The sequence below is a fragment of the Channa argus genome, chromosome 23 (genome assembly GCF_033026475.1).
Source record: "Channa argus isolate prfri chromosome 23, Channa argus male v1.0, whole genome shotgun sequence".
In the NCBI taxonomy this organism is placed as follows: domain Eukaryota; kingdom Metazoa; phylum Chordata; class Actinopteri; order Anabantiformes; family Channidae; genus Channa; species Channa argus.
Window position 1 is genome coordinate 4,885,867 of NC_090219.1, and position 71,885 is coordinate 4,957,751.

Here is a 71,885-nt window from a genome sequence, read left to right on the forward strand (position 1 = left end):
ATTCATAATGCCTTCCAGATGTTTCTGTGGAGCCATAATGCTGTTTTATAACAGGCAGACATATTAACATTTAAATTGTCCTGCCTGACCTTGGGATGTTGTGTTTATTATATATATATATATATATATAGAGAGAGAGAGAGAGAGAGAGAGAGAGAGAGAGAGAGAGAGAGAGCGAGAGTCATTTGTTAAGTCGAATATCACATACAGTACACATCCTTGCCTGCAACAGTGTGCACAAATGGAGTCTGGTGACACATTGTGCTATTACAGGTTACAGAGATGGCCAATTTTCTTCTTAACCATCTGTAATTAGGGGGTAATGGTTTCCTTTGTGCTACAGGGGAGCAGACAAGGCAGGAGATCATCCTCCACAAGGCCCAACAGGAAGTACCAAAAGGGACAGAGTCTGTAAAGGAAAGACAGTATGTACAGAATTGTTCTACGTAGCTGTAATGTAAAGCTGTATTTAAACTTGACTTTATAACATTAAATGGATTATAAGCTTAGTTTTGATTAAAGCCATTTTAGAGGTGGGAAGAAGGTAGTTAGTTGATAGTCTAGGTTCAGCATGACGTCAATGCATAGAGCTAATACTTAGGTCAAATTAGGTTGTGTTCATTCCTATAAAAGTATGAAGTGGAGCTTATGTCATAAGCGAATAACAGTTTTGCTGTATTAATCTACCTCTTAGCAGTGACTCACCGGTAGTATGTCATTTTATATGTTTATACTCACTCCTTTTCTTTTGTGATGCTTACCTTTCATTTTCCTAACTTCTTTCTGAACCCCAAAAGCTAATTTAGATAACATATAAAAACTATTTTTCAAAGCTCAAAGACTTGGATAAATTAATATAGAAAAGTAGAAAATCCCTTTGATGATTTGACAAGAAATGACAGTGGGAATAGATTGTACATAGCAAAGTAAGCGGTGTCAAAATGTTGTTCGTCTATTATGTTAGCGTTAACAAAATCATAGCATGTATGAAACAGATGTATAAAATAGACTACAAGACATAGTATCAGGCTCAGGGTAGCTTAAAAAAAACTCTGTTTTACACTCAAAGTTGAATTAATAACTGAGCAAATCCAACATAGGCTCAGACCACTGGGGTGTAGGAAAGGCTATGTGTTTCTGCATCAGTTTATGACTGGAATGGCATTTTCCTACATTGTTTTAGATATTGTAGAGTCCAACGTTAATGATTTGCTTCCATCTAGTGGATAAAATCTGAATTATGAAACATGTAGGTAATTTTTTTCCCAGATGTGTTAGGACCAACTTCACTTTTAAACCACAATGTGAGGATGTTTCTGCAGTGTGAGGACACATATGACTCTACTTTAAAGGCTGTGACATTTAGTGTAGAAAATGAAAATGACTATGGACAGCGATGTGAAAGTGTCAATGATTAATGCATGCCACAAGCTTACAGAAAAAAAAAACAACTCACTCTGAAGACAGCAGGTGCACAATTCGTGATACTTTATTCATGAACCTAGGACCATATATATATATATATATATAAAATACTATATAAATACTCTATATATTCCCCTTCCATTTTTGATCTCAGTAACAAACAATAATATTAAAAAAGCAACATGATTATATTTAAAAGGCTGTACAAAAATAAATAATGTTTGGATATTCTGTACAAAAGAGTAAGAGAACTTGACAGAAAACAAGGTGCCTTCGCAGAAGGCAGGAGAGACTTACTTATGAAGTAGTAGCAGGAGACAAGTCCCTCTTTAGGTCTCCACACACTCAAACACTCCTCATGCACACACACACACTCGAGCACTGATCTTTGGTCTTGTACAGAGTTCCCTTGGTTGTGTAGACGAAGGCAAGTTATGGCTACAGGACAAAGTTTGGTGTACTGAGGCATTTAGAGACAGGGTGTTACAATGTGCCGCTGGCAAAAAAACAAAGATGAAGTGCTACAGATTTGTGATAAATAAATTTAGACTGGCAAGTTTGAGAATAAACACTATGGCTATGAGCTATCTTATTTTCCATACCTGATGGGGTGAGAAATATGAATATTAGTCATTTTTTTCATATGTTTCCTTATATACTCTGTAATAACTTCCCCCACCCGAACCCTTATGTATGTCCAGGCCAGCTTGGACAAACATCATGAATTAAAAAAACACACAGACACAGTCTCATGTCAGACACACACACAAACACACACAAGAATTACATTAGAACGATAAGCAGCATGCTCTGTTAGGAAATGAGGAACGTCCATGCTTTCTTCCCCTTGGTGTGAGGCAAAATGTGCCACTGCTGGAATCAGTCTTGGTTGCTGCAGTTAGGAGGCAGTTTGAGTGTAGTTCAATATATGGCCCCTAAAATATAACAAGCAGTCTCTGTCATTGTGGACCCATTGACATGTGGAACTGTCCAACTACCTGGAACCCATGGAAACCTGCAGCACTCTTCTCTGGGTTGTAAACATTTATCAGTGAAGAGCTTTCAGTTTCATTTTGAACACTGTGTGGATGACAGGAGGTTAGATTGTGGAAGCAGTCCTTAACAGGCAGCCTGGTTGCAAAGTTCGAGCAGGGGTCGGGGCCGGTCTTTGGGCTCACAGCTATCATGGGTTAGTGTGCGCCCGTCACGGCCGATGCAGCGCAGTTGGCGTTTGCGGTAACCCCTGCCACAGGTCTTGGAGCACACTGACCATTCTCCGAGGAGCCAGGATGGGCAGAGCTGGGAGGCACAGGACCTTGAGGCTAAGGGGCGCAATTCCTCTGGACAATCTCTCGAGGGATGACCGTGGGGATCCAAACAAACAACCTCTCTCTGCTGTGTACCTCCTCCACAGGTCTGGGAGCATGGACCCCATTCCCTCAGGGTCCACTCTGCTCCACCCACCTCTCGGATAGCATTAATGGACTGCCAACGGCCTCCGTTGTTGTTGGGGACTGAAGCAGCATTGTTGGGTCTAGGTGCAAAGTAGCTGTATTTAACCCGGGGTCTTGGTGCTTCCCCCACAGATAGCACCTGTATAGTAAGAGGCTCTTGGAGTGGAGCAAAGCTCCGTAGGCGCTCTAGGGTGGCAGAGGAGCCACTGTATCGCAACAGTGCTCCTTTCAGGGCGATGTCTGTCTCCAGGGTCATCAGTTTATAATCACCATTTAACAAATAGGTTCCATCCTGGCGGCGCACTGCCAAATAGCTGTTGTCTTGATGACCACTGCCTGGGGAACGTTGCTTAACATCTAGGTGGGTGGCACCAGCGGGGATAGTAACAACATCCTGGTAACCAGGCCTGACACAGAGACAAACAAATTCAACCTTAGCTACATTAATGGATTCTGGCATACACAATATCAGCTGTCACTGCATATTACAAGCTTTCAGATGTTTACCTGGCACGATCCAGAGCGCCTGTCACTTTCTTGCAGGTAGAGCCATCTCCGCCACACACACCACACTTATCAAAGCGTCGGTTAGAGCCAATGACACGATCACACCCAGCCTTAACACACTGGCCTTGAACACAAACTGAAGTGGAGTCTGGGCTGCAGGGTGTGCCGTCAGCCACCTGGGGGCAGCCAAGAGATACAAGTGGAGGTTTAGGGTTAAATGTAGTAAGACTGTTACATAAGAGTATGAGTCAAATGGCAACAAGTTGAAATATTTGCCCTAGCAAGGCCTATGAAGTCTGTGGGCTGAGAGGAATTACAACAGCTGATCTTTTAACGTCTGCATATTTAAGAATACACTGAAATAAACTAAGACGAGATTATTAATAAACTATAGCATCTCGCAACTCTTACCTTAGGTTTGAGAACAAAAAAGTATCCAGTCCCTTTGGCCCGGCAAACCAGCTTGCAGCGGTCTTTGGGGGAAACTCCAGCATACTTGGGCACCCACTCAACACCCTCACCTGAACCCAGCGACACTTGGGCTGACATGTCGTTGTGGGCCAGGCACTGTTCTTCCCGGAATGAGAGGCCTGAGATGAAACCAAAGATGAGATTTACTGCTAGTACACCTCTTACATCAATGTGAAATTGAAATTATAAAATTGTCTATTATCAAATTCACCTCAAGCTCATGATTTATTATTTCTAAGTTATCACAACAGTCATCTCTTACCGTTAGTATCGGGGCAAGCTGCTGTGTTACAGGATCGGTACTGGATCCTCTTGCCCTCACAGTACTTTCCTCCATTCTTGGGTAAAGGGTTGTCACAGGACCGGAAGGAATACTGCACACCTCCACCACAGGTGCGAGAGCAGTCGCCCCAGAGACCCCACACTCCCCAGCCACCATTTACAGGAGTCTAAAAGGGACATACCAATACAATTTAAAACTTGGACTGAAGTCAGGTATTTGATCAAAGCTGCCAGTTAAAACAAAGGTGTTTCGAGGGTGTTTTAAAGTGGAACTCAATTGGGTCTGGTTCCTACCTGGTGTTTGGCAGCTTCGCTCTTAGTGAGACACCGTCCAGCCAGGCAGTAGCTATCAGCCCCACATGAGGTACCATCAGCCCAGGGGAAGTTCTTGGTCTGACACACCAGCAAGCCATTGGATGTCGTAACAGTGCACCACAAAGCTGCACACGTGGTGCTGAGGTCTGGGCAATGCTGGGAGTCTTCGCCAAAGGTGAGACGACACTGATGGTCTGCATCATAGACTGTGCCGGGCAGGGACTGGGGTAGAAGCTGAGGTTTGACGGGCTTATCCAGTAGGCACTGTCCATGGCCATTGTCTAAGAAGGTAGTGACCATGAGGGCGGAGCAAGGGGACCAAGGCTGCTGTTGGTCCAGGTTGGAAAGTGTGGAAGCCATCATGTGGGAGCCCCAATGGGCACCATTGACACCAGAGCACAGCTGGGCATCATCATGAGGCATGTTGAAGACGTGACCTGGAGAACAGACACAAAATATTTTGAAAGGTGTTAGAGGACCTGTAGGAAAATTGATGTAAGTGATTAAATACATCTCAAAGTTGGTTTTCTTCACACTACTTACCAAGCTCATGTGCCACAGTGAATGCTGCCTGCAGTCCATCATCCTCAATAATTGAGCAGCTTCTTTCAGGGTCACACACTGTGCCAACATCTGCCATGCCCAGAGTGTCACAAGAGTGGGCACCACACAGGTCCTAATGAAGAAGACACAGCAAAATTAATGTCTGAATACACACCTCTTTTTCCAAAACTATAATTTTTCACACTTCTTCCCCATCAGCTTACCGTCCTGGTGAAGAGCACAGCAGTGTCATAGTGCTCGGGGTGACGGTCGCTGGGTGGGTTGTGCTGCTTTTGCCACTGACAGAAGTTGCGCAGGGTCATGGCTGCATTAGATGACACTTGAGGGCCTCGCTCCTCCTCGTACACCACCAGCAGCTTCACCAGTGCCAGGCTGATGGAGTTGTGGATGCTGGGGTGGCGGTAGAGGCGAGATGCCACTGCCATGATAGTCAAGAGGTAGGGTTTGAGCCCAGCACCATGGAACTCAGCCATGGACTGGTCAGCCACAAGCATGATCTCCAGGTAACGAGGGGTAGAAACAAAACGTCTGGTCCTGTGGTGGACTGAAACCAGAGACAGAAAACAGTGTTCACATGCCTTTTCATAGGCTTGATCTGTACTACAATGTTACTTTTGAGAAACTAGGAACAGCTGCCAATGTTCTAAATAACAGCTCGTTTTAGCAAAGGCACAGAGCTTCCATAGAGAGCTCCGGATGTGCCTGGAGGGGCCTGGCTGTGACTCAGCGTCACACCACTGGCTGTTGCTCCTCCTCGGGGTCTGCATTCCTAAAATGACCTTCTCTGGTGGAAAATTATGTGAGAAAGGGCGAAAATCCTTCCAGAGGAAAAATGTCTGCCGGCGCGCGTTGTACCAGGAGGCCAGTTTACGTCTCAGCGCTACCGGGCTCTGACTGGCCCCAACCCTACCTCTTTGAGAAGTCCCCCCCCACCCCCTTTCTCTCCTCCCCTCCCTCGTTCCCTCCGCTGTCAAAAACGTAGCTGAGGCCGTGTCGCACGCTGCGCACCCTGGCGCACTACACAGCTCCAGCTGACAGCACTTTCACTACACTTTGTGATTTATATCGGCGATAAAGTAAAGCAATGTTTCCCCGGTTACTTCAACACTAACCTCTCTAATTGTTTCCCTGACCAATTTTAAAGTTGCTTGTCTGATGCTTTTAGTTTTATCTGTTGAAAGTACCGGTGCTTCGTCTTTCTACTGTCTTACCTGTCTCAGCTGTGTTAGTGGCTCCGGGTTCGGCTTCTTTGTCCAGATTTGTTGGCACCCTCTCTTCGTCCTCGTTAACCCCGCACTTGGAGCTCCCCTCCTCAGCCAAAGCTGCCCGATCTCTCCTGCGGATCGTGTGGACGTCACTCTCACTACCGAGGAAGTCACTGGAATTAAGAGGCTGGATAAAGTACTCTTCACCCTGAAAGTAGAATGCACCCCTGAGTCCGTGGCAGAGGTTGAGAGCAGCAGCGGAGTGTTCCTTTCCATTCACAGTGCCCGAGAAGAAACAACCCGGATCGGCTCCGCTCTTGAGTACCGGTGTGGGTTCGGGTTCGGGTTCGGGACTACCTACAACGTGGAAGACAAAACCCGGCGCCAAGAAGGTCTGGTCGGGCTCCAGCTGTAGGAGAAGCTCCTTGCCAAATACGTCCAGCCGGTATACCCTCATCTCCGCTTCCTTCTCCTTTTCCTCTGCAGAGAGGGTCCGCCACGGTTCGGTTTTGCTGTCTGACCTGGATGTCGTGTCTATTCTTACCGGCACCACGGTGCTCTCCTCCCAGGCGCTGTGCGCCGCGCCGACGCAGAAAATTAAACAAATGGAAAAGTGTAAAAACCGCATCATAACAGCGTGGAATCCTAGAACTGGAAATAGAGAGTGATAATAATGTCTCTACCAGGAAGCAAGTAAATCCTTTAAAAAGCTTTTCCACTATATGCTACAAACCAAAAGTCTTAGAATTTCCACAAAACTGTCCTCAAAGTTACGAATACGCATAAAAAGTCTAAAAAAGTAATCAAATCCAGTGCAAAACTTATTTAAAGTTATGTGCAGATCTGACTTGTTGCAAAAAGTCCTTTCATTAAATGAAAATATATATCTGGATCTCAGCAATAATTCCGACAGGTCTCTCCCTCAGTAAAACGCAGCAGATGTCTCAGCTTTAGCTCTGTCTCTCCTTCTCTCTCTGAGTTCGGGGGCAGGTTTTTTGCTCTGCTGGCCCTTCTAGTCTGTTCGGTGCTCTTGCCTTGCAGTCAGAACAGAGCCGGTCCCTTCTATATATCCCCCCTGCCCCGGGACCACCCCTTTTTCCGAGGATCCTTTGATCTGAGAGGGGCCAAATCCCGTGCGCAACAACCAGTCCCAGGCTCAACCAATCCCGTGCCATAACAATCAATCATTGTGGGAGTAGAGAGTTTTGGACAGAGAAACATTTTCTTCTTTAGACCCTGCTTGTCATTCACAAGATGGACACATACATAACCACTGAATCTACCCCAATAATATGTATCATACAACTTAACAATTTATTAATAATATGCATCGGGCTGTACTTGTATCATTCGTGTATATTAATATATTAATGACCCATATTTTAACAAATCCTTGGCACTGATGTTGTGCTCACTTACTGAGCTTTATGCGGTTTATTGCCCCAACATAAATTACTGTATGACTGTATGTGGAGCTATGTAGTAGTGTGTCAATGCAACCGGAGACCTGAAGCTGGCAGCGGGACGGGAATGGTAATCGTATCCGTGTTGGCCATGGCTACGGGAGCCGTACTTACCTTATCCATGCCAAACCCCGGCTGTGGTGCACCGTGGCCGGGTTCCGTATCTCCGCTCCCCGGAGAGAATGAGCGGAGAGGGGCCGCTGAGGTCTTAAGGTGGAGCAGTTCCTCCATGAGGCTGCCTCTGTGCCGTCAGCAAGGCAGGCAGTGCCCCTGCACTCCGGCTTCTTCCCCCCGCCCGCCCGGATCGTTCCTCCACTCCAACAGACAGGATGATATTCTGCTGGAGTTTTCATTAAAGTGGCAAAGCAGAGATCCCATTATCAACAGTGCACTGAAGTAAAGCACAAATAACTGAAACCCCATTCACAGCAAAGAAAAAACGTTTGAATTCATATGATTAGACGTGATTTAGACCTGGAATTCTACAAAAACACTATAAATAACAGTAAGGGTCAGAATGTAAGAATATGCAATCTGTCGTTGTGACTGATTTGATTTTCAACTACTTGGGTCAGAATACATGCATAGTAGAGTTCTCACTTGTGTAATTACTTTAGTCTCACTGAAACACACAGCACTTGTACGTCTTTACAGGGACAGATTATGGGAGTCCACCTTAAAAGCAACAGGTCCTGAAAACAAATAGTTGTAATTTCACCAATGTCCAGCAGATGGTAGACATGTGCTTAGTAAAATCCCTCAGACTGCTCCAGAGGTTTTACCCCATTTGAGGGATCAATTAGGAATTTGACCAACAGGTGGCGCCTTCGCATCACAATTAGAAGAACATCTCTTTTAGTGCAAAAGCTGCATAATCTGCAGACACTGGCCGTAGAGAAGCAGCCTTGGAACAATGCTGTGTGCTAAGTGAGTCCCTCTCCTTCAAGTTGCTGATGATGGGTCACAAATGAAGTGAAATAATAACCAGATGACCTTTGAATGTAGGGTAGCTACCCTGGGTTTAAACTCTGAAAGATTTTTGTCCATCTTATATCCAACACAAAGCTGCATGGTGGTCTGCGTCGGAAAATGTGAACCACAAAAACTAGTACACTTACCTGTGTCTGTTGTAACTACAGACCACAAAGACTTGTGACTAAGTTTATCTACGTAGTTATTACTTATACCTTTGTATTTGTCCGTTCAAACTTTGTCAATTCTGTTCCTTTTCAGGGGTCGCCACAGCGAATCATGTGCCTCCATCTAACCCTGTCCTCTGTATCCTCTTCACTCACACCAACTAACTTCATGTCCTCCCTCACTACATCCATAAATCTCCTCTTTGGTCTTCCTTTAGACCTCCTGCCTGGCAGCTCCAACCTCAGCCTCCTTCTACCGATATATTCACAATTTCTTCTCTGAACATGTCCAAACCACCTCAATCTGGCCTCTCTGACTTTATTTCCAAAACATCTAACATGAGTTGTCCCTCTGATGTCCTCATTCCTGATCCTGTCCATCCTTGTCACTCCCAAAGAGAACCTCAACATTTTAAGCTCTGCTACCTCCAGCTCTGCCTCCTGTCTTTTCTTCAGTGCCACTGTGTCTAAGCTGAACAACATCGCTGGTCTCACCACCGTCTTGAACACCTTTCCTTTCATTCTCGCTGATACTCTTTTGTCACACAACAACCAAATACACTAGTTTATGTATTTTCAAATAATTATAATTACAAATTTAATCACAAATAGTAATGAACAGTTAGATCAAGAGGTTTCGTGGTTTATTGCACTATGTGGACACTGGTAACTGATCGCCCCTGGCTGGGTTGTCCAGGTGAGCATCTGATTATCTAAGTTGCAGCACTCACTGTTTGAAAAAACTAGGTATATTAGGACAACTCTCCGGGCACTGAAGATTTTGATTCATTTATAATAATAAGCTGGGTGAAAAACACCAGTGCCCAAGTCTGGCACTGTTTATGCAGTGTGTATGATATCATATATGACACATCAGACAGTGTCAGCTGAGTATTAAGAGATAAATGTTTAATGCATAGACAGTATAAATGACACAGAGACAAAGCTATTTAAATATATAGATTTTATATACATATATTCATGTGGATGACTAGAAAAGAAACACTATATTCTTACAAAGGAATGATTCTGCACAGTCATATTCCAAGTTAAATAGTAACTTGATACAAAATTACTATAATAAATAAAACTCATCTCATTGTTTTTTTTTATTCACACATACCAGTTGTACAAACAATAAATTACAAGTTCAGTGCTGTGTTTCTGTCATTCAGCAAAAGGAGTTTCCCCACTTGAAGTGGGGGTCAGAGTATGTTGTGTGTGTACAGTATGTCTGAAATACTCACTGTGATGGATGTGTCAATGGTGTGTTTCTGTATGTGTAAATATGGTTAAATAATAACACATATATGAAAGATCTTTTCAAAAATGTCTACATTGTGTAAATAAATCTTAGTGTATGAGGCAAGAAGAGACGACATTTTGTGAGTGGTATTTTGAACTGAGTCATTTAGTATCTGAAAACATTTCTCATGGTTTTCTTTCTCCTGCACAGGTGCCAGATGGGTGTGGTCGACCACACAGGGAAACGTGAAGGGTTCCAGGGAGTTGAACACAATTCCAGGAAGATATTTCAAGGTCATGTAGATGTGGAATTAACTTTACTTTGTTGGAGCTTAATTTCCACCCATGAGAGTGGAAATGTAAAGAATATAAAGTATATTCCTAAAACCTTCCAGAAAATATGGCAAACAAGAAAACCATATTTTATCATTGGAACCTAGTGGTGTCTACTCTATCTGGTAGTTTTGTATTTCACTTAAAGGAACTAAAATTTTGGTCAGCTTCTTGCTTGACTTCTCAACCTCAATAAGATTGACACTCATATGCAACAACCTCATCCAATATGAATGTTGAGCACGCAGACTTAGCTTAGCCTTATGATGGGAAAGAGGGTCAAGTTGTATTTTTATGTTTTGTTTTCTATATGATTAAATAAGCAGCATATACCATGTTAATTAGACATAGTCAGGTGAGCTGTTTCCTGTATGTATGTGACGTTAAACTATTTGTCTCCTACACAAAAGTGGCATCCACCTTCTCATCTAAACAGCAACAATGTACATGTATTTAAATTGAGAACGATATCACTCAATCAGATTACCCTAATTGTCACAGGGACAATTTCTTCTGTAAAAGTTAGTTGAGACAAAACTTGTTGACAATGAAATTTGCTGATTGTCTAAAGTATCTAAAGAGATTGTCCCTAGCAACGTAAGCTCTGCTAAATTCTTTCAATGCAAGTTTTCAAGGCAACCATTTTAAATGCATGTCCAGTTATCTAGTGGGGTGGGGGCACCAGGTGTAAAAACTTTGTATTGTGACAGACCATGCACCCAGGTCATGAAAGTAGTAAAAAATAAACATCTGCAAACACAGAATGTAAAAGTAAAATAGACATTAAGTCATGAAAAGAAAAGAAAAACAGTTGCAAAAGGTCATTAAATACTGCATTACTAATGTTGCTGTTGTGAGTATTCAGGGCACACATTGTCATATTAGCATTGATTCATAAACAGATAAACAAAGAGATGTTGACATCGACAACAAACAGCACCCGGCACCAGCATAATGATTGATACAAGCAGAACTGAGAGTGAAGAAGCTCAAAGATGGAATTGAGAACAAAACACACACTTGAAGGTACATGTTGTATGTGCTTAACATGCAGGCTTAGGTGCACAAATGTGCTAGCACATACTTCGACACGCGCGCACACACACTCTCTTGTATGGGCATCATGACCTTATTTCTAAGCTTAACCCTAAAACCATGTTTAAACCTTCAAACAGTCCTCGCTCTGCTAGCCATACAAGTGCACACACATACACACAGACCAAGAATCGCCCAAAACCTGTGATTCAGCAGTAACCTCCATAAATGTTAAGGAGTGTCATGGTTACTTTGCCCCTTTGTCAATTGAAATTGTAAGGTTTGTCTACTGTAGGCCACTATATTCTATTTTATCCCAGCATGTTGCAGTTTCTGCTCCGCATATGCAAATGCAAAGTAGTATGTCTGGCTTTACCTGGCGAGTCATGCCTTCATAGGCTTTCAGATGTGATCAACATAATTATCACGGTACTAATGGAACTTGTTGATAATTTGGTGCTAATACCAGTTTTCAGCTGGACATATCAGTCAAATAAAGACACACAACACTTAAGGTCAGGGGATAGGGGTAGCCCCGATTCACAAAAACCATATGTATGTACAGTGTATCTGATATTAAATTGGACATTTCAGTTTCAGAGGTCCTGGCACAATTCTTTAGGGAAAGAATACTGGTAGCCAAATTTATTAGGGGAAAGAAGATAAGACAACCACTGTTCTATTCTGTAATGGTAACTTTAATGACCTTTGGCTGTCAGTAGAACTCCAATTGGTTTAAGGAGAAGAAATCCCATGCAATCTTAAAGAGACCTTGGTTGCTGTTTTTGTTAAAAAGCAGTTCCTACAAAGATTGCTATAAAATATTTCCTACCATCCAGTGAATTTGTGTTTATTATCATTCTTCCCAGAACAAACGTCTATATCAGAGAAAATACACTACATTACCCAGACACGTAGAACATGATGATTGAGAACCAGGGCACCAATAAAGGCAGAAATGAAAAAGTTAATAACGAGTGCTTCCCGATGTTGGGACGCTTGTCTCAGGCACACTCAAGACAAAACACAAAAGGGTGAGACTTTGAATCCCCACAGTGATTAGAACACATGGAACAGAATAAAAAAAGACAACATGCATGCCATTACAGGGCAACACACTAACCCTCCAGGGTTTGGAGACTAAAGTAAAGATGATCAGTTATAGTCCACATGGAAATGACATGCAGCTCAATTCCTTAGCTATGCCAGGGCAATACTTTTCTTTATCATACGGAAACTGCCCACTGTTCACTTATGCGCTCAGGACATTCCTCTGGTAAATAGTCAGGTACATCCATGCCAAACTGTGTTTTTGTCTTTATGTCAAAGTCTTTTTGACTGGTCTGGGCACTTTCCGCCAACATTCAGTGTCTCAAGTCTTGTTTAATGTTCTGTCTCAAATCCATAGGTCCACTCATTGGTCCTACATCCAGCACTTCACACCTTTATCAGAAATACATATTACATCTTCTTCCTACACATTGTTTCTTGTCTTACCAATTATTTTTTTATCTCCTGTCTCCTCAACATTTCTTCACCAGGCATTGTCTGAAAGCAGAGGGTCGAGCACCCAGGATGCAGCCTTTTGACAGTTTTCCATCCTGGTCCTTACACTGCACTGTCCTGCTCTGCCAGCCAGTGTCACAAGTCCTGGTACAGGTCATCCATGGACCTGTTACCCACTCTGGGCCTGGGGTTGGCGTTGTGGGAGTTGGAGCTGTTGGCGGACCTGGAAGGAACAAATAGGTGGAGGTAACAGAGGAAGATGTAGTGGTACTACTAGTGGTGGTGGGGGTTCTTGTTGTAGTTGAGACTATCTTAGTGCTCTGCAAAGAGGCTGCCTTTTGGTTGAGGATGAGCGGAGCCAATGGCTGCTCCAATGGAATGGTCCTGCGGGTCATGTAGAAGCTATAACGAACATCTAGAGGCTTTTTAGCATCTGTTGCTAGAATCTGAACCACTAAAGCTTCATGGAGGGGCCCAGGCCCCATGCTGTGAAGCCACTCATCCTTTTGGCTCCAGCCGCTGTAGTTGAGCACTGAACCATTGAGTGGTATGATTGTCTCGGAGGTGGAGATCATGAACTTGCCGTTTAGGAGGTACTCGCCATTGGGCCGGCGGAGCGCGAGGTAGGCAGTGTAGTGGGTCTGGTCCTTTGCAATGTGCTGACGAACCTTTATGTGGGTGGAACCTGCAGGGATCTTCACTACATCTGTGTAGCCTTTACTGTTTAGCATAAGAAAAAGTAGAGGAAAGATTACATTACTGCACAAAACAATACTCATTTATGTCAATGGCTTAACACTGAAATAGAAAACAATATTAACAGTAATACACAACTTGTTTAGTCAATTAAAAAGGGGCTGCACGCCATTTTGGATCTGTCAGCGACAAATCTTACTAAAAAGCAGCACTGCGGTAACAAATAATGAATGAAGTACTGGACAGATTTTTACGGCACCAAACAATATATGACATAATGCGAGGTTTGAATAAGCACAACAACTAAGTAGATATCTGCAAACGATATTCTCTTAATTCTACATGTGCAAACTTATCGTGATTACACAAAGACTTCTCCTCACATATGCATTTGCATATCAACTCATTACTATATAATGAGGCTGTTTGTGGCAGAGTTCCAAGGTTTCTTTACCTCTTTTTGGTGAAGTTGCCCACTACACGTATACATCCCGTGCTGTTACCTCCACATATGCCACACTTGTCGAACTGAAGCTTAGACCCAATGATGCCATCGCAGCCTGTCCGCACACATTTTCCCTTCACACACACTGAGCTGCTGTAAGGACGACACTCTGTCCCATCTACCACCTGAACACAGAGGTACAACATCGCCATCAACCTTTATTCATCACTGTTTTATTTCATGAAATATACAGCAGCACCACCCCACCCTCTGGTATTTACTAACTCACCCTCTGAGAGAACACCACGTAGTATCCTGTTCCTTTTGCTCTGCAGGTCAACTTGCATACATCTTTCGGGAGAACTCCTGCATATTTAGGCACCCACTCAACGAAGGTCTTCGTCCCTTTAGGATCTGTTTGCGGGCCGTTGCGCAACTCACACTGCTCCTGACGGAAAGTCTTATCTGGAGAAAAGTTCCAAAAAAACGTTGTGTCATAAATAAGGTTGATATGTATATCTGTCTACTAAAAACAGTGAAATTGGTCACACTCACTAGATGCTGGACATGGTGTGACATTGCAGGACCGATAGATGGCTCTCTTCCCTGTGCAATAGCGCCCGTTGTTCCGTGGTGGTGGATTGTTGCACAGTCGCTGGGCAAACTGCACCCCCCCTCCGCAAGTTCTGGAGCATGCACCCCAAGGACCCCAGGAACTCCAGCTACCATGGTTGGATGCCTGGAAGAGGGAGGAAAGGAATTAAAAGACAAGCAGAGTAGAGCAGAAAGAAGACAAAGGCAGAAATGGAGGTCAGGGGAAATAACAACAGAGGAAATGGTCAGACAGCAGAGACAGAGGAGAAAAGAAAGAGAAAGAAGAAGATGGGGACAATTAGACAATTAGAACTCAGATTTGTTGGAGTTTAGGGAGGTTGCTGCCCAAGCCACATGTCAAAGGGAAAGCCCTTTGGCGGGAGATTTGCAATGAAGAAAAATGTGGCATGCATTGTGGTTATGGAAAGAGACAGAGAGCAAAGAAATTAGGCTATTCCCATGTGATAACAATGACCAAAGTCTGTTAAAGCCAGCTCACATGCTTCCCTGAGGAGCAGCCTGAATGAAATATTTTATGTTATATATTCAAATATAATATATTTGTGGTTTTCCAACCAATCATACATGGGTCATCAGTGATAAAAACTAGTGTAAAAGTAGCGTTTAACATTTAATGAGATAGAGTTGATTTTATAATCCTGACGCTCTGCAAAGTGTCTTTGCCACTTAGTTCTTCTTTCCACATTGAAAGAAAATTGTTCTGCTAAAGATTTAAAGAAGAAAAAGATGGAGGGAGAGTTTAATGTTACTGGTTGTCAATGCAGTGAAAATCGAAGAGAGTCATAACTTGGGTCAGATCCAACACATGTAGTTGTCTGCCAATGATCGAGCCAGACTCATCAAATGTCATGTGACAAATCAACACAAAGAAAATATTCTTTCCCTCTTTTCCCATTCCTTTTGTCTTTTGTCCCACACAAACACAGTGTAAAAAGACTGCCAAGAACAGATTTGGTCCTCTGAGTCATTAAGGCCAAATTCAATTGAGATCCGTATAAGTAAGGCCAAGAGAGTAAATAGAACAGATCTACAGTGGCCTGAAAAAGCCAGACCACACAAAACCTGTGACATTTTCCCTTTAAGTGTCTCTTTTCTATTTCATCTTTTTTTAGCTGCCCTGTGGACTGTACATTATGTCTATTCTTTATCTTCCACAAACAAGTTTGTGCAAATCAGTGCTTAAAATATCAGTTTCTGAACTATAAAAAGGAATCTATTTGTTCATTTTTGTCTTTTTTTGTCTCTCTTGACAAACACAATTGTAATACAATCTGTATCCTGTTCTGCTTCCTCCTCATAGTCTGATAACACCTGCCCCACTGCTCACCGAGTAGTGTCTCTTTCGGGTCTTGTCCACACACTTTCCTTGCAGGCAGATGCGTCCCTTCCCGCAGGGTGTTCCCTCCACTGCCGGCAGCTTCTTGGTCAGACACACCATCTGTCCCTGGCGAATCACGGCACACCAAAGCCGAGAACACACATCCATGCCGGGGCAGACTGTGTAATCTGGACCAAAGGCCAGGCGACACTGGCGTACAGCATCATAGCTCTGTCCTGGGAGCTCCTCCGAGCCAAGGAGGGGCAGTTGAGGAGAATCAAGGAGACACTCGGCTGTGGCAGATCAGAACATTTAATTTAGGCAACTGGAAAACAGGCCTGTGCAACCCATCACTAACTTAAAGTTTTAGAGCAGCAGCAGATGCTGTGAGATCAAATCTGATATGTTGCTGTTGCTACAGGAATTATGCCGAAAGCCATGGAACTGTTTAAGGAAATGTCAACCAAAAATGCTTTATGGCCGTCGTGAATGAAAGTAGTCGATATATGAGTCATCTTGATTTCCTGCCAGTGATCTGTCTTTGGCTGCACTGTTAACTCCACTGTTGAATAAGTTAATAGGATTGTAAATAACTCCCTATTAAAAGGGATTATAGCTTTGTTTGGTAGTAAACAGCTCTCAGTGATAGGTGCTGTGGGAGAAATGCTATCGCAAAGTCACATGGAGGCAATTTTTAGATAGAGAAAATAAAACTTGTACTTGGCTGAGAAAAGGTCTCCATATTAAAAAATGACAGAGCTTTGCTGCATTACAAGCATGAACTCTGGCTTTACCCCTTTTTTATTCTGTTCCAGATTTTGCCCCACACTCACCGTTGCCATCGTCAAAGAAGTCAGTGATGGTTGCTGAAGTGCAGCGGCTCCAGGGTTTTGAAGCGTCGATGGAGGTGAGGATGGAGGACATGAGCCGCTTGTCGCTGTTCACTCCAAAGCGCTCCTCACAGAACTTGGAGTCGTCGTGGGACAAACCGAGCAAGTGACCTAGGGACAAAGAGAAAAGAGACTTTTTTACAGCACCGTCATGGCTCCACATTACACAGAGTAATCTGAGAAAAGACAGAACTTCTCGAGTTTGCACACGTGGCAGAAATGAGAAAAGCAAACATACTGAGTCTTCAGGAATCAAATGCATGACATCAGACATTTCTTTTGTGATATTAATCAGTTAGAGATGCACTGACAGATGTGCATGTGCAGGCCTTGGCGAGTTTATCTTTGTTTGTGTATCCTTGCCTACCTATCTCGTGTGCGACAGTAAATGCAGCGTGAAGCCCATCATCTTCGATGACGGCGCAGCTTCTCTCCGGAGAGCAGATGGTGCCAACATCTGCCATGCCAAGGGTGTCGCAGGAGTGGTGGCCACAGAGATCCTGGACAAGATAAAAGCTGGAAGTTTACAAAGCATTTAATGCAACAAAAAACAGTTTGTCTCAGAAATTCCTTTAAAGATGTATATCATTCTAATACTTCAAATTGCTCTATTAACAAGTAAAGCTTTAGCAAAAATAAAACATTTAAAGACCAAATTGAACCAATCTATGTCAATTTCACTGATGATGATTTGACCTTTTTTCAGCCTGACAAATGCTCATTCACAGACCCAGACGACACTTTTTAGAGGCTAAAGAGAATTCCCTTCCGATTTTGAAAAGTTGGCGCCTGTAAAGTTGGCTGCCGTCCTCTTCTTCCACCATTTCTCTGTCTGCCTCACATATTGCCATCCCGCACAGAGTATTGATCTTTATTTTGAATTCCAATGTGTCCATGCAGATGATGCCTCAGGGAGCCCTGCCTGGTCCGGCTGAGTGCACACATCAATCATTTACATCAATGTTCACATGGATCTGCGTACATGTGCATACACACTCCCAATACAGCAGTACATGCTTAAACATCCATATAGGAGAACATCCAGAAATGGAAACTGAAAACACACACATCCTGTAGAGAGGATGAACCGTCATGTTAAGTGGCACTGACAGGCCTGCTGGGTTGTGTGTGTGAAAGACACTGGGGAGGGTGTTTACCCAATCCGGGCCAATCGGTTTGGAACAAACTGCCTTGTGTTCTTTGCTCATACACATGACTGACTGGGTGGGACCACCACACGCACACACACACACACACACACACACACACAGTACAGTAAATTAGTGCCTTATTTTGCCAATTTACAGCTTGATACATGAACAACACACAAACTGCTGCAGTGCTGATGTTTCTCTGTACTTTTCTGTGTGTTGTAAAGCTCTCAAAGCTATGGAGGAAAGCCTGTTTATTTTGAATCCGAAAGTGAGAACATATAGATATTTACTTTCATATTCTCTCTCCCCATTTCCCACACTCTTCACAAGTTGCTGTATTTCATTTATTTTTTCATTCATCCACTCCCAGACTCTAGTATGAGAACAGTTTTTGTTTCTTATGTACACAGCTTTAGCTGGAACATTAAAGGAAATATGTGGGTGAAATGGGAAAAAAATGGGAATCTCCCAATAAAAATTAAATACTGACTTGTGGAAAATACCTGAAATAAACCAGGAACGTACAGCCTTTATGTAATTTTTTACTTCTTCCAAATTTATTTCAAAACTAAAGGCCTCTCACAGATGAAATAAAGAGAAAAGGGGAGGGAGCAAAAGAGAAATAAGTTCTAGAATCATACGCTGGGGGAAAGGATGGGGGGGAAGCCGGAAATTAAAGCAAAAGACAGAGAGAACAAAGAGTTACAGAAATATTGGCAGAAAAAACAGGAGAACAGGTGGCAAGCTGGTTGTGAAGGTCGTGAGACGATCAGAGCCGTGTGCATGTGTGTTACCAGAACACTTGTAATCTAAGCTGAGGCTGTGTTAAACAAACAGCAGGACAGAACCAGGCACACACACAAACACACAGAAAAATCCCTCTTGCAGAATGAGCTTAGGTCACTGTGTTTGAAGAATACAGTGTGCAGACTGATTCCAACATACATGGTAATCAAAACCAAGCACCCCCACCCCCCTATCTTTGACAGGTCATTTTTGATGGACAGGTTTTCTAATGATGACACATCAGACCATGACTGTCCACAGATAATAGCCACTATGGCCTTGTTACATGGTATTAAAACAGCTTGTGACAATTAAATGACACATTATACATTAGTTTACTTTAGTAGTGGAAAGTAACTAATGTACTTTTTTACTGAAGTAACTATTTACTGGAAGGACCTATAGTCACAATGTGTATATTAATAATGAATCACATGACTAGCTGTAAGTGAAAAGTGGTGCTAGTAGTTATCAAATTAACCCACAGAGAACTGTCACTCAGTTTGGTAGTTCCCCCCAGCTCTATGGAACATTTTATCAGCTTTAAGCTTAATTTTGGGGATATTTGGCCTTCAATGTTACTATTTCATTATCACCCTCACTGCTCCAGTAAGAAGCTGTATTCAGAAGCCAGGAACAACAAAAGGACAAGGGCAAAAAGGGGACAGAAGTGAATGTTGGTCCGATATTTTTTTATACAGTAGATGGCCACAAAGGCTCATGTTGTTACAGGACACCCTGATCTCTCTGGACAGTTTTGTGTGTCGACAGACTCAGGGCTAGGGTCAAGGGTTCGGCATCCAAGAGCTGTCTGCAGTTGTCAGCATACACCAGACAAGTTACAGCACTTGTGAAATATCGAGAATAGTAAAAATAAACAGAGCGAATAGCTGTGGTGGGGGCATGGTATGGGAAATGTACACCTTAATGTGTGGACACACATAAACAAATGGAGGAGAGAAGAGGATAGAGGCAGAAGACAAGTGCACAGGAAAAGGAACTAATTTCCCACGTGCATGTTCCCACATTGAGTGTAGATGACATAATTTTGTGTTAACACATGGAAGAAATAGTTTGTGTACTGGTCCATGCTGCCTTTACATCAGTTTGTGACTACATCAATTATCATTACAAATGCCCTTAGTTATCATTTTTTAACCTTCTGTTACATTTTTTATTGAAAAGAATCTTACATTACTACTGACAGATATTGAATCCTTTGTGCTTACTTTTATGTTATAGACACAAGTTCTTTTCAGACTGTTATCTATGATCAAATCTTTTCAAGTCCAATACAATATTTATAAACTGAATTTACTTACTACTAAGTACACACAGGCCATATTCTTCTAAAAGAATATGGCCTCCTTTGCATGTATTATTACCAATCTGACCTAAGTAAAGTGAAGATGACTGGACTTTAGACTGAAAAGCCCAGAAGCACTTCAATATCACTTGTTTCACAACAAGCTGCTATGAATGTCTAACCTCATATTTTAACTATTGGGCAAGAGTGAAATGAGAAAATTAAATTAAAAAAATCACATAAATCAACCATGAAGACAAATGTATGTCAACATTTCCACAGCACTGTATCTCTTTCTGTCCACCTTACAGTAGGGCTTTGTCCACTGTCCAAGTTCACAACAAGCCAACTCAGCCATGCCACAACATCCCACAAACATAGATGCACTCTCAGAAGAATCCCCTCAATGTGTCTGTTGTTTGGTATGTGTGGAGCACGGTGACACCACCACACGGGTCAGCTCACAACCCGTTCACAAAGAGATGAATTCCCGATGCCCCCCTCCACCTCCAATTTGGCAACAATAGACTGGACTGACTTCACTAAGTCTGCAGTGAGCCTCAGTTCTAGTTCAGTGGACTACAGTAATCAGGAATTACTTCAAAGGTAAATTTGACAATATTTACAATGCAGTAAATAGCTGACCATAAAAAATAACCCCTCCCACACACCTATAACACATCTGAAACACATCTACAGCACATCCAAGTTTGTTTCTCCACTGGGCCTACAACCAAAGTTATGTTCCTTAGAAAGGCCTGTGAAAACATTTAAGACATTACCACACCTCATATATCACACCTCTTGTCATTTGACATCAAAGTTTAGCAAGATATAAGGTACCTGGGCCAAAGAAGGTTGTTTTCTGACTGACAGCCATACTTCAAAAATTACCTACAATAATATTTAATAATTGGGCTAAGCTAACATTTTTCTATCCGTTTCTGTTTGTAAAATTTATGGCTGCAGTGTGAGTGGATTTGCATAAAGAATGTGGCTTTTTATTTCCACTTTCACTCAACACCACCAAGTTGTTTTGCTTACCTGCAGTGTTTAGATGTAAACAAACCCCAACCCAGTAGGTCTGCCATTCATAATGACAGACAAGGTAAAGTATCAGTAATTTAAGCACTCACCCAAAACACACAATCCTGATAATGGCCTCTAATAGCCAAAAAAGTTCAGAGGTCAGAGTTAGAGTAATGGCTGCTCAAACACTAACCTCTACAGTACTAAGGTCATGAACCTAAACCTGCGTCATGCAAAGTGCTTACTTAGATCAGATCATGCTGCAGTTAGACTCATTTGTGCTGCAGAAATGCAACCGATAAGAATCACAAACACAGCTCATCTTGTTTCTCAGAGGTCTTGTTACAGGAGCCATAGGAGATGATTATACATTGGTGACAGGTTAAATCTGCACATTCTGTAGTAAAGGTGAGATGCATGTTAATGAAGAGCAGAGAACTGCTTTGTGAATAATGTAAGTGCTACATGTATTGTTAAAGGTAATAAAAGAATAATAATGACCGTTTATGTTAGAGTTTTCTTCCTTGTTTGCACTGTTGATTGAGCCAAAACACAGGCTGCTTTAAGATGAAGGGGAGTTTGAATCAGTGACTGTATGGGTTTGCCAGGGTGAGCATGGGTAATTTAATAATATCAAAGACTATGCAGAATGCACAGAAGTCCAAAGCATACCACTTGTCAGGTTTCATTAGAGCTTCCTGTCCACTTTGGTTCTGCCCTTCTGGATAACTGTTTCCTTCTGCCAGACCCAACCACCCCAACAAGGCACTTTCTCTCCTGTCCTCTTTCCAGTCTTGCCCGTGCAGGTGTCAAAGCAGAGAGGTTAATAAGGAGGCACAAGAAGGTTGGCACCAAGGAACTGGGCCACTTCGCCAGCAGGTATGTACTATTGGCTGCTTTCCCAATGAATAACTGTGAAAGCTTGCTTATAGGAGCAGGGAGCCAGGAGAACTGAGGTAATCCTCTGGTGCTCTCTTTTTGCACAAGCTATGGCAAAACCTCGTATGACTTGAACACTCCACAATCCAAGGTCTAGTTAGCATGTTAAATTAGAGCTAACCCTCATGATGCCACACCCGGAGAGGTGAAAAAGGCATGCAGATCTGTTGCTGCCCTGTGGCTTTGGATCAGGCATTCAGGGAAGGAGGAGAAAGAAGGAGGGAAGAGAATGGGATGGTGAAAGACAGGATAAATGAGTGTGGTCTCGGTTAACGTACAGCTTCTCACAGGGTGGATGTGTTTGTTTTTCTGACAGCTCCCTGCCCCAGCTGACAGACGCTGGAAAAGTCACTGGAAAAAAATGTGCAGACTGAAACGATGAGGAGACAAACAGAGGGGGCAAGGGAGTTGAAGTGCTAGACTAGGATGGCTATCCAATTAACTGCATTTTGAAATAAGCTTTGGGATATTTCTGCAATGTAGCCAGCAGCTGATTGCAAACGTCCTATCCTTGGAGGAATGTGTGTGCACTGCCACGGGTACGCGCCGCAGATCACACGAGCCTTCCGGAGTGTCAGGGGACTGGGAGGGGGTGAGGCTGGAGACAGAAGAGCCTGCCTAGAAAAACACCAGGCGCAGGAAATACAGTTTTCGTGACTGCTTAACTGACGCTGCTAAATTACGCGCGCAAGATTCAGCAAAAAGGAAAATTAGGAAAACAAATACCAAACGGGTGGTAACAGCCAGAGGCATGCGGGGAGCAGGTGGTGAAGTCTTCCCTACTGACTGACTGTGATTCAGATGGGGAGATGCTTCACAGTCAAACAGAATTACCACTTTAAACATCGCCTGCCTAATATGACGCAAAGGATAACATATAAATAACATATAGCTACAATTACACATTAAACACACACGTCGATATGTTTCAGTTATCTTCATTACAGCGTGTTTTGACATTTAAGAGGCAATAGGCCAAGAGCTTAGCTACAGTGGACCAGCTGCCACCGCGTGAGCCGTCCGAAGCAAAACAAACTGTGGCGTCACTCCGCTCTGGCATCACACCGAGGAGCTACGCCGCCTCTTCTCCGCTGTGTGGGATGGAAGACAGGCGGCGCCGGCGCCTCGGTGAGACTGCCGGCTCAGAGTAGTGGAGGTGGAGAAAACGAGGGGCGTTTGTTTACCTGCCTGGTGAAGAGGATGGCGGCGTCGTGGTGGTGGTGGTGGTCGTCGTCTAGTGGGTTTTGCTGGTTTTGCCACTTACAAAAGCTCTTCAGGGTCGCCGCTGCGTTCTTCGACACATCCAGCCCCTTCTCCTTATCGGTGACCACTGTGACTTTCACCACCGACAGCCGGATGGGGTTTTCGATGCTGGCGTGCCCGTACAACTTGGAAGCGATGGAGGCTAGTGTAAGCAGGTAGTGGTTCAAGTCTTTGCCGTATTTCTTTGTCATGGTGTCGTCGGCCACCAGGAGCAGCTCCACGTGCCTGGCGCGTGACACCGACCTCTTCTGCCGCGTGCCGGTGTGTGGAGCATCCGCTCTCACGAGCCGGCTCCACCGTGTCCGCCCTTGCGCATCAGTATTTGAACCGCCGTGCGCCCCTCTGTCCTGTTGCCCCTTCCTGCGACCTCTGTGTCGTCGTTTCCCCGTCGCATCCCTGCGTCCTCTGCGCCCGTCGCGCGTACCGCAGCTCCCTCGCCCCTCGCGCATAGCCTCGAACTTGAAACTTTCGCGCGTAAACACGTGGAGCGCGCTCTCGGCATCCTTGTCCTGCAGCACGCGCACGTCGTGCTCGTGTCCCTTTGCCCTGATCATTGGCGTGATGGTGTAGCGCGTGTGCTTCACAGCGAAGAAGCCCTCGAGACCCCCGCCGCAAAGATTGAAGACGGCCAGGGACTCCGGGATGGAGTCCACTGTCCCGCGGTACACACATACCCGCTGCAAAGGCGCAGCGTTCTTCCCCATCACAGCGAGCACATACTGAGGACTGAAGTGATGCGACAACACCGACTCGTCCCGCTCCATGTCCAGCTGGAAGCGTCTCTCATCCAGGTACACCAGGTAGCCCACCTTCCCTCCCCCGTGATAAATCCGGTCAATGGTCCGCACGACCCCATCTGTCCTCCGCGCAGGTGTGAGAAGCGAGCCGTTCGCAGGTGGAAGATAGAAACCCTGGAAAGTAGAGCGCCCGGCTCCAAGCTCCAACTCCAAGACGCACAGCAACAGTAGCCGAAACCAGAGCATTCCCCTGCACACAGAGCCAAGGAGCCGCACCATTGTTCATTCCAACCCAAAACACAACTAAAACAAGCCCGAAACGGCCATACAGACAACTTTGATTATTTGTTTTTGCAAAAAGCGCATCCTCCCGGTGTGTAAAACCCCCATGCAAAAACACACAGTAGTAACCAGCACGCGAGCTAACAAAACCATTGAGGACCAAAAAAATAGAAGAGAAAAAGAGCAGCGGAGAGCAACTATGTGCTGGCTGGAGAGCACTGAGCTGAAGTTGGAGAACAAAAACACAAAGTTTGCTCTTAATAGGACCCGGAGAGAAAAAGTCCTGCCCCCTTTGCGCTCAATCACCACTCCTCCACCCCCCTGCCTCTCTCTCCCTCCCTCCCTACCTCTCTCTCTTCCTCAAATTAGAGAAAAGTCAAGTGCTGGAGGAGAGAAGAGGAGCATGAACAATGCTGTCACTGGAGAATTTCCCAAAGCTTCAGATTAGGAAAAAAGGAGCCTGTTATGCCTTGCAAGTCCATCAGAGACTTCAGAGACTGAGAAATTGCAAGCACGGAAGCAAGGCTCTAAATGGTCACATTTAAATAAGGTTACATCACTTTTAACCAGATTCAAAACATCAGCAAAACAGCCACATGCTGCTGCTCCCAGGACCAGCACAATTCATCTCAAGTTGAAAGTGTCTCCATTAAACAACAGCGTGTCACCACTTTAACTCCTTTAATAATTGAAGGCTAGAAGCACAACAAGATTTGACCAGAAAGTTTCAGCAAACTAGAGGGGGAATAGATAATTCATGGCCAGTCCCAAATAAGAACTGTGGGAGTTCATCGCTCCTGTGTGAGACATTTAATGGTGAATGTTGAAGGAGGAGGAAGGATGTGAGCATGAATACAGTATAGCTGCACTCAAGTATTAGTAAGTAAAGGGGGGAAGTGTGTGGCTCTGCAGGTGTCACTGAGCCTGGAAATGCCCTGTCTTATTTAATGTACCCATATGGAAGTGTGGTGCCACTGGGATGTCATACTTGTGTGCTGAGGGATTTAGCCACGCATTCCTCACTGGAGCTGAAATCACCATGGCTCCCACCCTCGGGGGGGGGGAAACGAGACAGTGGCTTTTCTTTAAGTCTTTAAAGTTCTAAGACACTACTTGTTTGCTGAGTCACCAGCAAGGTAATAGCAAAAGCTATTACCTTTGCACACCACAGAGGGGGTTTCAGTGGGAGTCTGCGTGCATGCTGACAAGGAGGCCTCTCTTTGTGTATGCCCACATACATACCCCACCCTATAAGAACTTGAGAACAGATATTATGTTTCAGCATGGCAAGAGCCCATGTCAGCTCTCCCTGAAGCATCACGCTAATCCAAAGCCCCTTCTACATGACTGAGCGGTGTGGGTAGCACAGTGCAGGGATACAGCCAGGAGGTGGGCATGAGACCTTGTGTGGGTGGACAGTGGAAGTGCGGCCAGGAAAGCTGAACACGGTATGCCGCTACCATAAGCCCAGTCGCCCCTGTCAAACCCCGGTGTGGTACGATCCACACACGAAACATCCCACACCAAAGACACACTCTGCATTTAAACAACCCTGCAGAAAAATTTCACTTGACAGTTGCTTAACAGAGCTGCTATGCTGAAGTCACGTCTTTAGTCTTTTTTGGGTAAAGTTTGACTTTAGACGAACAAAGAAGGATGGTGAAAACTCAGATTTACAAACCACCTAACTTGACAGTTAATGACGTCATTGCAACTGTTTCCAGACTTACTATTTCATATCCGGTCAGGCAGTGGGGTTGCACAAGGGGAACTTGGGCTCCTGACCTTGGTTTTACCTACATTTGTTGCCAAGGCACCACACCTCAGGCTAGAACATTAAAACCCAGTGCCCTCAGCTCCGCCTGTGTGCCACAAACTTCAAGATGGTTGCCACTGCAGAGTGGATCCAGTATCGAGCTAAGCTTCATGTCCAGATCACCCAGCCGTTATGCAACGTGCACTCCCTTCCCCCTAACAACTTTTTTTTTTCCTCCATCTTTAAGTATTGCCTGCAACCAAACCTCCCCGTTTTGCCGGCGGTTTCTCCTTTACACCAAGCTGTCAAGTGTACTACCTGCAGTAAAAAGACGCCCATAAAGACAGAGCAAGTGTGCACAGCAAGCTGTGCATGAGAGAGGACGTTTGAGCAGGACAGTGAGAGGTCAAGATGTACCTCAGTGCTTCATACAGCAATAGAAAAGCCTGTTATCTTCAAATGTTAGCTGTGTGTTTGTCCCGCTTTTATTATAATGAGGGTTTCAGGTACTTTTCTCCTGAAAGTGTGTTGAGTTTGTTCCCAAATATGTACACAAAAAGGATCACTTATGCACATGGTGAAAAGTGCTGCAGCTGCAAACTAGTGGCACTGAGCCTGTGCAGAAATTAGGCAAATTTCCACTGTCTTTCACAGTTATACACATACAGAAAACACACATGCATGCTCTGGCTCACATCCCTGCGATATCCTCCTCTCTCACCCCTGTTCCTCTCTCCTCTTTGAATCATTTTTAATCCCCATCATCTAAAACTGAGATGTATGCCAAGGAAACCATATGGACATAAACCACCCTGCTATCCCCACACACACAATTACACAGTAACCCGAATCACATGTGCATAACAGGCTGCAGCTAGAGTATTGCCATCAAAACAAGTTGTGTGTGTGTGTGAACCCTGCGTGCCGAGCCACGTGTGTGTGGGGACGGCCCACTTCCTACGGTGGCTGGGAGGGAGGGAATCCAATATGGTTAATTGACAGACTGAGTCTTTTACATAACTGCCCTCTCCATCTAAGTGGTGGTGTCAGAATTCCCCCCGGCAATGCTGCTCTCCCTCCCTCTTTAGTTCTCCATGACTCCCTCTCCTCCTCTGTACCACACACACACTCTCCATCCTTCTCTTGCTCCATCTCTCTGTCTTCTATCCCTTCATCCTCCTGGATGTTAAACCAGTAATTCCCATCAGGATGAAAATGCTTCAAATGAGGGGAACAGCAATCACAGCGCTTGTTATTGAAATGGTTGAATGGCTGATGGTCTGCGTCTTCCTTCCATCGCTCTCTCCTTTGCCTCCACCCTTTCTCTCGCCATAGAAACCAGGTGTGCTCTCAGCATCTGTTTACAAGGTTCAGAGGGAGAGAAATACATCTCCTGCATAACAGCTAACCTCAACACTTTGTTATGGAAAGAAATATACACACAAACACGCCTGTTTTGTTTTAGTAAGAAATGAACACTATGCAAACTGCACAGTAAATATATATATATATATTTGGAAAAAAGGATTCAAAAGAAGCCCATTCTAAAGTAAAGAGGCACATCTAAACGCCTGTTAACAAGAGATAATAACACATGGATAAATTGGAAATACAAAAGAGGGGCATTTGAAAGGGTTTCAGTGTAAAACTCAGTGTTCTTGGTCTATATAACACTAGTTTTAAGCTTACACGAGGATCTTTAATCCAATTATGTTTAATCTGATGAAAACATCATAATTACTCAAGCAGTACTCTTTGCACTTACAAGTACATTCTATCCAAGACTTAAAGTACAGTGGTTCAGCGGTAAGGCAAATGAGACACTGAAAGGACCTATGGTCAAATAACTTGTAAATTATAAAAAACATATTTTGATACTTTGATGAGGTGGGGGCACCCCTTATTTCGCACCTGATGTGAATAAAGGCAAAAAGTAAGACATGAAAGCATGTCCTTTACATTCACATATGTTCATTTGTAAAATATAAATATCCTTTCCTCTTATAGATTTACTCAGTCATGTTACTAGAACCCTACTTAACATTTTAAATAAAACATATGGTGCACGGAATATAAAACAAAATTTTGTTTTGTTTACACAGCAGTTTTGTAATATGATATCTTGACTGAGACAATGTTTACAAATAAAACTTCTTACAATTTAAATACAAACTTAAAAGTAAAAACAACATACCTACCCACTTTTCAGTTATATGTTTAAAGGAATAAAATGATGACTGCACATTACAGTCATGGTAAAGTACTAAGCATGTCATCAAGTTGAGCACTTGAGTTACTGGCAGTGGTAAATTATTATTGGCTAATGCAAGTCATGCATTAGTACTGCTTGTTGTGGGTGTAAGGCATTTTATGACACTTTCACACAGGGTTGATCATGTAACGTCCAAAACGTCCAGACATATCAATGTATCAAAACATATCTGACTTCACCCAAACAGTGGAGTTAAGCTGAATGGACATGCTAACACAACATGCTAACCTTTCTCAACGAGAGGGAAGCTAAGTAACTGTGGCTAAACGTCAGAAAACATGAATTTATTCAGCTATATCCTAAGTTACGTACCCGGATGACGGTGATGACAACACACTGCTTCAGAATACCCAACTTGGTTAGCCCTGGGGCAGGTGGGAGTGTGTTGGTAGATTGATGAAACAATCTTAACTCAAGAGTTCTGCAACAAATGAGCAGCCCACTTGCTGATGAATGCATGACTGAGTGAACCTTGAGTGGAGATTTCAGTTTGATTTACTTTTTTCATGGGTTGACTTTCAAGAATGCAAATTAGGATGCAAATATCTGCTAAACACAACACAATCTTATGTTTACTTCTTTATGAATTGACAAAAATCTCAGGGAGGCTCTATTACTTTTGAATTGTGGGATGCTAAGGAAACACCAGTTGTGCTCTCTGAGTTCAAGTTTTGAAGTCTTTTAACATAGAGGCTGTTCAGTATATGAATGAAGACTCAGCAGTGTTAATCCTAACCTCGACCATCTCCTTTACAACAGCTGATTGGGTGAGCAACATCCAGTGATACAATTTTAGAGGGTTTAAAGTTCACGTAATCCAGATGATGTGATTGTCTTCTTTGGTTTTTCAGTCAGGGACAATGCATGGCTATATAGGCCTGCTGCGTTGTTGGTGGAGAGGTGGTGGAAGGCTGGTATTGAGGCTTCAGCAGGGCTGCACAGCTGCTGGATGCGCTGTGGGATCAAAAGTTCACTGTAAGTGGACTCGTTTATATGACTGGTTAATGTATGAACTACACTTAATTACGGGAAATTTCAATATCTCTGGGTCGATACAACATGAAGCATGTGTTGTTTTACCTGTTGCAGGGGTCCTGGGGTGGTGACCAGGACGTAGATGGCCCAGATGGGAAGCAAGGAGACAGAGGAGAGGGTAAGAAGCCAGCCCAGAACAGTGGTCCAAACTGGTGCAACCAGGCCTTTCCCCAGGCTCAGCGGAGACCAACACACCAGAGAAAACAAAAATGTAGCCTAACGGGCATAGAATGGAGGACTGGGTCAGTTTACTTTTATTAACAGGACTCTAAATCAATCCATTATATATGTCTGGATACAAAAAGACACACACACATAGCTGATCACTGAAACACAACATTACATTACATATTTTACATATTAATAATTTTATTTAATAGTATTTTTTAACATCCCCACTGAACAGTGTAAAAGCAGGTCAGCGTGATGGGGTCACTCACAGTGCACACAGCTGGAGTCAAGTATTTCCAGCACAGCTTGAAGAAGGACAGCGGGCTGTAGCCGATCATATCCTTGATGTTGGCACTAAAGCGCTCGGCTCCTGAGGCCAAAACAAGAAAACCATGAGTGGCTGTGGTTTGGTTTGGCATTGTGGTTTACTGAATGACTAACTTGTTTTTCGTGGTGGTGGCCAGCTTTCATTAGGAAACATAATTTTTGCCCAGTATCCATACTTAAAGAGGAAAACAGTAGGAAAAGGTCTTGGACAAAGACAACAGACTTTTAATCTGACATTTGGTTGTTATGTCATGCAGGAGCATGTTAGCAATAGGACTAGCAAATTTAAAATAGTGAAGGAAATCTATTGATTTAGTGTATAAACAAAGCCAAGCAGACCTTAATATTTCTGAGTCTAAAAACTTCTGTAGCTCTAAAAACATAATTTTAATAATAACATTTGTTTTTACTTGCCAACTAGACAAAAAGGCAACAATTCATATTCAGGAATAACTGACATTTACAGTAATAGGTTGCAGCACATATAGATTATCTCCTATTCTCTGCTGCTTGTACTGCTGTAAGTAGGTACAAATGTACTCCAATGGCAAAGTGAATGTCGCTGTAAATCTTTTTCACTCTTTTACAATACATTATATTATTCCAATATAAACATACATCAAAATGAATGATTACCCGTTTCTCACATTTTAAGGGTGCAATCTCTTTTCTATATCTCAAACATGTGTTTACTATAAGTACGTGTCTCCTGTCTAAAATGAAAGGTCATTGTGGAGTTAAGCATCTTCCCTAGGTTTAGATCCTAACTCTTTTAGGATCACAAAAAAGCAACACAAGAATGTTAACAATCATAAAAAAGTGGAAAAGGTGCAGTCCAGTTAAAAGCCCTCTTCTCATCTTTGGGGCTATAGCCACCTACTGCTGAGAATGCCACACACATAAGAGTTACACTTATCTGTTATCACCTGCACAGGAAACCATTTTGGATTTCACAGATTTTCTGAATTTTAATTCTTTAACAAGCACAATGTTTATTGTCTGAACATTCTATTTGCATTGTTCTGAAGTACATACATTCCACCCATTGCTTTAGAGCCCAATGTCTCGTTGGGACAGTGGCTCCCTGGAGCCACAAGGCTGAGACTGAGAGACGACGGGGGCCTGGGGGCTGATTTAGGGCATGCAGAAGACCTGGCTAGGAGCCAGTGGGCAGCTGAAGTCATGCTAATATACTGTCTACTGAGTGCAAGTGGAATGCAGAAAGAGGGGAGGAAGTTGACTGGATCAGATCTTAGGGGTTGCTTTCATTAATCACAAAAACATGCTGCATTTTCAATATAAATCTGCAATTAACTTGAAATTCTATTGTTAGACTAATGAGCTGCAAAAGAATTTGATTAAATTCAGACATTTAATTGAATGTGGGGTAATATATTTCCTACTTATAAAATTTGAGTTAAATGATTAGTTGGGGTTAAAAAAGGAGATAAAATCAAAGACAAAAGAGGAGGGAAGGAAGAAAAACTGAGTAAGGAGAATGGTAAAAGAATAAAAATTAAATAACCACAGGGTAATAGGAACAAAAGAAAGAAAGAATGAAAAAGAGTAAAGGGTACAGAACACAGAAGAAAGAAAAGAAGAGAAGAGGAATAAAGGACAGAAAAAGAAAGGAAATGAGGGCAGAGAATAGAAAAGACAGAATAGAAAAGTAGAGGAAAGACAAATAAAAAGGTGAGAAATAAAAAAGCCGAACTCAAGAGAAAAGGAATTAGGATTCGTACCATATACCCAGCCAATGGCCAAAGACTGGAAGATGGAGAGGAGCAGCAGGCTGGCCCCACTGCAGGAGAAATGGTCATAGATCTGGAACACATACAGGCCACCCTGCATGGTGGTGGAGAAAAACAAGTCTGTTATTACCCATCACAAAAAAAACAACAACCCACAAACAAAAATAACAACAACACACGGTCGTGTGTAGAGGATCATGCACAAATATTACTCGTCATATACACATCCACCGGTGTGTGACTCACCGGTGTGACCATGACCAGTCCTACGAGGAAGCAGACAATGCAGACGAACAGCAGCAGCAGCTCTCTGCGGTGGCCTCGTCTGATCAGTTGAGGGTACAGATCGGTCACAGATGTCATCAGGGCCTCCAGACTCACAAACTGGGCAACAGAGGGGAGACAGGGTCCACTGTGGGTGCTTTCACACAATAGTTGTAAGACCATGTAAGAACATGTAAGACCATGCAATGCCACTAAAAGCAATTCAATCAAAATAGCTGTGTGTGTGTGTTGCTACCTGTGTGTCCAGCCCCAGCATAATGATCATGAGGAAGAAACAGACAGCCCAGAGTTGAGGTAGGGGCATCATGGCTACTGCTCTGGGGTACGCAATGAAGGCAAGGCCAGGACCTGTTTAGACATAAATAGAAATATAATAACTGGTATAACCAAAATATGTCTAAAAAACAGAAACACTTATAAAATTTTGTATGGTTATAAGCTCTAAGGTCACTCATTCCTTACACATATTTGCATATAAATATGTTTGATGTAATCTAGGTTTTAGCAAACACTCCAGCAGGAATATATTTTTGTTGGATTTTTTTTAGAGACTATGTTTAGTGTGATTTGTACAGGGCAAGAGCAGCTAACAAATTGGGCTATGAGCAAAGAGTATTAAGATGATACTTATTAGTAAGTTTAGGTAATTGTTAATTTAGTTTTTTTCCTGTGTTATTGGCTGACCAAAAAAACAAACAAATTCAGATTTTCCTTTAAGGGCCTCGTAATACCAATGCTGTGCATGAATGTTCGAAGCAAGCAGATCCATTTGCAGTTCACTCAATGTGCATCTGATGCACTCAGGGACTGTACAGAGCATAGATAATTGATAATCTGGGTTGCTTAAGTCATAGACTGGATTTATCTATATCAAAAATAATGTATTCACACGTCACTTTATTATATGGATAATGTATAGAGCACAATACAATTTATTTGCATATTTTCTGGTTTTATTTGAGCCTATTTGCCTACACAGTTAATTTTTTCATCTCAATACTCTGTTTCACCTGACTGGGCCACAGTAGCTATGTCCACACCCTGCTCCTCAGCCATGAAGCCCAGCACTGAGAAGATGGCGAAACCTGCCAGGAAACTGGTGCCGCTGTTCAGGAGGCACAGACGGAAAGAATCCCTGGAAGACATACAGAATGATATCAATTTAGTTTTATGGCAACGTGAAGAAATTCATATGGAAACAACAAACCTAAAAATTCTTAGTGTAAAAGTGCCTTCACTGAGGTCTTAATCTTGGTCTCTGGCCTTGTATTGTGGGGCTGTGCCCTATTACGGTTAAGTGCTTGGCTCTCTCTGCGAGTGTGGGAGTCTGAGAGTGTGGGAAACATGGCAGCAAGGGCTTTTCTTTAAGGTGTGGTTGTATCAAAGTGTTTTCTCTGTCCATTCCAGCCATTCCTTTTGGAAGCCACGTGACCAATGTGAGCACACATCTTACGTTTTGAGTTATATGGTTTGTCTGAAGTGGAGTGTTAAAGACAAGCCTTATTGACTGGAAGTGCTTTTGTGTGGTTGCGCATGACAAAAGTGTCTCACTTATAGCAGTCATTGTTGTATTTGTTGTAACTGCCAAGAGCTGTGAGACTTCCCAAGCAGATTCCATAAGAGAAAAATATCTGGGTACCTGCATCCATCCATACCTGCAGACAAAGAGACAAAGAGAGAGAGAGAGAGAGGAGAAAATGAAAGGTAAAACAGGAGTCAAGTCAACAGAAGGTAACATTTCAGAAAAAAGTGTATTTGAAATAATGTATAAAAGTGAAGCTGAATGCATTTAATAAAGGTCAGTAAATCTTCTACAACCTTTGCAGTCTGCATAGTGAATGTAGTTTATACACTGTTTTATTCTTCATATCTGATATCAATATAATGTTGCTTTGTGTTATAGTTTTGCTTTGCTGATGGGTCCCCTGGCACTATGCCTACTTACCTGGCATTGTGGCCTCCTCACATTAGGAGCTGCCATACCACTTGAAATGACAACTGGAGGCGCCTTGGTTGCCTCCGGCAAACCTTTTTAAATGTTGAACAGTCTAAAGACATACAAAATGTGTGTATTTTTGACCTGAGGGTCTGCCAGTCGGGTGTGGTTGGGCTTGAGGTAGTATATGATGCCCTGAATCGATCCAGGGAGGGTGGCACCGCGCACCAGCAGCACAAGCAGCATGACATATGGGAAGGTGGCTGTCAGGTACACCACCTAGAATGTACACACAGCATGTTGAGATGTAGTCAGGATGGCACAGACACAGGGGAAACAGGAAGGACACGTTGGAAGTTGGAATCCTGGAAAGTTGGAGTGTTAAAACCTGTTGACGTACGATGGCAAAATTATTGCAGTGCTCAGGCCCTTATTTCATTTGCCATTTGCTTGTCATATGAAAGAAGACTATTTATGTTGTTTCTTGCTTTGCTGCACCTGGCACACTTCTTTGACCATTTGTCACAACAGAAAAATGCAAGTAACTGCTACAGGATGTGAACTACAGCAGCACACAGCAAATAATGATTTCTTGGTATGCTATGGGATAAGCACGGGAAACTATTTAATGTAATAAGGAAAGAAAATTTGACGATGTGCACTGCAAGAAGCTAATAATTGCTTATTTCACTGTAAACACTGTAACTAAAAGTGATTCCTTTCCTGAGGTCTCCAGTGTATTTTTAATTGCAGGATGTTTTTCCCCAGAGACCTTTTTTTTAACCTGCCTTCTGACTTTCTCAACACAAGCTGACAGTTAGTTACTGGGCCAGTGTTTCTCTTCACATAGCTACTGGTGGCACAGGAATAAATATTGGGGTATAATTACATTATTGGCCATTTTGTCAGGCTTTGTGAGTAGCAGTTTGTAATGTACCCACTAATGTAGAGACAATAATCAACTGCATTAATTTGACACTAAAGAAAACTCAAAAACGGATTCCTGATTCTCAGGCAAGTTCTAAAACTGTAAGGAGCGTTTCTGACTGTGGTGCCTAAATGACGTATGAATGTTTATTTATGATGTACATTGATTGTAATTATATGCTCTAAGAGTATAAGTCTAAGTCATACTTAAAATTTGTGTATCATGTCTTTGTGTGTATATAATTGACTGATTTAAAACCTAGAGAAGAGATGTGGGAAATTTAAATCATCAGGAAATTATATTTTGGATTCCATGTGTTTGCCTCAAGTTCATCACAATGTAACAGCTGCTGTTATGATCAGTCACCTCTCACCATATGCTGCTAAATGCTTCTGCTGTTTCTACTTTATCTTTATAACTGAAGGTTATTTACTAACTGAGAGACAAAATGAAAATTGACCCAGCTGCTGTAATGTTCCCAAACATGAAGGACGGGCAGTTAAGGTAACACGATGGTTCATGATGTTGTTTTCTTCACCCTCACCTTTCCGGTGGACTTGACCCCCTTCCAGACACAGAAATAACAGATGAGCCATACGATGGCCAGACACAGAGCCAACTTCCAGCTGACCGGACCCAGTTCATCTAAATTGCTAGAGAGATTGAGCACCTCCCGCCTAAGACACACAAACACATACAGTTTTTTATGCCTCACAGCCAGAGGTATTCCCATATGATCAATACCTAAAACTACATAAACGATAAACCTACAAAACTGTCATCACTCACTCCCAAAATTCCACGACAGGGGAAGTGGCATTTTCAGGCAGATTGCTTGCATTGGCTGTCTGGTTGTGGTGGTCAAACAGGAAACAAGACTCTGCATGGAAATAGACACAAAATGGACATAGCTTCACACAGGGACTTCAAACTGCACTGACAGAAGCTTGTTTCTACTTCCCTGCTTTTACTAACCTGTGTTCCATGTGTTGTTGCAGTGTGACCAAGGCAGCTCTGCCTGGAAACTGTAGGACAAGTAGAAAAGAGCCCATGCTAGTATGACAATGTAGTACACGCAGCTGTGCAGGATTATCACTTGGCTGGCATAACCAAGACCTTGAGAGACATAAGAGAAACAAAAAGAGGCAGGTTTACACAAGAAGACACATTTGGATTTGTGAACATTATTCTATTACCACTTCAAAATCATTCGAGTTTGACATAAAACCATCCATTTATTGAGCCACTTGACTTGCAGCCCACATCTGGTACTCCTTCATCAGGACTGAACGATTGTCTTATAAGGCCTTTGAGTGGGAAAGAAAGTGTAGGCTCTTTGTCTAGACAAATAGCTGTTTGTTATTTCATTTCATGAAATTCACTCCTAAAGGAGTGTGTGTTTGGTTGTGTACGCTTGCCTCTAGCAGCACAATGTTACAGCAGCAACTTTTTCCCTGTGCTAAAGCACATGGCCTTGACACAACAAACTGTCAACACAATCCTGGGAAATATATGTGCATCTGCAGGCCATGTGGAAGATATTGGTAAGCTCATAAATTGTCATTAAACAAGTTAAAAGAAAGAAAAACAAATCTACACACACACACACAGATAGAGAGAGAGTGCGGGGGGGGAGGAGATAGAGAGAGAGAGAGAGATAGAGAGAGAGAGAGAGTATAATTCCATAGGTCATCCAGCTATCATGCTACCGGCTTTAGCTGCACCTTCACATGAAAATGTCAAGATCTGATTTATAAGACAATTGGGGTGGCAGGTTTGTCCAAGTGATAAAGTATTCACTTTTTATTCTGGCCAAAAACATATTTCTTGCACCGCTTGAAACACACAATGCATTAAAATATGATTTAAAGGGGCCAAACATCTCAGGGCTGTGTTTGATCTACTGAAGATGCAAATGTAGCATTTATTGTTTAGCATTTATTTACTGGGCTGCTATGGAGTCATGTGTACAAACACAAGCTACTGCCACATCGTTTATAAAAAATAAATCATCCTAGACCAAACAATTAATGCGGTGGAATAAAGTTCTCAATAGTGTCTTCACTGCATATGGTACAACTTGATAGCCTGAAACTGTAAAAACATGGAATCTGCTTAAAAGAACCGTAAGACTTTCCTTCATACTTCAATGTATTTCCTCCCTTTCCTCAAATGTTTAATTATCTAAACCTGCCTCTAATTTTTAAGAGTTTCAATTATCCAGGATCATGTGTGCAACTTCAATACCTCCTCAGAGTAAGTTATTGGTCTTAAAATGATCACACAGATCAGGCCAGATTCAGTTTCTCTGGTCTAATTATGAGTTAATGCTTAACCATTATCCTTAGATGGATAGCAGGCAACCAAGTAAACAAGATGTTCAACCTCAAGTGTGTTTTTATTGGCAGGCATTAAGTGTGTTGCTATTGCACTCTTCAAATTTTTTGATACACAAGCTGAGATTCAATGTGAAGTGCACATGCATGTAGCCTGCAGGGCATGCCAACATTTCAGATTGTGGACAGGTTGTTTAAATGGCTTTTGTATTGATGTGGGACACAGGAATGCTTTGACTCTTTTCCCCAGTACAAAAAAGACGGAAGGGGACAAAAAAAAACAAAAAACACCGAGAACACCGGGATGTTGGCAAGGTGTCATGTTAGTGTAGTATTAACATTTGTAACAGTACAAATAGCACTAACATGTGCTACCACAAACTAAATGCTATTGTTACTCTGCAGTTACTGCTCTGTGTTTTTATTTATTTAAAATATATTGTTGCTTTTAAACTTTTACTACTTACTGAAGATGATCTTTCTTTTTTTACATTTTGCCGAGCATGAACATGTACTAAAATCCAGTGGAACCAGTTTGTAAGAGAACACAGGTGAATGAACATCATGAAGTCCAAAGAACACACCAGACAGGTCAGGGATAAAGTTGTGGAGAGGTTTAAAGCAGGGTTAGCTTATTAAAAAAATCCCAACACTTTAAGCAGTGTACAATCTATCATCCTAAAATGGAAAGTGTGTGGAACAACTGCAAACCTAACAAGACATGGCCGTCCACCTAAACTGACATTAATCAGAGAAGCAGCCAAGAGGCCAATGGTAACTCTGGCGGAGCTGCAGAGATCCACAACTCAGGAGGGAGAATATGTCGACGGTCATGCACTCCACAAATCTGGCCATTATGGAAAGCCCCACAAGTCTGCAAAAGACTTGAGACTGGGGTGGAGGTTTCACAATGACATAAAGCCAGAGCTACAATCGAATGGTTTACAAGTCCAGGCCAAAATTCAATTGAGAATTTGTGGCAAGACTTCAAAATTGCTGTTCACAAATGTTCTCCATCCAATCTGACTGAGCGTAGAAGAAGAATGGGCAAGGATTTTACTCTCTACATGTGCAAAGCTGCTAGAGACATACACCAAAAGACTGCAGCTGTAATTGGAGCAAAAGATAGTTCTACAAAGTATTGACTCAACAGGGCTGAATACAAATCCACACCACATTTTTATAGATATTCATTTGTAAAAGTGTTTTAAAACCATTTATCATTTTCCTTTCACTTCACAATTATGAACCATTTTGTGTTAGTCTATCACTTAAAATTCCAATAAAATATATTTACATTTGTGGTTGTCTAATTTTAAAGGGGCATGAATAAAAAAAAAAAAAAAAAAAAAAGGAACATAATAAGGAAAGCGTACCTCCAAATAAAGGACAGATAGTCCTCCAGGCGCTGACACCTCCCAGACTGGTGTACTGTCCCAAAGAGGTCTCCAGGAGGAAAAGGGGGATTCCACATAGCACCAGGAACAACAGGTATGGAACAAAAAACACCCCTGGACACAACACATAATATGGTACAGTGTAAATAGGGTGGGGGGGGGGGGTGTCTTCATTTATGACATCCAGTCCTGCTTATAACCTTATAAAATTTACCACAATTTTTATTGTAATTTGAACTTTAAAACCTAAAGCCCTAAAAATATCCTGTTTTTAGAAGAAAGAAGGCAGAAAACTATAAGGATAGATGAAAGAAGTCTGAGAGACGGGAAAGAAGGAAGAGAAAAATTCAGCTTCAAGAAATGTAAAAACTTTTTACTTATAATTTCCTCTTTGCCTCTTCCTCTCTCTTTTGTCATCTTTACCTCCTCCATTTTTGTAGCAGAGGTAGGGGAACCTCCACACATTGCCTAGGCCGATGATCTGTCCTGCCACAGCCAGGAGGAACTCAGCCTTGTTAGCCCACTGGCCTCTTTCATGCAGGCGGTCTTTGGTAGCTTCTTTCCCACTGGGGAGGCTCCTTTGGTGTAACTTGTCCAGCAGTGGGTCACCTTGGTGTGGAGACAGCTGGTCTGCCATTACGGTCTTAGTGAGAGACACACACACCCCTGTAAAACAAACAAGCAAAAAGCATGATTACGAAAGACAGTTGGAAAGATAACCAAAGAGGGTGTTCATACTGGGGACCTATTACAAAAGGACAAATTCCAAAAATCTAAAAAAGCACAAGGTTTGGTTCACTTACATCTTCAGTTCTTTCTGTGAACAGCAGGAACTCAAAAGTTCGTTTGGCAGTCTGGCTTATCTGGGAGGTATGTCTGAAAGACCAAATTTTCATGGGTGTGTGTGTCCTTTATCTCTACTCTGCAGGACAACTCAAGGTCTAAATTGGTTGATTTTACCTTTCCTCTGCTTTTATGTGTAATATCTAAAAATAAAAACATATTTTTCAGTTATACGTTTTTAAAAGGTTTATGAATAGGCATTTATTGCAATTATATCAGTTTTAAAGCATCTGCATAATTCTGATTCAAAACACTAAAGCTCAACAATATTTTATTGGTTGTATACTGAAATTCAACTCTAAATTAAAAACAAACCTTTCAAAACTTAAAAAAAAAACTTTTATTTTCATTCTTAATTTCTAAATGATTTAATTCAGCAGATGACTGTGGCTGTTTAGCTGCAGAGAAAGAGCAAGAATCACATGTGAATAAGTGAGAAAGTTTACGTGAGGTCAGTCGTTACGTTGCTCTCCCCGGCTGTGCCATGTGACCACGGCATACTGATATAAGATGGCTTTTGTGAATCACCTCTCACTCACCATCTCTGACGCCAATGAAAGTAAACATAAACCAAGACAAGGACAATGGAAAAAAACATGGGCTAATTTGTAGGTTCTGTTATCCCTAAATTGCATGTTACGCATGTAACGTTTTCAGAATAACACAACAGTGAAGGCGCGATGCCAGTCTCATAGTGCTCTGTCGACGATGCCTAAGAAAAATTCGCCGAAACTGTAAATTAATCTTGCATTAATATGTTGTAATATGATAAATCGCAACGAATTCGCCGTTACATAGCCTACCTCTGCGTTTCCTGTAGTGCTTTACACCGCGACCACCCCCCCCTGTCCGGGAGGTCTGATGGTTTGTTCCGGGCAGGAGAAGCAGTCTTGGGGGTTGCTGCCAGGTTGTGACCGCTTCAATCCGAATTTACAATAGCGCTGAGTTTGGGTCCCATCTGAGTTATGTATACCAGAAATGAACAGGTTACAAAAGAAACCTCAAGGCATCATGGGTATTTGAATATTACAAAACAGGTATCGCGTGTATTACTGTAATAGTTTGACGTGGACTTGATGGGCTTTATTATTTTAAAAAAAGGTCTTGCATATTTCGTTACTATGGCGGCGCATTGCATTCTCCAAAGAAAAAAAAATAGAGACCTTGTAATTTCCATTCTTACATTTTTCACGGGACATACGGGTCTCGTAATTATGAGATACAGGGCTTAGGAATCGCTTAAATATGAGAACGAGTCAGGACCTGCCTTAGATTAATCAGGTTTTTTCCTTCATTGATACGACCAGATCAGTGAGTTATCCGTCAGTGGTAGTCAAATCGGCATATTTAATGTTTCTAAATGTAAACATATAGGCTAAAAATAAGGCAAAGTTGAAGCCCACAGTGCGCCTTTTTGTATCTATGGCAACTTAACACTTCCTGTTTCTCTTCTTTTTCTCTTTTAACGCCCAGTGTTTAGTAATTAGAAAAAAGATCCAGAGATCAAGACGTATAAAAAAAGTTAGAGTGGTTATTCATTTGGCGCTATTTGAGAGGACAATGCCATCGTGGTTCAGGATAACCTAATTTAATTCTTAATTCTATTTAGGCGATTCAAAGACTTGCTGAATATGGTTTTAAGTATCAATTTCCGTGTTTCAGTTTCGAAGAAGAATTTTAGAGAATGACACAATAAACGTTAAAGACTTTACTCGTGTGGCCAACTTCTACGGGAAACATGAAGTATTGTGTTGCTATGTATACGAAGAGTAACACTGTCGGCTGCAAATTGAATCTCGTTTAAGTCTAAATCACGCTCAGTTTACAGCCTATTTGTTGACATTTTGAAAAGCAAAATCCGCCGAATTATTTATCGACTTTTCTGTTTTACTATAGTTTTGGAAGTATTGGAAACTATCACAGAACTATTGTGATACTGAAGGCATCTCAAAAACCTAATTAATCTAAGGCAGGTTCTGAAACCTTCCCATATTTATAAGATCTCCAAGTCCCGTTTCTCGTAATTAGGAGAAACATAACTCGTAAATACGAGATAAGGTCTCTAACCTTTTTCCTGGTGAATGCAATACTGTAGGTTACTGTCGGTTTGGGAATACATTAGGATAAACAAAGTATACATACTTTAATATTATATTGTATATTTTAACATGTATGACATCATTTTGATTAATTTCTCATGTTATTATAATAACATGAAATTAGCGTGTATATTCACATTTGACGGAGGTGCATATTTATTTTAGACAAATTATTTAATAAATTTCACTATTTAGTTTATATATTTTTGGACATAGTATTTACTCCACTTTACTGATTTTGTGATGCGTTTTTGGATTCTTATTTATTAATTTTAGCATATTATTTTAGAATAAAACCAAAGAAATACATCCCGTCTCCTTATTAGTGTTACATCACTTCAAAATACTCTTTTAATCAGTCATATAGTTCAATACAACACTGGTCACATTGCAGGTGTACACAGATGCTACACAATGTCTAATTAAGTTCTGGCTTTATAGTCAATTCGTGACATCTGAAACACCTGGGTTCAGCTCCATTTTGTAGAATCTGTCCAGTAAAATGTTTTGCCATCTTAAGCATTTAGGCCACCTCCAGTAGCTCTCAGTATGTTTAATGAGCTGTGTCAATATCTGCGCTCATTCAGCTGAGCATTTATAGTCACAGTTAAAATACGTCTCCAAGGACTTAATTAAGAAAATTGCATTCCACTGTTTAGACACATTAGGTCACATTACTATGTGAATAAATCACATACAAAAGGGGAGAACACTTTACTCTGACCTGCGGATATATGCACACATGCATACCTGTTTTTCACCCTGTAGGAATATGCATTTCCGTTTGAATATAAGAAAAACATTAGTCATAGTTCTGTGCTTTGTTATGGTCTCAGGTTGCAGTAGGCTTTGTCCCAAATTTCTTCCAGGAAGTCAGAGGGTGGAGCCAAGATCTTATCAGAGATGCAGTACACCTGAGTAGGCTGGGATTACAACTCTATACAGTATATGCTATATTATGCTCCCAGTCTCTTCCTATGGCCTGCCAGCTGACAGCATTCTTTGTTTGTGATTTGTAAAGCACCAATGCTAACAGTATTAGTACAACCTTATGTTACCCACAGCATTCGATGCATATCCAATTTTTCATAACAGAAGAAGTGATATTGTTTAGAACGCTACCAACCTAATAATATTTAATAACGGTCAAAATCACCTGTTAAGCAGAGCATAAAACAAACAGTTAGAGCCAGCTGTTGATGTTTAATGCTGTAAATTCGGACCAAAACAAAAAACAACAAAGTCACAAACCCCACAGTCATACCTTGTAAGTACAACACAGACATGCACCAACTGAAAAAAGAATGAGTGAGCAGTGCAAAACACAATATATATCAACAGGTTAAGACTGCAATTATGTTTTTTTTATGAATATATGTCCCAGCATAGTTCTGTCTCCCTCATTAGTAAAGAAAATTCCCCAATGAAAATAAAGAAGTCAAAGGTCAAGAGTCAGGAAGCCTTAAAGAGTCATACAATTATATACAGAAATTCCTTAGCTACAGTACACAAACACACACAGACACACACACACACAAAATTACAACCTGCATAGTTTCTCTCCAAATGCAGTCTGATTTTCTTTCCAGGGACCAAATAAAACCCCATCATTAAGCGACCTTTAATAGTATCACCATTGTTCCATCCTGACAAACCTAAAGCCGCTAAATATGGTGCCATGGTGTGTAATTCAAACCAGGCAAAGCGGTACACAATTCCTGCATATTTTATGGCTGCTTTTATTAGTGTCTTTCATCCAGGGCAGTGGGCCACTGACACTGAGGTATTGAGAAACTCTTCCAGCCTGTGCATTTCCTGTTGTATAACTACAAGTTTTTCTTATCCTTTATTCAGAACCAACACTGCAGTTCATTAAAGTTGCAAACATTAAGTTTTGATTGACACCTGTTCTTAGATTCTATGAATATAACTACAAGGTTTCAAAACACATGCAAAACACATTATATACGAACAACCAGGGCTTGACTTTACCTTTTTTGTTCACCAGCCAGTGTGACTAGTAGTTTTCCCAAGTTACTAGCTACTCAGCATTTTCATGGGCCATAATTTGGAGATACTTTAAAATGAGAGAATATTCATTTAGAAAACCTCAACCACAATAAAACACCTGTTCAACGTTGTACATCCTACAATCAGTGAAGTACAATATTATGGGGTAGGTGTGTGTGTGTGTTTGTTGTTACAGCCCTGTTACAACAAGAAGAGAGTAAATCTCCACTCCAAGTACAACCCCGAGCTTAAGGTACATACAAGTATTCAATCATCTGTTTGATTGGTTTGGTGATTAACAACTGTCACACAGCATTTGGCTTATGGTGCTCTGCAAAAACCATATCAAGGTCAGCAAAAACTATCAGAGTCAAGCCCATATATCGTACAGTAAGCCAGTAAAGAAATTATTGTGACAGGCCTATCTCCGGATTTTGTTGCATTTTATGCGCCAGCACATTTCTTCTCCAGTACACATTTCCATCGTGTTTTCCCTTAGGGAGGTCTTCAATGTTGTGTGACCTCACAAGACATGACAATAGTTTTCATGAAGGTTGCAAATACTCGATGCTGGTAGTGCTCATGGTAGGTGTAGTGTCCTAGTGCCAAATCAAAATTATTACAGATGGCTTTTAGGATTACAGTTAGAAAAAAAATATAACATTCAAGTGGCTACTGGGAGAGACTGTGTTACTTGCCATTGCTGAAATCCACCTGCATTTGAGGTATTAATGTCAAGTGCTGCACACACTCGACCAAAGGCAAGTTAACAAAAGTCAAGGTTTGATCCAAAATCCTGACATGCAAATTAATCTGTTCAAACTGTAATCACCAGTATTAAAACCTAAGGCTCTTGTACACTGTTGAGACCAGGTGAGTTGTGTCAGATGAATTGGGTAATAAAGTCTTTATATTTCTGCTACTGCTCATTATTGGTCTGTGCAACTGATGTTTGGACATTTTGGGACTGGTTAAAGAGATCATACAACACCCTGAAGCTCTCAGATTCACTATTTCATCTAACAATGGGGTCAGCAGAAAAGATATTTAACAGCTACTACTCATTCATGGCAAGTCAACTTGAGAGGAAGACCACAGGTCTGAAGTGACAGGGCTATGGAAACACATTCTTAAATCTGGATTACTGTGCCTTACAGAAAAGATCACCGCTTTAGGTCTCTCTGTTGGCTAACAACATCCTGGCTGCAGTAATATATTTAATGCTCAGAACTAAAATCACTCTTAAAAAAACAAAAACAAACATATATATTAAATAATTCTTTTAACTTTTACTGATAGTGCCCACAAAACCAACATTGCTTGCCTTTCCTGTTGTAGTTGGATAGTAGCCAATTGAAGCCAGGTCAGTAAAAGCAGTTATCCTATTTGTTTCTGTTCTTGCATAAATGAAAAGCAGGAGCAGATGAAGTTTGACAGCCTAACAAGGGACTTAATGACTGAATGAAATAATAATCATGGCCTACTTGACAGATTTTCTTTATCCCCAGTGTTTAAAAACCATCTATTTGATTACAGTCTGTCAACTATCAGACCAGAAAGAAGAATCTAATGCAGTATCTGAAGAATGATTCACATTTTTTGCACTTTCAGTCCAGACACATTAATCTGCTACTTTAAGCTTCAGGTCAAACAGTCCATAACAAATAAGAGTGGTCTGCTTGCCTAGTATAAATGCTATGAAAGTTTGGTGCTGAGGTCCTTCACATCAGAGCTCTAACCCTTTACCTCCTTCTTACCACTACTCTACTACCAATACCCTAAATGGGTACACATTCTTGTGGCATAACCCCCCTTTCTTCTCAACTTGTGTTAAAACATAACTTGTCATAGAGGAGTCTGTTAGATGTAACCTCTGGTCTTAAGGCCACACTATACAGGCCTCCCCTGTGGCTTGTGGTAGGCTAGATATTTGCTGTTGATACTCTTTTTCTGGGGATTTTATGAGAATGTTTTGAGGGCAATTCCCTACATGAACTCTGTAACCACAGTCGTTAGTCCTATGAGGTGTTAGTGTGGCTTTTAGGCTCTGTATGAATTTTAAAAAATCCTTAATAGCTCATTTATTAACATCTCATATTTAATCAATGCACTATGCCTGTTTTCAGTCTTTATACTAAGCTAACTCTTTTGGTTCTAGAGTAACTATAGTTAGTATACAGACATAAGAATGTTATTAATATTCTTATTCAACGTCTTGACAAAAGAGTGGGTATTTGTGATGATTTAGCCAACACAATCTATCACTCAAGAAAAAGGCAGTAAAATCTATTGGAGGGAAAACAATATGTTGCTTGAGGTAACAAAAAGCCCATTTTATCCTTCTTCTGAATCCAGATTTTGGTAGTTGAAAAAATACCAAAATCAAGAAACTATGTGTCTGTAAGTATAATATACAACCAACAGACCAACGGCAGTTAAACTGTTGTTTAGGAAACTAAAAAATACTTTCAATAGTTTGAATTGAGCAAATATGTTCAAACTGAGGCCAGTTTGATTTGAACATCTAGCTTACTGGGATGTCCAATTATTCAGTCATATTGTTCAAAATGAGTCGCCCGTATAATAGTTTGGATGTTTGGTACAAAAAAATTTAAATTAAATTATGCAAAAATGATACAGAGTACCAAGACATTTCCAGAATGTGATTCTCAAGAAAGATTTTATGAGGCCTGTCCCATATGCCAAACTTACCTGTTTTTGTGGATGTAAAATCTTGCTTAGCCTTTAATGTAGAACCTGAGTGAACCTAATCAAGACTCTGTTCTGATGAAGATACAGAGAAGTGAGTACAAACCTGCAGCTACTTTGACTATCCAGCTTTTGCCTATGATGAGCCAGGGTCTGAGACAAATTGAGACAAGGTAAACAAACTCAGATTCCTGTTGTTCATTGAGCCTGAACTGGTGGCTAAATGATTGTAACATGGGACTTTTATAACTGGGGTGTGGGGATAAGTTAGACTAACTACTTCTTAGTTCACCTTACATTTAACATCAACTCTCAGACAACATGGGCTGTGGTCTTTATGTTGTAAACAATGCTTATATTGGTTTGCCCTTGTGATAGCTATGAAGGACAATTTGTGCTGCAACAAAATTATGTTTTGAATCATATTTTACAATATGTTATACACAATACCAGTATGACATTTGATACATCTGACCCTTTAAAGAACAAGGCTGTATACAGTGATTATAGCACCTAATCTGGCTGATGCCCTGAGACTTTTACACTCTGGGGTTGGGGTTGCCCCACAGAGGAATGTAACAATGGATAGTCTGAAAAACATCAGATAATAAGCCCCCCCTCCACCAACACAGACAGCAAATAGAAGGACTCCTGACAAAAATAATAGTGTGATTAATTACCAGTAACTAGTAACCCACATATCTCCACTGTTGTGCACATTACAAAGTCGTGGGGTACCTGCAATGTAATTATCTCATTACAGGCCATCGCTTCCATTATAACTTGATTTGATTGTTTCATTACTGTCTTCATTGCTGACTTGGCTGCTCTCATTGACAAGATTTCATACGCATGGATGCTGAAAGACTTAAATGAGGTTAAGCACCTCGGTCAAGGGGCTCAGATGGACATAATGCTAGACTGGGGATTTGTAGATGGCCCCCTTAGCCACTAGCCAGGATACAGGCAAAAGGCAGAGAAAAGTATGTTGCAAAAAATGTTTTACACAGAAATCGTTGGAAATGAGTATTATCTGTCCTTGTTCCACTGACATTCATTGGAATTACAGTACAAGGATCCTGGTGACTGTTCAATGTTGCTGGGAAAAACTGGGCTTGCATGACTGGTTCAAGTAATTCTGTTTAATTCGCCAGCCAACAAACCATCAAAAGAGACAGACTGTTCAACAGGGGCCAAAAGGCACACCACACTGTGATGACAGAAACCTGCATTTGCCAAATCCAAGTAGCTGCCTCAGCACTGTGGTCGAATCACAAGGAAGGCTTGGAAACATCCGTGGTCAACTTTGGCAGGCTTTACAGAAGTCCATGCAGCTAAATACAGACCACAAATAAAACACACGTGCGGTAATAGAAATTACATCACGCTATAGTAGCAAGGAAAGGTGAAGTAGGCCTTCAGGTGAGTAAATGTCTTACTGTACCTATATACACAAGTGTAGCAACCATGCGCGACCATGCCTATCCACAATCCACTTTTCTGAGGGTGACATGGTTGTACGGTTTCTGAAGTGTGTCTTTTTGGAACATTACAACAGCTTAGCATGGTAGTGCTATTAAACTACAACTGAATTTTCATTTTCTGTTTCTCAGTGTGTGAAACAGATTCATATTTGTTTTTTTATTGGGTTTACCTATTTTTAGTTGATATTATGGTATTTATTTGGCTTTAATGATTTTACATTTAGAACTGTTTTATATTTTTGTTGAGTGCAAAGTGTAATACTGATTTCAAATTATTTTTACTAATAAGTCTTCTAATGGACTAATATCAACTTGTCATTTATCTGTATGAAAAAAGATTAGATTATATATATTATATATTATTATATATATTATTGATTTATCTAACATAGCCCTGTACTGGTCCTGTACTCAGTGAGATTATATATATATATATATATATATATATATATATATATATATATATATATATATATATATATATATATATATTAAAAAAGCATATTGCAAAACTATTTATAGCAATATAATCCTTCAGTCAAATTTTTATCTTCAGTAATGAAATATCATGCCTTTACAATAGCTCACTGTGTCATATTTACTGTCATGTAATCTGACTCCCGAAAAATTTGCAGTGTCATGCAGGTGTGGGGTTGTGGCCACAGAGATCACAGTCATGTGACCACAAGATCAGCAGACAGCAACAAATGAGATCACAGACGCTGGGTGTACCAGACAACAAAACAAACCGGATTAACGTGTCAAGGTTATATAAAAAAGTCAAAGATTTAGATAGATAGATAGATCTATCTATCTATCTATCTATCTATCTATCTATCTATCTATCTATCTATCTATCTATCTATCTATCTATAGATATAGGTCAGTCACAGAGGAATGTAACAATGGATAGTCTGAAAAACATCAGATAATAAGCCCCCCCTCCACCAACACAGACAGCAAATAGAAAGACTCCTGACAAAAATAATAGTGTGATTAATTACCAGTAACTAGTAGTGTAATCTATCACTAGAGTGTAATCTATAGATAGATAGATCCATCCATATTTTATATATATGGATGGATCTATCTATCTATCTATCTATCTATCTATCTATCTATCTATCTATCTATCTATCTATCGATGGATGGATGGATTATAAGGAGCAGGAACATACGGGAACAAAATGGGATGCTAAATTGATTGCTGAGGAATGTTCAGTGGGGTATGCTTTGGTGTTGACAATGACTCAGCTTTTTGCAGTAGGACCATCATATCTTATCTCTGGGCTATAACCATCAACTTCTATCTTCAACTTCAACTATCACAATAAAACACAGAGACACATTCACAGTATGATATAGTATAACACATACAAAAGCACCTACCACTAGTAACTCTACTCCATGCACTCTGTAGTCTTCTTAAGTGTTGAACCATAAAAATCAGTCAGGTGAAGTGCAGGTAGTGTTTTTCCAATTAGCAATAAAAAAATACACACAAGTCAGATGGGAGGACCAGTTAAGATTAGATTCCCTGCCAACTTTGCCAGTTAATAGAAACAATGTTGATAGTCACAGCTCACTCACCTTTGGGGCTTGTAGATTTCCAGTGACTCTTCAGTTTTGGTCCAGTCCCAAAGCAAGGCTAAACTGCTCAACTGATACTGCAGACATCACAGGTGTACTGATGGAGGAGGAGGAGCTAACAGCCTCAGGGCAGCCCTTATTTTGGAAGGATGCTTGAATTATTATTTTTCAGTGAATAATTAAATGTACACAATTGAATACATACAAATTTTAATACTCAAGTATTATAAAAGTAGACACATACAGTAGTATTGATGGCACTGACTAGGTGAAGCCAATGAACTGACAACTGCGAGTAATAATCAAGTAATTAATTTAAAAATACATTAATTTCTACAACAGCAAAGTCAAATACGTGTCCCAGATCTTGTTGTCTACATAAAATAAAAAATAGCTAAAAACTGCTATAAAATACCGGGCAAAGTTTAAAATGATTATAGAAATCACTATCACTTACTGATCTGTCCAGTAGGTACAGGGAGGGGGGAAGGTTAAGCATAGAGGTTGCAAATACACTCCAACAAAATGTATTAGTTATTAAATTATTTAACAAATGAGCCTAAACTGCTGGCATAACATACAAGCAGCTATTGCTTTACACAGTCATTGTATATGCTGACATGACTGTTTACCGTTTATGCGGGTTTGAAAGGTCTTTAACAATCTACTGTTATTTTTATTTTAACGTGCCAGGCTGTATTTGTGTGTACTAAATAAAGTAAAAGACTTGCCCTCCTGCTTGTCTCACCTCAGCTAGCATCTGTTGCATAGCTGCTGCATCAGAAACGGCACAATTATAACATTACATCTTTTAACTTTATAAAATGCTGAGAATCACTCAGCATTACTAATCAGTCCACTGTCACGCTCTGCACAGTTGAGGCAACAACGTAACAGATCAACAAATCATAACAAGAACGTCAAAAAAGTGGTGTTAAAAGGAATTTGAATTGCTGTATTATCACTACATTTATTTTGCTCCTTTGCTCGAATGTCTGACCTTTCACATTGTTGCTTTGAATACACCTGCTGTCAGTCAAATGTAACTGACTAGTCATGCTTTGCATTGTTCCAGCCGCACCATCAGTCAAATAAGAAAAAGGCTCTAAATCTGAGGCATGTTTACTCATACCCTATAAAGAGGTTGAAATTTCTTTCAATAATAGTTTTTAGCAGTGGGTGTACAGAGTGGGTCTTTATCAATGGCTTTAATATGCTGTTGGAGTCGCTCCTCTTAAAGCTACTGACATCAGCATGAGAATCAGTCATGTCATGTCAAGTCATGCTTTTTAATGTGTCTAGGTCACAGAAACTTTCAACAGTAAATCATCGGCAAATGAAATCTACTGGCATGACCTTTAACAATTTTTATTTTGGGGATGAGGCTATGGAGCATGCAGAGATTGGAATCTTGTGGCACTATTGTGGGACCACTGAGCTGAGCTGCTTTGCATCTTCAGTTCTGTGGTTAAGGGACCACCATATGATGTTGTTGGCAGAGCAAGAGAGCAAACTGGATGAGAGTGTTTAGGTAGAAACGTGTGTTGAGTTTACCAATGTGCAGGAAAGAGGAGAGCTTTGGATGCAGGCAGCTACTGGAAGCCAGTTCAGGGATCTAAAGAGTCAGACTTATTGGCCAAGTATGCTAACACATGCAAGGAATTTGCTTCTGTCATTGGTAAAAAGTGGTGCTGCATTTTGGATCACATGGAGTCAGGATTAGTTTTAACGTGGACCCAAGAGCAACAAGGCGAGAGGGGTCAAGTGAGAAGATTTAACTTCATTATCATGATTTAAAAAAAAAAAAAAAAAAAACTTGCTCCTAACGGAGGACAAACAGACAAACTGAGGGAAAAAGACACACTCGGGGAAACCAAACAAAACACAACACTAGGACACAAGTAATTTACTCAAAAACGAGGCACTAGGAAATTAACAAGTGCAGAATGGGAGATAACTAAAAACTAGATAGTGACACTAACAATCATAACCTGTTTAACAAAAACACAGAAACTTAAACAAACCAGGGGAGTGGATACAAAAATGAAATAAACGAGGACTAAACAAAGATCCCGAGAAAAAAAAAAAATAAAATAGAAGATTGGTTTGGTTCGAGGTTTGATTTTTCTCCTAAATCTAAGGTCCTTGAAAAAGTAGGGTAGGGTCAATCTGCTTCTCTAAGAATATAGGATCAGGGAGTCCAAGAACGTAATTCTGGCTGTCCAATTGTTCTCTATAGCAAAGCCAAAACTGTACTACCTCCACAGGTCTCATGAACCCATCCCGCGTGTTGCTGGGTCCAGTTATGGTTGGCTCATTCTGTTAGTTTTAACGTGGACCCAAGAGCAACAAGGTGGGAGGGGTTGAGTGAGATTTAACGTTATCGTGATTAAACAAGACAGGTAAAAAAAACAAAAAAAACAATATGCGCTCCTAACGGAGAACAAACAGACAAACTCTGAGGGAAAAAAAAAGACAAAACTAGAACACAAGTAATTTACTTGAAAACGAGGCACTAGGAAATTAACGAGTGCAGAATGGGCGATAACTAAAAACTAGATAGTCACACTAACAATCATAACCTGTTAAACAAGAACACAGAAACCTAAACATAAACCAGGGGAGTGGATACAAAAATTAAATAAACGAGGACTAAACAAAGATCCCGAGAAATAACCGAAAACACTGGAAAAAACTGAACATTCATGAAATCATAAACTAACCAAAGCACACTAGAAAAACAAGTCTTACCCACACCCTACAAAACCCACACACAGGGGAGGACTGACCAAAATAAAACCTCAGACCAAACACAAACCAGAGTCCACAAAAACAAGGTCAGGAGTCTACGAATCAAGTTATTAGGAAGGCGGCATGTTGCACTGATGGCAGGGCCAAACAAAGACAATGATCCAACAATGAACCAAGGGGAGAGCTGGGTTTAAAAAGGCAGGGGAACAGGTGAAAGCAATTGTTAGCAGTGATTACTGGTGAAGCTGGAGACATGAACTGGGGACAGGAAGTGGAGAAACGGAGGTAAAAAATAAAAGTCCAGGACAGGAAGTGAACGGGAGTGTCGAATCATGAAATGGAGAGTTTTCATTGTGCATGCTGGTATTTCATATTTCACTTATTCAAGTGAACAAGAGCTATACCGATGCAACATTGTTTCCTCAGATGTCACCCTTTAAAGTGGTTGTACATCTAATCACCTCTGAGGTTTGTCCGCCGAACTTTAAAAACACAAAGGCCTATGTGTCATGTTGATGTGCTACCAGACAGTTACTCAGAATGATGACGAACACTGTCCAGCAACAGCTCAGAGAATAAAAGTTTATAGCATTGTTTCAGGAGCAGGGAGGGGCACAGTGAATAACAGTCAAAAGACAGATCAGACACAAAATGTGAGGGCTACTGGGAGCTATGATAATTCTACACACTGTTTTTATTAAGGTGTCCACACTAGGCTAGGATGTGTCCAAAAACATCCTAGACTAGTGTGGCTGCCTATGGTAAATGCTTACATAGCGCTTGTTTCTCATTCAACCATTCACACACACTCACATACCGATGGCAGTGCCTACCATGCAAGGTTCTCACCTGACCCACCAGGAGCAACTTGGGGTTCACTTCAACACATAGCTTGGACCGGGAATCGAACCACGGACCTTAACTGCCTACTAACTGTACTACAGCTGCCACCAACAACTCTAACAACCCCCCCTAACAACTCTACAGATCCAAGCTGTCTTTTGACTGAAACACCAGTTTGCAAAATGTATGTGCCCTTAGGGTTTTACCTGTAACAACTGAAGGCCCATAAATAGTGGAATCCAGATAAACTTTAAGTGCTTCGAGTACTTTAACCTACAACTAATTTTATGCTTTAATTGTGGCTGAAGTTCTCCAATTCTGGATTAGTGGTGCTACCTGCATATGCAAACCTTTTATAACCTCTATTTACCTATTATAAATCACTGTGACTGATGACACAAGTGTTGGATATCTACAGTACCTGCCTGTGCTGCCTGAAGTTTGGGGTTTTTCAGGCTGTAGTGAGCTTTGAAATGTGTTTGTGAATGCATACTAATTAGACCTGTATCTGTTTCCCCTCAGTAGTTTTCTGAGCGCCAGAGAGACCGTGAGAGAGGAAGACACAGATGCTGACTGATAGAAGCCGAAGCAGTCTGTCATTAAGAGTGCAGGGCCCCTTCAAAATAATACCAATGTTTTCTAATAGCCAGCTTTCCAATGTGCTTGGTCTCGGTTTTTCCCCTTGGTTTTGTAGTATCTTTTTTCTTCTCGTGTGGCACGACTCTAAATTTGATTTTGAAGATTTTTTTTTTAGGTTTGTTACTGTGTATTAGATAAAAACCTAGATTAAGGGTCCACAGTCACACTGGATATCTGACTGTATGAAGATGTTCTGTTTCTGTAAAGAGTTTGGAACCACAACCACAAGACAATGTAGTTATGTTGAATACGTATGAAGATATGAGAATATGAGTATTCATGGTTGGCTTTCTTAGGGTTTTGTCAGATGTGTCAAAACAGTTTTGCATCCCTTCATAAAAAGAAAGAAAAAAAGGCCTCATCTATGCTCTGCCCTCTGCTCTGTCTGCCTTTCTCAGAGTGTCTGGTCTTCATATTTCTGTCTCAATTAAGCAGGACCACATTATGTGACCTCTTCCCTGTGTTGGTATCTTGTATAATCACATTATGTTGTCTCAACATTAAATTATTTGGGGCTTTCCAAGTCACTGAAGCAGGGGTTAGACTTTTGTGCAACAAAATTGTTAAGAAAGGTATTTTCTTTTCCTTTTTTACAAATGAATTTAGAAATATCTGCAGCCGAAATGAACGGTTAGCTACTGTAGTACCATTATAAAACAATCTCTTTTCTACACTTTATTTTTTAACTTACGGGTGATGCAAACACATTGGTGCTAGACATTTATACCTCAAAAGCTTCATTCCAAAAGCAACACATGATTAATTTTTGCAAGGCCCTTGAAATTCTCTGAAACTGCAAGAGCCATTATTCTACTGGGTCAGATTCCATGATTTTCTTTTCAAGTCAAGTCAAGTGGCTTTTATTGTCATTTCTACTATACACAGTGGTACACAGTACACAGTAGAAACGAGATAACGTTCCTCCAAGAACCAAGGTGCTACAAACAACACAAGCTATAGTAAAGTGCATCGAGTGCAACCAAGTGCAAACAGTGCAGACGAAAAAACAGTACAGACGGACAGTGTAGACAGACAACACAAGTAACACAGGACAGGACACAAGACCCAAGACAGTGCCGACCAGTAAACCTACTGTATACTATTTTACAGTACAGTACAGTACAGTACAGTTAAGTGTGCTAGGGGTGTTAAAAAAAGAGCAGCATGTAAACGGTATAGTGCATTTAAAAAAGCATGTAAAAAAAGTGCAATTGCATTGGAATGTGCAAAAAAAACAGCAGGAAAACAGTGTAGTGCAGTAAATGTAGAATGATAAAAGTAAATAAATAATAAATAAGTGGTGGTGGATTGAGATGAGTAGTGAGTGATGAGAATGTGCTGAGTTCGGTTTGCAGTGTGTTTAAGTTCTATTTCAGTTCTGTGTGTTGAGGAGCCTGATGGCTTGTGGGAAAAACTGTTGCATAGTCTGGATGTGGTGGCCCGAATGCTTCGGAACCTCTTTCCTGATGGCAGGAGTGTGAAGAGTGTGTGTGATGGGTGTGTGGGGTCGTCCACAATGCTGTTGGCTTTGCGGATGCAGCGTGTGGTGTAAATGTGCATGATAGAGGGCAGAGAGACTCCGATGATCTTCTCAGCTGTCCTCACTATCCTCTGTAGGGTCTTGCGATCCGCGACGGTGCAGTTCCCAAACCAGGCAGTGATGCAGCTGCTCAGGATGCTCTCAATGGTCCCTCTGTAGAACATGGTCAGGATGGGGGGAGGGAGATGGGCTTTCCTCAGCCTTCTCAGGAAGTAGAGATGCTGCTGGGCCTTCTTGGTGATGGAGCTGGTGTTGACTGACCAGGTGAGGTTGTCCGCCAGATGAACACCAAGGAATTTGGTGCTCTTGACCACCTCCACTGAGGATCCATCGATGATCAATGGAGAATGGTCACCATGTGCTCTCCTGAAGTCCACAACCATCTCTTTAGTTTTGTCAACGTTCAGAGACAGGTTGTTTGCTCCACACCAGGCTGTTAATCGTTGCACCTCCACTCTGTAGGCTGACTCGTCGTTCTTGCTGATTAGACCCACCACGGTCGTGTCATCAGCAAACTTGACTATGTGGTTTGAGCTGTGCATTGCTACACAGTCGTGCGTCAGCAGAGTGAACAGCAGAGGGCTGAGCACACAGCCCTGAGGGGCTCCAGTGATCAGTGTGGTGGTGCTGGAGATGTTGTTCCCGATCCGGACTGACTGGGGTCTCCCAGTCAGGAAGTCCAGAATCCAGTTGCAGAGGGAGGTGTTCAGGCCCAGTATGCTCAATTTCTCCTTTCTTTCTTTTGTCTTGTTGTTTAGGATAGATAATGATGCAGAAACCTATTTGGCACAATTCTGTGGTCACAGAGGCAGAAGGAAGGGAACTGTGCAGAAAAACTATGTTGGTCAATAAAAAGGGGGCAAAGAGGAGGCCAGAGATAAGGGAAACACATTTAGGACAAGTACTGTATGTGGTTTGAGCTGTTTGCTTCTTACAGTGAATATAAAAACCTTCACTATCCAGTATGTATTTCTATTACTCACAATTATGCCAAGCCTTCACACACAGTAAAATCTTGCCAAACTATATCTAAAGGCCTGAAGTTATCAATTATTGTTTCTGTTTATCTTGACTATGCTTCTTCTTGCTGTTGTCAGATCAACAAAAGCCTTTGAAGCAATAGTTCAGGATTTTTCAACCTCCTCTTAATGGAAAGCAGGCTGTTGGTCCTTAAAGGTCCCCTGCTTTCCACAGTGTCTGCAATTGTTTCCACTTCAACCAGATGAGCATAAATGCATTAATTTTATGTATTATGACAAAAAAGTAAGATTGCGGTATTGAACATACCAGTGTAAATCAGCTTAACTATAATAGTCTACATGGACAACTAAAACATGCCGTAGATCATGGTTTATTGTTTAGTAAGCATTTTTATGACCACAGTATATCCAAATATTCTGGGTCTATAGTCTTGATTATTTTCTTCCTTGAACATGATATTTTATTTCCCTCTAATGGAGCCAAACTAGTTGTTTCCCTGAGCTTCCTTTTATTCCCTTTATGCTATGTTAAATGGCTGCAGTGTCAGAGTGGTGTCTATGTTTTTATTACATTCTCAGCTCAATCTAAGAAAGCTAACTTGTGATTCTTAAATTATTGAATTATTCATTTAAAGTTTAGCATTGTCTACTGTATGTCTGATCAGCGTGCTTTTTGAATTTGTTTCTTACTATGACAAGTGAATAGTGTATGTTTGTTTCTGGTAAAATGCAACTTGGGGCAGCTGTAGCTCAGTTGGCAGGGCAGTTATTGTGTGTGCAGTTGTGAAAGAACAATTTCACATAGGAAAAATCAGTATGAATACACACCTGTAAACTGGCTCAGAAGCTATTAGCTCATGGTGAAAAGGCCACATCTGAGGGAATAAGAGCAGAGATTCTTTTATTACACCCTCCAGCTTTCAACAACCACTTATTTAATGAGAGGAATCTGACATCTTATTAGGTTCTTGTGAGGAGCAGAGCCTTGTATTATATTGACAGACGATGGGATTCCTGAGTGGTAAACGAAGGGTTTGTGATCAACAACTGCAGTCTTGCTGCCAGGACACGACTCCAGCGTGTCAACATTCTTCTGGAAAATCTGCAGATTGTAAGGAGAGCCGAGAAAAGGGGGGGTGGGTAATGTTGTCATGGAATGAGGCATGTGTTTATGGTTTTTTGGCGAAAGCAAATGCTAACATTTTAGACTGTTTGTGGGATCTTTTAATCCCGTGCATATTTTACTGACAGTGTAGTGCAAAAGTTCTGTCAAGACCTAGCTGAACAGAAGAAGAAAAATAAGATTTGTGACCCACAATGTAATCATAGGATGTTAAAGCAGCCAACAGTCAAAAGAAACATTTCTGAAGACTGAAGGGAGGGTTCACTCCTTCAGTCCAATTCTAGGCCTGTAATCTCACTATTCTCTGTTGGGACCACATTTATAAAAGCCTCTGCGTGGTTGCAGTCTTTTTGCCCTAGTCCATGTTAAAGTTTCAATTAATGAAACCCCAAGTCTTTTATTTTAAAAGGATCTATTTAATAAAACAGCAACTTCTCGTATGTTGCATGCATTGAAAAACTGCTGGAGCAACCTCTCATCTGACATCATAGAAGCAGTACAGAGAGAACATCATATCATCTATTGCATGAATAAAACTAAAAACACATTATTGTCATCATATAGCACTAAAATGGAAGCACCTAAGCAAATACCATAGATAACAATTGAAACTTCAAAGTCATATAACGATGTAATGTAGATAGTAATATAAAACTAGTTTTTGTGCCATTTAGCTCTTTTTTTTTGTGTGTTTGAGTCCTTTATATTTTTGTATGTATATGAGCACAAACAAGCAAACACACGTTTTCTGTCACACCTCATGTCTCCTTCCAGGCTTTTCATTACTTTGTGTGAATTGCAGCCAGTGTACTGACACACCTTTGACACCTTTCTATTGGCAATTTCCTCAATATGAAAATTAGCAGCAGTGGCAGTCTTCAAATGTATTTTGCATTCTGTGATGCTGTGACCAAATATCTGTCAAATCACAATGTCACTGTTGGCTTCTTTTTCTCCATAAAATCCATTCCTACTTGCCTTGATTAATGTAAAGCATCACATCATGGATATGTCTGACCTCTTAAGAGGTCTGATTCCTTTCGCTATACGAGAATCTGGTGGTATTCTAGTATTGGTATTCAGTTAGCTTAAATCTGACCTTACATGGCACCCTGCTCCTTTTTTTTCTTTTCCTGTACTTAAGGGTCTCCTTCCTATCTAAGCTCGTAATAGCCAGACGAATAGCATTCCTTGACATTAGCACGTCATAAAACCAAAAACGGCTTTCCTTGTGAATCTGTAGCTCCCTTGTGTTTGGTAGCATTAGCACTTGGTCTGACATATGAGTTATATATAAGTTTCACACAAAATGAGGCCTTTAATTGCAGCAATTGTGCTATGATTGGAGCTTTCAAATTGTTTTTTGATTACTGGTTCACTGTAGCTGAGGAGGTACAGCAGGGTGTCAACCAACCACAGGGTTGGCAGTTTAATCCCCCACTTTTCCAGTTTGCATGGTACTAAACACACAGAACATCAGGTTGCTTCTGTCCTTTCCTCACTTGAAAGCTAGTTTGGATGAAAGGATCTATCAAATTTAGTGTATGAGTATTTTAGACATGTAAACTTATAATAATATTTTCCTAATGCAGTGGCCTAAACATATTAGCTTATGTTATTGTGGCAGCCAGTGATTTTGTGGTATGCTGACCTCTGAAACTAAATAAAAGGATAGAAAGATAGAAAGAAAAAAAAAACTTGAAAATGTGTGGATGTAAGAAGATCTGTCTGGAATGTCGTGAGAGAGAATGCATGACTAAAACCCACAGAGGCAAACTCTGTCCTGTGTCTCGCCTGGCCCGCGCCCAAAATCTGTGAGCTTAGGAGACAGAGAGCCAGACAGTGGTAGGAGATAGTCCAGTATGCTCCACAAAAATGCAACTTGAACCTGGTAGGGAAAACATATAGCGACGCCCCAGGTTATCAGAAATTAGAATTTGTGGTGTAATCTTAACTGATATATAAGTATTTAGCCCAGTGGAATATGAGCTTTTGGAAAATTCAATACCACAAATACACTTAAAGAAGAAAAACAAGAGTAACATAAGTCAAATTAAATGTCAAAATTTGCCTCCTTGGAGAATAAACAAAGTAAGTTATTTTTGTTTTGACGCCACTGTTGGCAAGATAATGGACAGGATGATTGACAATGGTTAAGATTTGCTCATAGGCTTAGGCACAATAACACAGATTTGGGGTTAAAAAAATTCATGGAAAATTAGGCTTAAGGGAAATTAGGTTTAAGGAACCATCATGGTCATGGTTTAAAGAAACTAATGGTTCCTACTTTTTTGTAGTAAACTGAGTGCAACACTATATTGCCTTCCAGGAGAAAGTGAGCATGTCCATTATTATTCCCAGTTTCGTATAATTATCACATCCCCTCCTGCTATGATGTTACGGTTTCACCCAGTCTCTCTTTTCTAACCTAACCTGGCCCCAAAATTGTAATTTATCTTGGAAGAACAGGCTTAAGAGAAAATGGAATCATGGTCAAATTGAGCAGTAGTCTACAATGCAGGTGTAAAGACAATCATAGTACTTGTTATGTCAAGAAACATGCAAAATGCCTGATTCTGTTGTTTTTCCAGTATGAAAACATTTGGATTATGAAGTTAAATAAAATGTTCAGTGAAGCCACTGGTAATCTGTGTTTCTCCCTCTGTGGGCTTTGACTTTAATGTCCTGGAGCTCCTTTCTTATGGGAGGATGTTTGACAGGAAATGGAACTGGCTTGAATTCCTTGAGGGGTTCAGTCAGCCACTTCCCATGCCAACCCATGCCAACCCATGCCAGCTTACGGCTGAGTCCAGACCACCGTGAGAAAAACAGTCTTTGGTCTCCTCTGGGAAATAAGAACCGAGTGCTTTTACTTCCTTCATTGATGTTGTCTACAGAAAGAAAAAATAACTGTAGCTGTATACTCATGTGCACATAAGGTTAGCCCTTGTATGCATGCGAATGTGACACTTAGCACACCTTTCATTTCCCAGTATTAGCACTACTGTGTGCATACAACAAAAATGCTACATCAAACATTGCTGGAACATTTGGCAAATGTTGGCAGTAATGTACTATGTTGTGTTCAGACAGTGTGAAAAGTCTATGAAGGAAGTTGTACTGAAGAAGTGCAAAAGACAGTCCATAACTTTTAATTAGAATTTAAAGAAAGACAAAAGTTGAAATGTCATAGAGGAGAACTGATAAAAAGGGGAGAAGAAGAAAGGTGATAGTGTGGCGAAGAGGGGAAACAGATGGAGGATCACAGGGGAAAAGAGCAGACTGGAAAACAGTGCGGTGGGGGGAGAAAGTAGGGGCTGAGAGGGAAGAAGCAAGGTTTAGCGGTGAGGGTTTCCCTGATGAAGCACAGCTGACGGCCCAAACCTACAGCGCTCTCATGACAGGCCTCACCACATCAACCCGACGACATTATTATTCAGCCATCCAGGAGGAACCAGGCCCACACACACTCCTGACCTGCTGCACCGTGCTGCTCTGCCAGTGCGTGTGTGATCTTCTGATTCAAAGAAACGCTCGCAAAGTGCTTATTCATGTTCCTGCAATCAGGTATACACACACCAACTCATCACTCTTTCTACACAGGCTGCTGCTGTGTTCTTTGGCTGTTGACTTGGCTTTTTTGACTCAAGTCCTACCAGAAGAAACCATGTTATTCAGGCACAATTTGGAGCATGTGTGTAAAAGTGTGTATGTGTACAATCCCACAGGAACGCTTGTTATACCTTACGCTTGGCAGAGAAATGTTGCTATTATCTTTTCCAAGTTGCCACCCTCAGTGTTATAAGCTCTGTTAAACTGGGTTGAAAACAGAGTACACAGATTTCTTCAGGTTTCACAGCAGATTTGAGAACCACAAACCACTCAACCAACCAACTTCTCTAGTGTCCCTAGCAGCTTGGATGAAAAAAAAACCTACTCTACCTTTTAACTTCATGTTATTTCACCTTTAAGGTCCTCATATAAATATTTTTTTAATGTCCTTACACCCCATATTCAGTATGCTATGGTAGCAGAAAGAGAAATCTTTCTTGCACATTGGTAACAGCAAAGCACATATCAGGAAAATGTCTAAAGCTTACACACTATATTTGAGTGTCATTTTTGCTAGATATAGACTTAGAATGTAATTGTACTTTGCCAATTAGCATAGGGAACAGGAAGGCACCCTCTCTGAGTTAAATTCAGACTAAAACACATTTGACCAAGATTCGAAATGACACTAATTGTCTAATTAGGATGATTAGGCCATCAGTGCTGGAAACTCAACCAATCCCCATGGATTCTTTCTGATCTTGGAATTATTTTTCAATTACTGCAACATTTCCTCAAATTCAACCTACACTGTGCATTGTCCCTGAACTACTAACCAGAGCTTGCAGGTTTTAAGGTGCTGCTATTTATATGGAGGAGATTCCAGGAACTTCAAGGGCAATTCTCTGATGTCCTGTGTGAAAATGGGGATAAGCTGTTTTCCACTGCACACACCTGGACAAATGTGGGCATAACAGACACATCACCATGACGGGATTCATCCCATTCTATTGCAAGTGCTAAAAGAATCAAGATGAGTTAGACTAAAAGTTTAGTATAAATTACAATGCGGTAGATGTCTGCTTGTCGTTTTGCATGTGCACGTGTGTGCATTACTGAGGACACTCAGTAATTAGGTTTAGTGTGACAGAAATAAGCAGATTTTAACTACATTTTGAAAATTAAAAACATGGCAACTATTTTAACAATTATATTACAGGAAATTACAGCATCAGAATTGCTTGTTTCTGGGTTTGGTCCTATTCCCCTGAAAACAAAATCCAGACTGTGTTCAGTTGTTTTCCCTTGGATTCTGAGGCCAAACCCGTGGTCCAAGTCTGCAGCTGCACTGCAGGTAGCCGGCAACATACATCATCTGATGAGGCATGTGAACAGTAAGCCCCCTTGGTAAACACAGACATACAGACACAGGCCATTCATTAGTTATCAAAAGACAAGACAGTCAATAAGGATGTATTGCTCTGTATTGCTGGCCAGTGATGTTATAATTATTATAGATTAAAAGTGCTGTTCACTGCTGCATGTCTGTGTGTAAAAGGTAAGCAGACCAGGGCAGACGGTTGATGGCTAAACATAACTTAAACATCAATATTGTTTTCTATTACACACTGTTATTTTCAGTGGGATTTGAGTGATTAAAATGTACATTTAATGGGCTTTTTAAATGAAGAGAATGATTTAAATTCCCTGTTTCTATTGAATCAGCTTTACATAATTGACTTTAACCGTCCTGTGTGTGATGTACAAAAAACAGAGAGAAAATAAAGTTTGTCCTTGGTTTCAATGGGTGGGGTGGAATGTTCCCACAGCCTGAAACGCACCAATTCATACGAACGTGCAATCTCCTGAAGTTGGCACATGTGGTGTGAGAGAGCAGAGGTGAAAGCTTTACAGTTCCTCTATTTTCTTTTGGGTTTTTGAAATCTAAGAACAGTAACTTGACTAACCTATTAGTCGGTAGTAATGATTACAAATAAGAAAAGAAAAACAGGATTTAGACGTAAACTGAAAGAATCAGCTATCATGCACAGACATAGCACATACCATAAAGACATATCTATATTGAATGTCAATATAGAGAGAGAACTTGCCATGTCGCTGCAGATCAGTGTGGGAAGTGGAAACAATAGAAAGGGCCAAGGGTTAATGAATTTGCACACACTCTGACGAAAATGTTGGCCATTTCCTTGTCCTCTTCCGCTTACTGGGCACTAAAGGGAGTTAACACACCCTCACCCAACTGCACAGAGCACATGAACGTGCAGGCTCCAAGGCACACCTTCAATACATCCATCAAATGATTTACATCTATCGAATGCTTGCCTTGTCAGGAAATCTCAGAGGAAGAACTGTAATGAAATAACACAGGGGAACAATCAGGGAGCTCTGCACTGTAATAGCTGCCCATCTCTGAGTGACAGAACCAGTGAGGCCTGGGTGGAGATCTGGAGGGTGTGGGGTGAGGAAGCGGACAGCTCGGAAGGGAGGGTGGCCCTGCTGATGAAGCCTTTTAGTTGCAGCCAGGCAGATCCTTTTGGGGTCACACACGCACGCACACTCATATGGAAACACACATATTGTACACATTGCTCTTCTCCCCCGGTGACAGGAGCAGTTTCCTCTTTCACACACACACGTCGGCCAATATCAATACGCCCACATTGTGTTTGATCTGAGTTAGCTCCACAAGAAGAACCTGGAAACTAGGAGTTCTCCCTCTTTCTGAGGAATCGGCTCTAAATTCGTTACCAGAAACAGCGTCATGTCTCATGACTCCCTTAGCTCCAGTGCTCTAGAAATCACCAAGAAGTTTTGTTATGCTTCCCTTATGCTCCCCGTAACTTTTAAATTAAAAGACATCCGGACTTGGATAAATCAAGACCATTTGGGGAAGCTGACCTTTTGGTCATAGGTTTAATATAAGCATAACATGCTATGTAACAATTGTATTTTTAAAATAATTAGCGGGGCTCATGCATGAGATGCAAGGCACTGCATTTAAAGTATCCATTTATCAGTTAAAAACACTCGAGGGGAGTCTAATTTACATTTGTTGTGAATGTGGTTGGTGTGAATGTAGGTGTTTTTTGGAATATCATTTCAAACGTTCAACGAGGCAGTTTGGAGAAAATCTTCCATGTGGTTCTGCTTTGGTCTTCTGGGAAGTCACTAGAAATGTCACGTGAGAGGTGTTTGCTGGTTCTGGCTGCTGGACTTTCCTGAATGTAACAAGAATGTCTCTCTGCTTTAAAGATAACTGACGATAACGAGATGTTTTTCAGAGGTGCTGTTTCATGGTTACTGATTGTTCACGGATGTTGGTGATTGAAGCAAAGACGTAAAGATGGTGTGACTAACATGATTAGGAACAGGTGGAAAGTGGAAAATGGGTTTCAATACTCACAAGCTTGCAACACATTGCACTGATTATTTTTAAAATGGAGAAAAGAGCAACAGAAAACAGAGTAGAGGTAACACACTATGTGAAACTGAGAATATGTTTCATTTGAGAATATTAAGTGACAACAATGTGGATGAACTGACTGCTCACTAGAACTACTAAAAAAAGAACTAGCAAATACAGAGACTAGGGAAATACAAGTTTTTACTTTCTTGGAAAGAGTTGCCTGAGAAAATACTGTATACAGTAAAATACTGTGTACTGTGTTTTCATGTTTGTATGGTAAATAAGAAGCAACAGTTTTGAAGTTAAATAGTTAGATAATATCCAATGCACTTTACAATGTTGGGTCGCCCATTCATAAACAGAACGGGATGACAGGGGCTGCCTGATCCACTGGGAGCAATTTGGGGTTTAACGTCTTGTCCAAGCCTGGAGGAGCAGTGAGTCGAACCCCTAAGCCTGTCGTTCAGTACAACTGCTCAATCAAATGAGCCTCAGCCACTTTCAATTACTTTATTCATTACAAAATCTGTCAACAAATTAACAAAATATTATACTTAGGATGTCAAGAAGCAGTGTAAAGGACTTACATTGTCAATAGGTAGAAAAGCGGTATATAAGTGCAGACCACTTACCATTTATCTACTTATATAGTGTTTTTATCTAAAACATGTATAATATTGCTTCTCCTTTATCTATTCACACACTCGCACACCAATGGCATTGGCTGTGATGCAAGATGCTTAACTTACCCACTAGGAGCAACTTGGGGTTCAGTGTCTTGCCCAAGGACACTTTGACAAGTAACCAAGAGGGAATGTATTTACAGAACTTGATGTGACATCCTGTCTTAAGGCTTACATAGCCATACAATACCATGCCATAAGGCTCTCTCTCTCGTGGGGTTAATAAACTAGACTAACAGAGGACCACTGCTTGCGATTGCAACAAAAGCCGTTCTTTTTTTAATAAGCCATGGTGATCCCAGGGATAATTATGGTCCTTATACAGTAAGGATAATGGCATTTAAAAAATTTACTCAAGGACTGTATTTAAGTACAAATTTGCATCACTTCACCTTTAATAGCTGCAGTTTTTATTGCACAATTGGCTTAGTTTAATTGATTACTATAATTTTTCTTTACCATAATTTCTATTTCATGTATGAACTATTCTTACCATAACAATACCAGTTCTGCCCAGGTTAGCAATACCAGATAATAAAAATGCACTATGCCATATTTTAATGGCATATGTCCACAGGCAGAAAGTGTAAACAGTATTGTGTATCACTTTTTATGAGAAAACATAACACAATATTAGTATTAGTTTAGTACAGTTTTTAGTCTGCTGATGAACAGAGCAGCCTTATTTGATTTTAAGGTCCTGGTTGCTTGGGTTCATTGTGCATGCGAGTCAGAGATCTAACTTCAAAGGGCATTTCAGTTAATATTTCTGACTGGAAACTTCAAGCTTAAAGGGGATGCACATTTGTAAATTACTGGCAGTTAAACCCAGCCTAACTACTTTTTCCCTGAGAAGGGAAACCCAGGAAACAGTTGTATGTACAGTCTCCTTTATGCCAGATGTAAAAACTTTTCACTCTTTCAGAGGAGTCATAGTTGTCTTGCCGTCACTAGTCTGGTTTTTGCACTGCGCAGCCACCCATGCACTGTTTTTAAAGATGGACAGCTTTAGACAGACTTAAACAGACTATACATGTGCCTTCCATTTCTTATTCACTGACATGTACTGTTTAAAAACCTTTTTGCAAAGTTGCTTTGCATGTTCTGTTGTCCGAATAATTTTGTTTGATTTAGGATTTTGAGTCACCAGTTACTGGACTTTCCAGACACAGGTTTATTTATGGTACAATTTTAACACATTTATTGCACTCAGGTTCCCATTTAAACAGTTGTGACTTGAAACCTATTGGCTGCACCAGTAATGATTTGGGTGAGTTACTACAAAGGATGGTTGTATTTTTCACTAGATAAATCAAATTTAATTTTGTGTAGATGTATTTTTTTTAAATGCCAAATTACACTGACCATAACATGTAAAAAAAAAAAAGAAGTGAAACCTTTCAAGGGGGTGAACACTCTTTATAGGAAATATATACTATGTTTTTACTGGTTTACTGTGCCACTGGTAAAATTACATTTAGGAGTCACTTGGTTTAGTTCAGTGTTGGAGAGTGTGAGCTCTGTGCAGTCACTGAAACTGGCTTTGTGTCATCAGCAACCCTATTCTTCAACTGTTGCTTTGCTCCTTGCCTTGTTTTCGGTTTCTACATGTTAAAAATAGCAGATGTGTATAAAGATGGCTGTAAGATACATTATATACCACTTTTCTAAAAATATGCAACAAAACCTTAATGTCTTTTAACCTCTTAATGTGGAGAGGTGCTGTCATACTGCATAATCCTATTTTAAGTCAATTATTTTTTAATCTTTCTATATGGACAAATTGCTGGTCATCAAGGCATGCCAAATGTTTTCTGCTCAATGGAAAAGGCCCAGCTAGTGCATCACTACACACAGCTTAGTCTTACATCAACTGTGGCTTTGTCTGATGGACTGTTTTCATAGAAATTTTAATGGGGTGAACAGCACTCTGGGAGGAGGCCTTTAAAGACAGCCACCATTTGTAATCACATTTAATAGGAGGGAGCTTGACATGGGCAGAGAAACCTAAGCCATGTGCGCCTTTAATGGAGAGCACTGGGAGAGTTCATTGTCTCTCCCTCAGATATGATCAGTGAGAACCTCCCTGGTTCTAGAGATAACCCTTCCCACTGATCCCTGAATGTTCTCCAACGTCAACTACAGACAGTTTTTCAGATTCTGAGTATGCATATGGGCTACAGTAATTATGTATCAAGAATAAACTAAATGTCCTTCTGTCTGGCCCACAATCTACTGGCCAAGTGTGTTTGGTAGAAGTCTAACATTGAATATGTTCTCTGGCCTCTTTCTAGACTTGAAAACTTGATTGTTAACTGCAATGATAGAAAAAGTATAGGATATTATTGCAGCTCCATGTGAGACACAGAATAATTACAGCATGATCTGTCACACCTTTCAACAACAGGATAAATGTTGGAGCATATTTCTATCAAACAATGTAACAAATGTTGCCCACTTTAACATTAAGAAATACTGTGGTCAAAGGGTTTTTCTAAAGTTAGAAAAGGTTTAGCTACTTCACCTGACAGATTTTTGTTGGTGTTGTTTTTGTCTGAGCTCTTCTCCTTTTTAGTAAAAGTGGGAGGGAAGTTGAGCAGCTACCTCTGAGAAGCAATTAGAATGTATAAAAACTGGAATCAGTTTTGGAGAAATGTGCATGTGTGATAAGTCTTTAATCCGTAGGGACACACAGATACAAGTGTCTCATCCAACTTGGTTCTCTAACTTTTTTCCTCTCCATTGTTACCCGTTGTTCTATCTTTTGACAACTAGACATCTGGAGACAATCTGTGTGTGTGTGTCTATCAAAATGCTGAGAGTGGAGTTTTTTAATGAGACCAGAGGGTGTTGAAAAATGGGTTGCTGGTAATAGAACGACAGTCAGAGGTCTGCATCTTTAGTGGTTCTACAATGAGTCAGGATCTTTATTTTGGTTGCGTTTGAAGAGAACGATGAAAGATGGCTAAATGACATTAAATTTTAGGGGTCGCTGAAGGTGATTTACATCACAGTTTCCCATTATAGCCCCGTTTTCTTGAGGCATGTGGGTGTGTGCATTTACTTAATCACATACATATGAATTATCTTCCCTTTTCATTGCATTAGCATGTGGCAATGTCAGCTCCGGGTGCCAAACCAGCGCTCTCACAACATTACTTTGGGATTGTGTAAGAATTGCTGCAGTGGCGAGGGCCAGAGGACAAAGTCAGCGCATGCAGCTGTTCGCATGTCCTCATACTGGAAGCAACCATGACTTCACTGTCAGTGCTGGTTCCGCCTTGCTTCAAGAATGATGTTTGCAATTTGCAGCTTAACACTTAGAAAATCTTTTTTTTGTTTTTTTTGTATTCTTTTATAAAGGTAATTTTTCAATCATGTTTTTGCGGCATAGCTTGGCATGGCTTGGCATGGACTTAATGGGATGCTGTGATCTAAATAGCTTCGGTGACTTGGAGCACATGTGTTAGCCTCATTATGCAAGACAGGTGGTTCCATTCCTGCATGTCAAACTGACCTAAAAAATATTATTTAATTCTTTCTCCATTGGTAGTCATACTAGACTGTGGTCAGATATATCCTATCCACTGCAGTGCATTATCAAAGATCTTTTTTTAAGCCCTATCATAACCTTTCATCCCCCTCCTTCATGCAGTAATACTGCTCATAGGCTGTGTTCTGTTTTTCCTCACTTCCTTTCAATGGCTTCTGATACTCGCTAGCTTCTAGAGTCATGTTGCAACCACACTAATACCCCCTAGAAAAATAGCAGAAATAATTAAACACACCCATTTGAATTCCTTCTTTGACAGCCACACCAAACTTTAATACTCAAACATTCTATTTCAATTAAGCATGGTCCTTTTTCACTTCTGTCAAACACATCATCCTTGAAATTTGAAACAGAATCTGGGTCATGCTATCTGCTCACTAGGCATCCAGTCTATCAGTGTGTCAACCCATGACTCTGTTTATTTTGTATTAAGCGGGAATTCCTCTTATGGCCTTGGCTTCTCCACTTGAAAGAATGTTATTAGACTTGAAGGTCAAAGGTCAATGTAGCTACAGATCTCTATGAAGGTCTGTTGGATTTAATCTCCTGTATTCAAAGACCATGATACTGATGCATACAAAATTATAAGTCATGCTAAAGTTAAAAGTGGAAGATGTCCAGATTGTGGAGCAAGTTGTGTCCTTGTTTCTGTGTCCAATTGGTTATGTGTCTCCGCTGTGATGTCTTGCTGTGGTGCTTGCGTAGAAGAGCATGCAGTATCATTGTCTGTTGCCCTGATTTAACTAAGAAAAAAACATAACTTCCTGTTGTGTGTTTGGGTTTCATGGTCAGTGACCTCAGGGTTGAAGGTTGACATCCTGTGAGATTCATGTTTGGCCGAGTCACAGTACAGTACATTGTGAGGAGTGTGGTTTAAAGAGGACACTTGTAACAAGTGCATAAAGAAAGACCTCTCTGTGTCACATCTGTCAACACACTTGGTATGTGTTAATGTGTGTTGAAAAAGATTGATGACAGGAAGTCGGTCGCCCCGTTGTCACTGTTTTATCTGTCCTTGCAAATTGGCCTGGTGCACTCTGACACACTGACACACTCACACAGAAACCCCACCAAAATACAAACTCCATGCCCCCTATGCTCAAAGATAAATCATTGTGAGCAACACAAATGGGTGCCAAAGTTTTAGGAAAGTAGGTCAGTGCCCAGGGCCAGTGGGCAGTCAGCCAACAGGGCATCGTAATCACCACAACCACCAACCATCCTTTTTGATAAGTCTGGACAATAGGTGTGCAATTAAAGGAAAATTCCACCTAAAAGTGCAAAAACAGCATCCTCTGAAAGCAAAAGATAAAGAATCTTTAAAAGTAAATCAAAAACTAACTGCATGGCTACAGCAGTTTTTCACTGCTAATCACAAACACACCAGCATTCTGTCTCCTTTGACTTGGATTTAATGGAAACCTGGTATCAGCTGTTAAGACTGTACTCAGTGGCTATGCCTTCTTGGTGTGCTTTGTAACTCATCCTTGAGCGGCTGTCTCAATAAAAAAAAGGCACACATATACTGTAGACACACACACTACATCTCTGACTCAGCCAGACACAAAAACACATGGAGAAATCCAGACATGTAATCATGACCCGATTACATAGAGTACAAAGCAAACATCAGAGCGGAAACATGGTTTGCGTCAGTGAGACATTTACTTTAACATAAGAAGTGTATACTTTATACATCTTTATCAGTACAGAATAGTATGTAAAATTTCATAGAAATATGACAAAGTGGGGCATTGCTCTAATGAATTACAAAATGATGTGGTTTTATATTTAAATGTGTAACCGTTAAAAAATACTTCTGACATAATGATATCACAAAATTAAACAGTTACTTATAGTGCTTTTGTGTCTAGATTGGACATAGTTACTGCAAAACAAAAATGAAGGCTAGAAAATTAAACCATGTTTAAATATAGGTATCCGCTCAGTATGTTATAAAACATCCATCCATTTATCAATCCTCTTTAACCTCTCCTGTTTAGGATTGGAGGGGGGCTGAAGCCTATCCCAGCAAGAAGCAGGGTATACCCTGGACAGGTCACCGGACTATCTCAGGGCCAACACAATGGGACATACACAGTCACACAACACTCACCTTCATACCTCAGAGTCACCAATTAAACTAACATGCATGTGTTTAGACTGTAGGAGGAAACCCTAAACATGTAAACATGGCTGGCTAAGGTTTGAACCAGGGACCTTCTTGCTCTTAGGCAGTAGTGCTAAAGAGAATGCTAAATGCTAAGAGATTTAGTACATGTTTTAATCCAACAGTGCAGCTCTGAAACACAGGTAGAAAGTTACTTGCAAGCTAATCAAACTAAGATGCTAAAACATACAAACTAAACAGTTAAAATATTATGGAAAGTTCGATTTCATAAATAGCTACTGGGGGCCTGGTGGGTCAGTGGTAGAGCATTGTGTTGGGATCCAGAAAGCTGTGGGTTTGAATTCCACCCCACTAAGTGCGGCCACCAAGGGCAACTTTAGTGCCTGTGCCAACCTTCCATGTTCCTGTGTTGGAGGGCATCTGGCCGCACCCCGGAAATCAATGTGCGTAACATGTTCCTCTGTTGTGACCCCTGAAGGGACAAGCCAAAAGGCGTTGATCTTTGAGAGTTCATAAATAGCTATGGATATTGTGATCTTTGACAGTTCACTCTTCAATTACAACATAACTGTCCCCTCAATCCATTGAACTCAAAAATACTGGAAAATGAAGTCAAATATATACTGTTTTTACTTTTGCAGGAAGGGTGAAGAACAATGGGTTTGGAGTGCCTAAAACAAATCAAGCTTGGTTAGTTGGTTGGTTCTTACTTGGTTCTCAGTTTCTCGGTTTTTCCTTCCTAAAAACTAAGAAACTTCTGTTCTGGATCCCAGAACAGACAATGTTGTCATCCTCTGTGGATACTCTAAAATGCTACGCTGTCAACCAGAGCAAACTGCCTTAAGTTGCTTTTAAGCTGCTTGACACTCCATGGAAATCGAGTGTAATTTATCTGTTTCACAGTATCTGCTAAAGGGAAAACATGTTTAAATCATGTTAATGGTTTACTGTCACATTTCCTTTATTTTTGCTTGTTATTTCTGCATTTTGGAATAAGGTTCAATTATACTCCCCTCTGTTCTGCTTTAACAAAGACTGTATGAAAGTTCACAGGGTGGAACGTGTTTTGTGAACCATACTCTTCTGGAGAAAGTGTGTGCCAGACAAGCAAAGAGGGCAAAGCAGCCAACTTGCTCACAAACTGTGCAGTGTAAACTCTCACTCATTATAAACTCTCCCGTCCTACTTTCCCTAGTTCTCCTTCTACCTTTTTCCCTTCTTCTGTCCTTTTGACCTGCACTTTTCCACAATCATATTTCTATTTTCCTGTCCTGCAGGAAATCTAATCACAAAAGAAGTGTCTTGGCAGATTGCTGAGGATGACAGGTTA

The 71,885-nt window shown here is 41.0% G+C and overlaps 3 protein-coding genes across 7 annotated transcripts; all 3 read right to left on the reverse strand.

The window, feature by feature from the left end:
• Positions 1–1,458: 1,458 nt before the first annotated feature.
• Positions 1,459–7,865, reverse strand: adamts1 (ADAM metallopeptidase with thrombospondin type 1 motif, 1). The gene is made up of 8 exons (XM_067492788.1): positions 6,230–7,865; positions 5,222–5,562; positions 4,998–5,130; positions 4,434–4,891; positions 4,120–4,306; positions 3,798–3,976; positions 3,387–3,562; positions 1,459–3,286 (listed from the first exon to the last, which is right to left on the reverse strand). Exons 1-8 carry the CDS (start codon positions 6,852–6,854, stop codon positions 2,545–2,547), a joined length of 2,841 nt encoding a protein of 946 aa, XP_067348889.1. The 5' UTR covers positions 6,855–7,865; the 3' UTR covers positions 1,459–2,544.
• A 4,914-nt stretch (positions 7,866–12,779) lies between these two features.
• On the reverse strand, positions 12,780–24,639 carry LOC137108356 (A disintegrin and metalloproteinase with thrombospondin motifs 5). The gene is made up of 8 exons (XM_067492787.1): positions 23,307–24,639; positions 17,276–17,408; positions 16,852–17,019; positions 16,028–16,311; positions 14,641–14,824; positions 14,375–14,550; positions 14,095–14,270; positions 12,780–13,664 (listed from the first exon to the last, which is right to left on the reverse strand). Exons 1-8 carry the CDS (start codon positions 24,399–24,401, stop codon positions 12,962–12,964), a joined length of 2,919 nt encoding a protein of 972 aa, XP_067348888.1. The 5' UTR covers positions 24,402–24,639; the 3' UTR covers positions 12,780–12,961.
• Positions 24,640–27,856: 3,217 nt separating this feature from the next.
• On the reverse strand, positions 27,857–49,434 carry LOC137108358 (sodium- and chloride-dependent GABA transporter 2-like). 5 transcript variants are annotated; one of them, XM_067492791.1, is made up of 16 exons: positions 49,334–49,351; positions 40,245–40,399; positions 39,022–39,264; positions 38,578–38,712; positions 35,841–35,981; positions 35,655–35,745; positions 35,410–35,542; positions 34,082–34,216; positions 33,553–33,656; positions 33,012–33,136; positions 32,237–32,349; positions 31,963–32,100; positions 31,708–31,810; positions 29,908–30,008; positions 29,513–29,683; positions 27,857–29,386 (listed from the first exon to the last, which is right to left on the reverse strand). In XM_067492791.1, exons 3-16 carry the CDS (start codon positions 39,233–39,235, stop codon positions 29,234–29,236), a joined length of 1,857 nt encoding a protein of 618 aa, XP_067348892.1. In that variant the 5' UTR covers positions 39,236–39,264; positions 40,245–40,399; positions 49,334–49,351; the 3' UTR covers positions 27,857–29,233. The 5 variants fall into 5 exon arrangements, with proteins under 5 accessions (XP_067348892.1, XP_067348893.1, XP_067348894.1 ...); XM_067492792.1 differs by lacking the exon at positions 49,334–49,351 and adding an exon at positions 39,402–39,584 and having other exon boundaries at positions 40,245–40,433; XM_067492793.1 differs by lacking the exons at positions 40,245–40,399; positions 49,334–49,351 and adding exons at positions 39,402–39,584; positions 39,888–40,169.
• Positions 49,435–71,885: the final 22,451 nt, after the last annotated feature.

What these genes read in the sequence shown, in the direction of transcription:
- adamts1 (XM_067492788.1), bottom strand. Translation starts at nt 6,854, where the DNA reads ATGATGCGGTTTTTACACTTTTCCATTTGTTTAATTTTCTGCGTCGGC. An exon ending in CACTGTGGCACATGAGCTTG is followed by an intron (nt 4,892 to 4,997) that starts GTAAGTAGTGTG and finishes TCTGTTCTCCAG; the next exon opens with GTCACGTCTTCAACATGCCT. An exon ending in AGCTTGCCCCGATACTAACG is followed by an intron (nt 3,977 to 4,119) that starts GTAAGAGATGAC and finishes GTTTCATCTCAG; the next exon opens with GCCTCTCATTCCGGGAAGAA.
- LOC137108356 (XM_067492787.1), bottom strand. Translation starts at nt 24,401, where the DNA reads ATGGTGCGGCTCCTTGGCTCTGTGTGCAGGGGAATGCTCTGGTTTCGG. An exon ending in TACTGTCGCACACGAGATAG is followed by an intron (nt 17,020 to 17,275) that starts GTAGGCAAGGAT and finishes CTTTGTCCCTAG; the next exon opens with GTCACTTGCTCGGTTTGTCC. An exon ending in CCCGAAAGAGACACTACTCG is followed by an intron (nt 14,825 to 16,027) that starts GTGAGCAGTGGG and finishes TCCCTCTTCCAG; the next exon opens with GCATCCAACCATGGTAGCTG.
- LOC137108358 (XM_067492794.1), bottom strand. Translation starts at nt 39,235, where the DNA reads ATGGCAGACCAGCTGTCTCCACACCAAGGTGACCCACTGCTGGACAAG. An exon ending in TGCTGGGGCTGGACACACAG is followed by an intron (nt 32,101 to 32,236) that starts GTAGCAACACAC and finishes TCTGTTGCCCAG; the next exon opens with TTTGTGAGTCTGGAGGCCCT. An exon ending in GACTGGTCATGGTCACACCG is followed by an intron (nt 31,811 to 31,962) that starts GTGAGTCACACA and finishes ACCACCATGCAG; the next exon opens with GGTGGCCTGTATGTGTTCCA.